The sequence below is a fragment of the Vicia villosa genome, linkage group LG4, assembly GCF_029867415.1.
Source record: "Vicia villosa cultivar HV-30 ecotype Madison, WI linkage group LG4, Vvil1.0, whole genome shotgun sequence".
NCBI classification, from domain to species: domain Eukaryota; kingdom Viridiplantae; phylum Streptophyta; class Magnoliopsida; order Fabales; family Fabaceae; genus Vicia; species Vicia villosa.
Window position 1 is genome coordinate 22,791,234 of NC_081183.1, and position 72,089 is coordinate 22,863,322.

General features: G+C 35.5%; 1 protein-coding gene and 1 long non-coding RNA gene across 2 annotated transcripts; one reads left to right on the forward strand and one right to left on the reverse strand.

Annotated features, from left to right (window-relative positions):
- Positions 1–7,131: 7,131 nt before the first annotated feature.
- Positions 7,132–8,793, forward strand: LOC131596882 (uncharacterized). Its single transcript, XM_058869618.1, has 2 exons — positions 7,132–7,303; positions 7,970–8,793. Exons 1-2 carry the CDS (start codon positions 7,132–7,134, stop codon positions 8,791–8,793), a joined length of 996 nt encoding a protein of 331 aa, XP_058725601.1.
- Positions 8,794–13,829: 5,036 nt separating this feature from the next.
- Positions 13,830–14,240, reverse strand: LOC131598967 (uncharacterized). Its single transcript, XR_009282469.1, has 2 exons — positions 14,105–14,240; positions 13,830–14,018 (listed from the first exon to the last, which is right to left on the reverse strand). It is a non-coding gene; the product is annotated as an uncharacterized LOC131598967 (long non-coding RNA).
- Between the last annotated feature and the right edge of the window lie 57,849 nt (positions 14,241–72,089).

Sequence of the window (72,089 nt, forward strand, 5' to 3'; positions counted from 1 at the left end):
GTGATACGCGTATGGGATGAGGCCATACGCGTATGGGGGTGTTCATACTCGTATGGAAATTCTCAGTGTAAAATTAGTTCTGTTGATTCGCGTATGGGATGACTGATACGCGTATGACTTTGGGCTATACGCGTATGGGAGGTGCCATACTCGTATGGCTTCTGTGTGTAAAAATTCTGTTTTGTGATTTTCTTCGAAAGTTCAATGATGCGTAACTTTTGATCCGTAACTCCGTTTTTAGTGCCGTTTCGAGCATGATGAACCTTATGAGATAACCTATGAGTTTAAATGATAAAATGAGGTGTAGCTTTCAATTAATTTTGAATTATGAATTTATTGTTTGATGAATGACGTATTGTACATATATATGATGAGATATGACAATACATGCTATGTTTTAAACATGATTCGTATGATGATTTTGTTTGATTGTGTAATGGAACTCATGAGATATTTCATGTGATGATATGAGTATTATGTGAATACTTTGTTCGTTTGATGGATGATATATTGTTGACATATGTGATGAGATGTGGCAATATAAGACGTGTTTGAAAACATGATTATGTGATGATTGTTTAGAATTGTACAATGATGATTGACTTGTTTTGGAAGATATGAATACATGTATATTCTTACTTTTGATGATGATGATTAGTGTAATACATGTATGTTCTGTAATGATGGTGATGATGATTGATTTGTGATGAATGATGTTAATGTATATATGAACATGCTTAATAATGATGATGATGATGATGATGAAATGAGTATAGATGATGCTACTCATAGAATGGTGATGATGAAAGTATGTTATATATATGTTTGCATGCATTCATAAACATTGATGAGGGCTGAATCTTAGATGATGAGAGGATTCAGTGAAGGGCAGAATTCCCATTGTGTGGAATTTGTGCTGGCAGGGCCGTATCTGGATGATGATAGAGCGGTCGTGGATGATTGCCACTGGTGATGTTTGGTACCACATGCATAGAGTCAGTTGCATTCATATGCATGAATTTGATAACATGACTGAATGTATTTCATTGTTATGATTGGTATTGTGTGTTTTGTGTGATGATGGATTATCTGAATATAGATGGATTGGGTGAATAATATAACTATTGATGTGTTGTTATTTATAATGCAATAATATTTGTTAATTAAGAATGAGACTCACCCTTACACTATATTTTTCAGATTGAGGATAGCGGCTCCGACTTGGTGAGGATTAGCTCATGAGTCGATATGTTGTTTAGCGTCGGGTCATGCTCTGATAGGTGTAACACTGGGGGAAACGTTGTTTTTAAGTTTATGATAATAACTCGTTTTTGTTTAATTTATTTGAGGATTAATACATCGATGATGTGATGTAATTAGATGATGTTATTCCGCTGTGTCAACATGTTATTTTATGAAGTATGAGTTATAATGAAAAGTTCCTTAGTGAATGCATGACATTGACGGATGATGTTTATTTATTATGAATTGTGACGCCCTTGTGCATGTTACTCTGATTTATTTAATTAATTTCCGCGGGGTTTAGAAGGGTGTTACAATAGTGGTATCAGAGCAGGTCGGTCCGTTCGGACAATTGTTGAGTCAGTTGAGTTGCACGACAGTTGAATACTGTCGGCATATTATCCCTTGGTACGCGGCATGTGAGTGAATCACTGTCGATACTTGGTTGTTTGTTGCGGAAGTTGGTTTGAAACAAGTGGGGGAGAAGCTTCGCTTCTCGGTTATGTTTCAGTTGTAAGATGATTGATTCAGTAGGCTATTGTTGGCAACAGTGCAAGCGTTGTTGGAGTTTGTTGTTTCCCGAATTGAAGGTGACTTGGAATTAGGACTAGGCTGGTAATTAAGTTTGAGCATCTTGAGGGAGGATGATTATATGCAATTGATGGTTATTTGCAGGAGAAGAAAATTAGAAAGTTGCAATGTATCTGCTCTGTTGAGGGGCTGCGAAGTTGTCAGTTGAGTAGCCTTGCGTCTCAGAAGAAGTTCAGCTGCAAGTTGCAAGGAGGTTTGCGGTCGTAAGGTTTCAGAAATCGCACTTCGGCGATGGGATGTGTTGCTCAAGTTATAAGAATGTTTGGAAGTGAAGAGATATGATAAGGGGCTGTTTGGAATGTGATCGAGTTGAAGAGAATGAGTTTTGGAGTGAGATTTTCGTAAGCAAAACGCAGGAAAATTGCTGAATAGCTGCAGAACTTCGAAAATTCATAATTGGAGTTCTGGACATCCGATTTGAGTTCCGTTTGAAGCGTCGGAAAGCTAACAAGATGAACTTCGTTATAAAAATGGTTGCAGCAGCTGTAACATAATTAATTGTGACAGGATGACATTGGAAAGAGGTGAAGCTACGGTTACTCTTGTTCTTAGAACTAGACTTATTGGTACTGCACGGGATGTCAGTGTCAGCGTTGGACGGATTGAAGGAATAATTAGAAGGTTGTTGAGAAGTAATTTTAAGAATTGAATATACCATTTGAAGAGTTTTGGGAATACCGTATAGAGCGTCGCTGCATGATGTCGATGTTGCATTTTGGATGACGTTGGGAAAATTCATATCTTGAGTTCCGAGTGTCGGATTAATGTGCCGTTTGAACCTACAAAGAGGAGAGATTATGTTCTAATTTATGGGAGAGTTATAAATACAGTAGAGTGATCCTATGAGGAGAGGTTCTGAAGTCGGTTATGGAAGCGTGAAACTTGTTGAATAAGAATGCCTACTACCATGATTGTTTGAAACAAAATTGAGTAGAACATGTTGTTGATGAATAAGTTGATGAGATGTTCGGTCATAAAGATGATTTTAGTACTGATGGATTTTAGTGAGAAGTGAATTAGTAGTAAAGGTGGAATAAACTTTAGAACTCTTGGATTCGTATTTGTGAGGCCAAAGTAACGATGGGTATAAAAGAAGAATTGTAGAGAATTTCTAACACCTATCGATGTGAGGGAGACTTTGTTGAGATTTAGAGTGGAATGATATTTGGGCGCGAAATATGTCATGGGATTTAGAGTAAAACCACGAGTTATGAATGTTGTCGCGGTTTTTTTTTGCTAAGATGAGGATTTTGATTTGGAACGAGATGAATAGTAATGTACGAGTATATTAGTGATTGTAAAGTTGGAAGTACTTAACAAGTGTGTGAGGCTAAGTGACTATGAAGAGAATTGTGTAAAATGTTTAGACGTTGGTGTCTCACCGACAAGATCCACTGAAAGGGAAGTGTGCGAGTTGTAAAGACTCAAGTGAAGTATTGAACTATGATGATGTTAATGAGTTTGAGTGAAAACTCGGAAAGGACACTATTATGTAGTAACAACGGTTTATGCTTACATATGGTTGTCGGCTAACTATTGACAAATTGAGGACTTGATCACCCTTAATCTCTTGTTGATAGTAGGCGGAATCATATAGATGAGATGAACTTGTTTTGTTACCTTAATGGTTTAAGATGTGATGAATATTAAGCCATGAGAATAATCACTCACTATGTTGTGTGAACTTATAAAGAAGTGAATATGAAAGAGTGTAATATATTGGATGATGACTTAAGACGGGTAATCAGAGTCGCGCGGGGAAAGTGTGATGTGGAGTAGTGTGCAAGTACTACTCGTGGGCAGTGAGGAATTAAAATGTCGGGAGCCTACATAGAGAATATGTATTGATCTATATGTTGGATTTAGAATCCAGTGGATGTAAGGATGTCGTGTTGAAGAATTATAACTCTTTTGAATAATTACCGAGATGATGAATATGTTATTATGGTTTTACGTAGTTAACGAGTATGTATTCGGCGAAGTTAAGACGATGAGTTGATACCATATGATGCTATAATAATTTTGTGCTGTTGTAAGATGTTATTGTATATTCCAGATATAATAAGGGATTATACTCTAAGAAGGATGAGGTTGATTTAATTCTTAGAGAAGAGCGAAACTCAATTTGAGTTATTTTGTAAGAAATGGTGTATTGAGGCTGACGAGTGTGATTATAATTACTTGTGTGTACTTGTTCTGATGATTAGGATGTTTAAATAGAGGAAGTAAATCAGGAATTGGTTTTTGTTGGATGCGAGTAAGGATTGCTGAGTAGTGAATTAGTACCATGGATGGTAAGAATGATTCTTGAACGAACGAGTAAAGAAGGCCAGAGTTGGGTATAACTCAAAAATATAATTGGTAATGATGGTTGTAATGAGTAATCAGAATAGTGCAGCAAAAGCAGAGTGTAACGTGTTGGATAATTGTTGGTGTGACTTGAAAAGAGTCAGATAGTTGAAATTCAATAGTATGAAGAATACGATTATTGAGTTTCTTGAGAGAAGCAGTTGGTGAAAAGTGTAAGTATTATTTCATCATTCAAATGAAAAAGTATGTTTAAGGATGGTACATTCGGTAGATGGAATACATTACTGCAGTGTTGATCAAGTTTGGTCATACCATGGTTGTGTAATTTTATTATTCAGTTATTGGGCGTATTGTATGAGTCGTACTTCAATGTACTATTGTTGTTAACCTTTTGGAGGTATAACGAGTAGTACACCTTTGGGTGGTCAAGTACGACGCAAGAGCCGAGAATTGAATGCGTGAGACATGTTTTCTGTTGGTAACATCAGATGGATTTTGATGATCGACTGATGGGAATGTTACTTAGGAGCTAGAGAGATAGACGAAGGACTCCTATCTGGAACTTTTCACTGGAAGTATATTTTCGAGGACGAAAACTCTTTTAGTGGGGGAGAGTTGTAACACCCCATATTTTCTAATTTTAATTTAATCGGAAATTAAATTTTATTTAGAATTATTTGGTATTTTGTTGAATTATTGGAGAATTATGGAATAAGGGCCATTGGGCCGGATGGTGAGATTAGTAGTATGGGGGTGCTAAGTGAGTAAGCCCATTACTAATTATTTTATGGTTTAAAAAAATAAAGGAAATAAGGAAAAAGAGTCAGAACGTGAAAAATGAGAAGTGGAACAGAGGAGCTGAGGAACGTAAAGAGGAACCAAAGAGGAAGAGGACCAAAGATCAAGAATTTGGCTAAGGTAAGGGGGGACTCTTCCAATTACCATCTCTTATCGTGTTATGAATGATAGGGCATGATTAGGGATATTGTTTGGGTCAATTGATCATATATCAGAGTTAGGTTTTGGAATAATTTTAATAGAAGTGAATAATTGATGAATACCTCTGTGAATTCTATATAGAATTGTATGTTAAATGATGTTTGTGTTGTGGGTATTGTATCAATTGTTGTGTTGTTGCGTTCTTCCATGAACACTGAATCTGAGTTATGGGTTTCCAATAATTGGATAGAAAGTTAGGTTTTAATGTGTAAAACTGACATGGGATAATAGATTGATGAAATTGGATGAATACCATATGTTAATGTGTGAAAAGATGGTGTTTTAGACTTAAAATCGTAGCCTGTTATGAGTGAAAACGAGTGGAAAACGGACTGGTGCGAAATTGCATATTTTTGGAGGAATACTGGTGAAATGCGTATGAGAATTGGTGATACGCGTATGGGATGAGGCCATACGCGTATGGGGGTGTTCATACTCGTATGGAAATTCTCAGTGTAAAATTAGTTCTGTTGATTCGCGTATGGGATGACTGATACGCGTATGACTTTGGGCTATACGCGTATGGGAGGTGCCATACTCGTATGGCTTCTGTGTGTAAAAATTATGTTTTGTGATTTTCTTCGAAAGTTCAATGATGCGTAACTTTTGATCTTTAACTCCGTTTTTAGTGCCGTTTCGAGCTTGATGAACCTTATGAGATAACCTATGAGTTTAAATGATAAAATGAGGTGTAGCTTTCAATTAATTTTGAATTATGAATTTATTGTTTGATGAATGACGTATTGTACATATATATGATGTGATATGACAATACATGCTATGTTTTAAACATGATTCGTATGATGATTTTGTTTGATTGTGTAATGGAACTCATGAGATATTTCATGTGATGATATGAGTATTATGTGAATACTTTGTTCGTTTGATGGATGATATATTGTTGACATATGTGATGAGATGTGGCAATATAAGACGTGTTTGAAAACATGGTTATGTGATGATTGTTTAGAATTGTACAATGATGATTGACTTGTTTTGGAAGATGTGAATACATGTATATTCTTACTTTTGATGATGATAATTAGTGTAATACATGTATGTGCTGTAATGATGGTGATGATGATTGATTTGTGATGAATGATGTTAATGTATATATGAACATGCTTAATAATGATGATGATGATGATGAAATGAGTATAGATGATGCTACTCATAGAATGGTGATGATGAAAGTATGTTATATATATGTTTGCATGCATTCATAAACATTGGTGAGGGCTGAATCTTAGATGATGAGAGGATTCAGTGAAGGGCAAAATTCCCATTGTGTGGAATTTGTGCTGGCAGGGCCGTATCTGGATGATGATAGATCGGTCGGTGGATGATTTCCACTGGTGATGTTTGGTACCACATGCATAGAGTCAGTTGCATTCATATGCATGAATTTGATAACATGACTGAATGTATTTCATTGTTATGATTGGTATTGTGTGTTTTGTGTGATGATGGATTATCTGAATATAGATGGATTGGGTGAATAATATAACTATTGATGTGTTGTTATTTATAATGCAATAATATTTGTTAATTAAGAATGAGACTCACCCTTACACTATATTTTTCAGATTGAGGATAGCGGCTCCGACTTGGTGAGGATTAGCTCATGAGTCGATATGTTGTTTAGCGTCGGGTCATGCTCTGATAGGTGTAACACTGGGGGAAACGCTGTTTTTAAGTTTATGATAATAACTCATTTTTGTTTAATTTATTTGAGGATTAATACATCGATGATGTGATGTAATTAGATGATGTTATTCCGCTGTGTCAACATGATATATTATGAAGTATGAGTTATAATGAAAAGTTCCTTAGTGAATGCATGACATTGACGGATGATGTTTATTTATTATGAATTGTGACGCCCTTGTGCATGTTACTCTGATTTATTTAATTAATTTCCGCGGGGTTTAGAAGGGTGTTACAGTCACAACAGATGTCTTGACATCAAAATTTGCTAATGAGTCAAGTATGAGCAATGAATCAAAAGGCTCCTCTAAATGCAATGTTAGAAAGAATGTTGTAACATATGTTGACAACTCTATAAAACTTCAGATCATAAAAAATTGGGTGACTACTGATCTCTCTATTGCTGATGGTGCCACCAAGACCATAAATGAAAATCACTCTGAAAAAATGAAAGGTATGTTAGGTATTTTCTGCCAAACAGAATTATAGCAATCAATCTTATTAGGGGAATACACTTTGGGCTTTTTAAATATCCATTATTTGAAACTTCCCCTATTTAGTTGGTGTGTCAAGTTCCCTCCTACTCCTATTTTCTTACAAAAAACGGCAACCTACTCTATTGGTTTCATCAATACCTTTCTGAATTTGAACCCCTTTGACGCAGTCCCACAATCCTGTCATAAGAAGCCCTCTCAAGAATCTTAAGATGTCTCAACAACCGAATGCTTCCTCCCCTAAGAAAGTGTCTCCCATCTCTGACTCTGCAACACCTATTGAGTCGACTAGCCCTAATCGGGCTCTCAACGTACATCCCTTAAGGATGATTAGCGCTGATGATGTAACGATTACAAAGCCATGAACATCACATGCAAGAAGACCCGAGGAGAGTGTTCGTACTAAGGGTTCCAATCCAACTTCTTCCAACCCTCATGAGGAATTTACTAAAGAAGGAACAAGATATATTCATAACTCCATAGCTAAGATTGTCAAATGGATCTTAGATGAAAATCATCAGGTCCCTGGAATATCTGTTCCTTTACAAACCGTGATTCCTAATCCTCCCAAGAGAAAACGTAATGATAACGATGTTCACACTGCTGGTAGTGACATTCACATTAAGATAACAATGAAGAGGTTCAAAAAGGTGTTGATAACACCAATGTCAATGAGGATGTCAATGACATTGAAAATTCTAGAGCTAATGATAGTCCAAGGGCAGATGCTGGAACACGTATAAATATTGTGGATGTAGATGAGTACTCTGACAATGATTTGGTTGCTACTGTGAATCCTAGTATAGCCGAAAGGCTCATGACCAGGAGAAAAGGCAAAGCTGTGAGTCAGAAGTCTCCTTTGAAGAAAGCTGATGTTAAAAGCCCTTCCAAAGACCCTGTCAAGAAGAAAAGTACCTCTGTAGGACTTATAAAGAGCAGAGCTGTGGCTAAAAGTGTTGGTATTGGTCCCTCAAAATCATGGAGCAAGGTTGTTCTAAAGAAGAGGAAAGGAAGAGCTATTGAAGAATCCGAGTCTGATGTTGAAGTGAATGTCCATTACATTCCATTAAAGAAGAAGCTCACAACTAGCAAGCCTGCTGCTAGTATACCTGAAGTTTCCATTGACAATGTATCCTTCCACTTTGCTGCAATTGCAAACAGGTTGAAACTTGTGTATCAAAAGAGATTGGCCCTTGAGAGGGAACTGGCTCAAAATGCACGTGATTGTAAGGACATAATGGACTTGATTGAGGCTGCTGGCCTAATTAAAACTGTTGTCTATTTGAGTAAATGCTATGAAATGCTGGTGAAAGAGTTCATAGTAAACCTCTCTGAAGAGTGTGCTGACAAGAGATCCAAGGAATTCATAAAAGTGTTTGTAAGAGGAAAATGTGTTAACTTCTCGTCCAATGTGATCAACAACCTATTGGGAAGGTCTGATGAAGCTTAACCTAAGCTCGAAGTCTGTGAAAACAAGGTATGTCAAGTTATCACTACAAACCAAGTCAGAAGCTGGCCCTTGAAAGGAAAATTGTCTACTAGTAAACTAAGCATAAAATATGCAATGCTGCATAAGATTGGGGCAGCTAATTGGGTGCCAACAAATCACAAGTCTATTGTCTCAACTTATCTTGGAAGATTTATCTATGTTGTTGGTACAAAAGCAAAGTTTGACCATGAAGCATGCTGATAGCTACAGTGTAAAAGGCCCTATAGCATTTCCTTCTCTCATATGTGACATCATCTTAAACCAACACCCTGACATCTTGGTTGAATGTGATTCTATCTCAGGGGACGCATGTCCCAGACATTGCCATGACATCGGCTGAGACATCCAAGAGTGGATCATAAGCCAGTAAGGCTGAATTCATAGCAATGATGAAAGAGACATGCAAAGAGCTGGAGGCAAGGAAGAAATCTCTTGAGAAAATGATCAGCATGCTAGAGAAGGATGGTAAACGATTTTGCAGGCGCTGCATGGACAGAAGCACAAGATAAATAGGAAGAGAGAGGAGATTCTGAAGAAGAAGTTGAAGAAGGAAATTCCAGTCCAACTGATGGTTCAGATGAAGAAGCTGAAGAAAGTGGTGCAGACAACTCTGGTGGGTCTGAATCTGAAGAATAAAGACAGCTGGTGGTGGTGATATTTTCTTGTTTTTTTCTTCTGGTATGTACTTATTTGCATATTAAGATTGCTTTCTTTGGCAACTTTTGTGGCCAAACAAGGGGAGTAGTAATGTCACCCCAAAACAAGAAGTATGTGTGATCAACAATTCTGATGATTTATTTTGTGTTGATCTGATATGATTGATATGATTGTGTGTAGTATAGAAGATATGATTGTGTGTAGTATAGAAAATTATTTCTGGTATACTTGATTGCTGCTCATGTGGTATGGTTGTAGTGCTGTGTAGAAGTAGCAGTAGTTGTGGTTGTTGTATGCATACTGATGGTAGTAGTAGGAGTGTATGTTGTTTGTGTGGTATGTGGTACTGTATTAGCTCTGACTGTGTATGGTTGTTTGTTTTCTGCTGCAAGTGTTTCTCTGATATGGTGTGACAGGTTGTTTTAGCCAAAAAAATTCTAAAGGGGGAGATTGTAGGTGTTTTCATGTTGGCTGCATTTGTGGTAAAACATACCTGCGTGTTTAATGTCTTGACCAATGTCATAACATGCTTTATATGGTGTTATGCAGGCTGCATATGTTTAAGCTAATATTGGTTTTGTTAGTGAATGTCATGACCGATGTCATGACATCTGTGTCTTACAACATGAGCTGTTATGTTTTATTAGTATGTTTCCTGATTTCTCTCAATCTACAATTTAGGAAACATTTTATCTTATGCTTAATATTTATCCTAGAAGATTTCGTTAACAGCACATTCTGTAACAACCTGATGACATGTAAATTAGGTTAACTTGGTTAACCCTAATTTGGTTCTTGAAAAGCCCGAGGCCCAAGAGCTACATATAAGAAGACTACAATCCTAATTTGGAACGCATAGAGAAAGTTTGTTAATTGTGAAGAACCGTAGTTCGGTGTCTTGTGTTTAGTCTCTTGTACTCAAAGCAATTGTCTTTTGATGATTGTATTGGAATAGGGTGTGTTTGTACTTTGTCACTCTAAGCTTTTAAGCACGAGTGTGAGTGTCTTGATTGAAATTTTTAAGCAGATCAATGTGTGTTTTGAAGTGTGTCTTCTCTCTTATTTGTTTAATGTATGTTTGTAATCACTACTATGATTGAAGAGGAGTAAGTGAAGATACTCAGGTCTAGGATTAGATTGGAATTGCATTGGGTAGGTCTTAAGTGAGAAGTTGTAAACGGGGGAGTTTAACTCTGAATTAATACTGCTTATATTGGATTCCCTCCCTGGCTTGGTAGCCCCCAGAGTAGGTATTGTTGTATACCGAACTGGGTGAAAAATTTGCTGTGTTCTTTAATGTTTTATGCATTTCTGTTTTAACGTTTCATTTTGTGTAATTGCGGATGTCATAACATCAAGTACAGCATCGCGTGTGAGTTACTAGAATTTTCACTTTTCTTTCAAATTGTCCGGAAACTCTGAGAAATAAATTGAAGTTAAACCGGCCTTGTTGTTTTCAAAATGAAACCTCCCCAACGAAAAAGAGTCCCATTAAAGAACCCAACTGCAAAACTCCCTCTTCCGCACCTCCATCCAACCTTCTTATCGGTGATTTGAACCATCGTTCATGTGAAAAACTACAACCCTAATTTTTAATTTATTTAAATTATTTTTTCCATCTTAAAATGGTGATCTATAAATTTATAAATAATTGTTCTCTATTTTCATTATTTAAATTTGAGGTAAATATCAATTTTATCACAAATTTGTTTACAATCAATTGAAATGTAGTTCTTTTAAATCATTTTATCAATTCAATCAATATCCCACATTTATCTTATGCTTTATTAAACTCTATAATAAATTAATAATATATAATACTTAATTATATAATGCCTATGGATATTTTAATTTCTAAGAGTGAACGATTGCAACAACACTGGCATAATAAAAGAAAATTTCTTTAAACACCTTCCTATGGGGGGTCACCCCCAGCGAAAACCCAAAACTGCCCCTGCTTCGGAAATGAACTTCCGAAGTTATTTTTTTTTTGATTTTTTTTGACTTCAGAAATGCATCTCCGAAAACACCACTTTTTTTGGTATTTTCGGAGATGCATCTCCGAAGTCATAAAAAATTCATAATCGTGACCCTCTCTAAAACCCAATCAATCTCCATCAATTTTTCGTCCTAAAATCAAGTTTCAAACCGTTGATCACGTTAAAGGGAGCATAGAAAGCTACAATTTCAGGTAAACATCTCTCATTTCATCCCCTATTTCACTACATTGATTCAACAAATTTATGCTGAAAACTGATATGGTTCGGAAGTTCATTTCCGAAATATATCACCTAATAAATTTCGGAAATGAACTTCCGAAATATGCCCTGGCAGTTAAAAAAAAAACAGTTTTGGCCAATTTTGCTAATTTTTGCATTTGTTAGGTATGGTGCATCCGGACAACATTGTGCAAGACGATGGAGTATTAAATCCGGAAATTGTCAACGTTAATAACGATCCGGTTATTGACGCTACTCCCATGATCAATGCGGTCGATGTTCGGCAACATTTTACAAATGATCGGAGTTTCGGTAGTCGAGAACAATTGATTGATTGGGTTCGGAAGGAAGCTAACAAACATGGATTTGGAATTGTTATTTTAAGGTCGGACAACGGAAATAGTAGGCGGAAAGCTTTTGTTGTTTTGAATTGCAAACGGGGTGGTAGATATGTACAATCAAGAAAAGTTCATTGCGGAGTTGACTTCGTATCGGGACATCTACGGCCGACTATATGAAAATCAAGAAAAGTTTGCAAAAATTCATGATGCACTTGTTCCATCACTTACCGGTATCACTCCGGTTTCGAAGTGGATGTCATTCCCCGATATGGGTCATCTAATAGCAAGTGCGTATGATATGGTGTGTATCGATTTGACGAGGTTTGGACTAAGTGAGACTTTCTTTCCACTTCATAGTCGACCGCCGTTGGACGCGTCGGGCCGCATCATATGCATCGGGTATCTACGATTGCGGCACTTCGTTCAAGTGTTTTTGAAACCGGGTTGTCCTATACCGGCTACTTCTTGTCAATGGACGGCACATCGTTCAAATGAGGCGGAGACTTGGCCGGATCCGTTCATTTCGAGGATGGCGGAGTTTGAAGAAATGATGAGCAAAGAGCGCGAGCAAAATAGAGAGCGGTCGAAGAACGTGCCTATTTTTGACTTAGGATCCACCGATTGGTTCGGTGAATTTTAGTTCGTTCCGGATCGTTTTTGTTTGTAACGATCATTTTTTGTATGTATTGTTGTTTATCATGTAAAATCGGACCGATTCAATACATATATAATATAAGTATGTTTTATGTTGTCATTGCCTATTTTATGCCTATTTTGTATGCTTTTGGTATTGTTTACACAAAACAGAATGCAATGCACAAAATGCAAAATTCACCTCTGTTTCTGCATAATTCGGAAATGAACTTCCGAAATATACATGTCTGGAGCCTATTTTCGGAAGTTCATTTCCGAAATGTCCCCTGAGGCAGGATAAGGTTTGTTGGGCCATCAATGCTCCAATAAGTCTATAAATACTACACACTCTTCTTCATCCTCTTCACACCACAAAACACAAATGACACAAACCTACCCCCACCTAGCATTCGTCTACTTTGAAACCGGCTACCCGATGCCGTTCCAATTTCGCTTCTCGCGCGACACGCCGTTTGTGGAATTGATACCGTCGCTCAACACGCTTTTGCGCTATCCCGAGAATCGAAAGGTTGTCAAGCTCGAGTACCGCTCGCCATCGCTTAACGACGAGGGAGGCATTAAGTTCACACCTTTTGAGATCAAGAACGACGAAGATTTAGCGGTTATGTGGACAACGTTCGACCGAGTTTCTTCGAAAGGTCCGATCGAGTTGGACGCCAAACTTCAAAGATCGGCGGACGAAGTTATCAAAATGTTGACTCATCCCCACCTACCCGTGTTCAACAATATGTAACTTTAATTTTCAGTAATATTATCGTTGTAATCTTCACCCGATTAAATAAAGCGAATCGTTGTTGTTTTTCATTTTTCTTCTGTCCAGACATAAATTCGGAGGTTCATTTCCGAATTCCATCATGGGGGTGCGTTCGGAGATGAACTTCCGAAACACCACATTTTCTGATAATGTAACTTTATTTCGGAGATGCATCTCCGAAACCAATATTTTATATTAAAAAAAACACGTTTTCGGAAGTTCATTTCCAAAAACACCTTTTTTCCAAAAAAAAATACCGTTTCGGAAATGAACTTCCGAAATAAGGGATAATGTTGTAAATTCACCAGGGGTGAGCAGGAAGGTTAGGAGGTGGGTGAAGAAATTTTCTAATAAAATGATAAGCATTTGAGAGGATCAAATTAATTTAATGTTCAGAAATTATAGGTTGAAGTTTGCGAATACATGGAATATTTTAAAACTTTTTTCTTACTATTATTTACCAACATACACATGTCCCTCCTATACACTTTGGATGTTTTGGACGCATGCAATGAGTCATTTCTCTACGACACTCTCTATTAGATTGGCATATGATAACTCCTGTTATGTCAAATTAAAAAATTTAATAATAACAAATTAAAGATTAAGAATAAATTTTGAAAACAAATTGAAAAAATTGAACTTACCATCGATTACAACAATAAATATGAAAACAAAAATAATCAAGAAATAAACAAACTTAAGAATATGTGCCATATGTTCTCTCATTTGCATGTTGAAGTATACATTTGTATAACTACTTTATAGTGTGAGAAATTACATTTTCAAATTTGAATTATTGTTTAATGTCTCTTGATGTTTATTAGAATTCATTATAATATTTAAATATTTATTTTTGTTTCTCTCTAGTTCTTTTAATAATTAAAGTATTAGTACTGTTTACCCCATTTTAAAAGATAACACATCACTATTTGTTTTAGTAGGAGGGAGTGGACATATTGTCCTTAAGGGAGTAAAAAGAGGGAGCAAAATTGTAATTGACCTTTATCTATTCATGATAGACAAGGAAAAAAAATTAAAATACAAAAATTATAGGGTTGATTGGTGAAAAAGATATTTGAAGAAATAATGCATCAATAAGGTGTAAACATATACTTATTTACTAATTAAATGTTTCACTGCGGGATGGATCAAACATACAAAATATCAATGTCTTAAAAATCGAATCGAAAATTGAACCGATAAAATATTCAGTTTAAAATTTAATTGGTTCAATTAATTAAATTTACGATCGAACTGTTTATTTAATATACTAATAATATGAAACCAAATTTCATAGATATGCCATAATTTAATTATATACTTCATTTCAACCTTCGTTAAAGAATAATTTGAATAATGACATTTAAAGAATGGTAATAAAATAAGTTAAACTAATTCAAACTAAAACTAAAATAAAAAACATAATAACTAAAATAAAGTTCAAAGAATACTTAAATTAAATAAAACAGAATATAAAAAATAATCAATACAATATACATAATTAAACAACAAAAAGTAAATTCAAGTTGAATTACGACAAACAAATTATAATTGACAATAGCAAACAATATTGACTTAAACGTCAATCAATAATGAATTGGACAACGCGACTATGTTTGAAAGAGATGGCATGATGATGATGAAGAAGTGTGGTTGAAAGAAAAATTATAACGAAGTGATAAAACTTAGAAGTTTATATGGTTATAAAAAAGCACTACATTCTTTTTTGTGATTGAAAAATGTATGTTAAGTTTTGTTATTAAGATATTAAAATATAAAAAAAAATTAAAAATGACCAATTTGATGCATTTTTTAAACAGGGCGTTTTTACAAAAACGGCTCCGGTTCAAATTATTTTAGACGGATCAATCTGATTTTTTTTCAATTTTACTCTAGTTTTAACTCATTAGCGGTTTTAAAAGATTGACCCAACCAATTCATCTCTAGTTCTCGGTCCAACCAATTGAACCGATAATTCGATTCGATTTTTAAGACATTACAAAATATTGAAAATTGCATGAGTTGGACAAAAGATGTTTGTTGAAGATCCAATAACTCCTCGAAGAGTCATCTTCTAATTGGCAATAATCAAGAAAAAATAAACATATTATCTTGTAGTAAAAGTGATTTTAGGATTCAAACTTTCATTAAGTTAGGTGAGAATGTGAGAATGAATCTGAACCATTAAATTTTAAAATTAATGATTGAGATTAAATGTCATTTTTTTCCTCTCCTTCATCATTTATTTTAATAATGGAGGAGAGAGAAAAAAAGAAGGGTTAAGTATGTTTTTGGTCCCTGTAAATATCTCAAATTTCATTTTTAGTCCCTAATAAAAATAACATATTTTGGTCCCCATAAAATAATTATACACGTAGTTTTAGTCTCTAATGTTAAACTGATGTATATTTTTTAATGATTATTTTACAGACATGTTTAGAACGTTATAAAAAGTTCCTCGAAAAAAAAGAAACTCAAAATTTAATTTCCAAGTCGAGATCTGCATTACTCTTATCATAATCTTTTGAAATTTAAAATATTCATATTTAATACTGTTTATTATAAAAAATTCTATAATTTTGTAAAGAAATATTTTATAATATTCTAAACACGTATGAAAAAAAGTATTCCAAAAATTTAAAATTTTAAGGGTAATTAAACAGTTTAAAAACTTTTAAAAAATAGCACAGAATAAATTTATAGGCCCTAAATATGTCATTTTTTTAATAGGGACTAAAAGTGAAATTTGAGATATTTATAGGGACTAAAAATATACTTAACCCGGAAAAGAACGACACATAATCTCCACCAATTATTTTAAAATCTAATGGTTCAAATTCATTTTCATATTCTCAAATAACTTACTAATTCTCATAAGATATGTCACATACACACACACACACACACACACACACACACACACATATATATATATATATATATATATATATATATATATATATATATATATATATATATATATATATATATATATATATATATATATATATATATATATATATATATATATATATATATATATATATATATATATATATATATATATATATATATATATATATATATATATAAAAGGAGGGATATATTTACGCAAAGAGTAAGTGTACTCTAAATTTTAACCATTGATTTTCATTAATCTAACGATTTTAATTGATCATTTAATCTAATTATTTTAGAAAATATTTTTTTATACAAAAAATTAATTAATGCCATTATATTAATGATAGGGTTAATAGTAGTTTACCATGTAATATGAGCGTGTTTCGGTTTACCCCCTACCGTTGTCAAAGGCAGGTTTTGGCAACGATTTTTTTAAAAAAAAAGCGTTGCGAAAAGGTAGGGAGGGGGAAGCAAAATTCGCTTACATTACAGGGGTGAATTACTATTAACCCTTAGAGTGTGTTTGGATGAAGCATTTTAATGAGGTAATGTAATATTTTGAGGAAATTTAAAATGATATGCACAAAATTTATTGTTTGGATACAAAAATGAAGAATTGTTAAAATGATGGAAATTTATGGAGTATTTTATCTAAGTTAAATTTAATCATTTTGAAATGACACCAAAAACCAAAGAATTTGAAATTCCTTCATGCTCCGTAAAATATATTTGTTACTATTATTTCTTCAAATTTTGCAAATTAGTCCTCCTATTTTTCAAAATTACAAAATTGACCCTAATTTTTTAAAAAAAATTGCAAATTGGTCCTTAATAATTTTTAAATTTTACAATTTGGTCCTTCAAATCTTTAAAAATTACAATTTGGTCCCTACTTTTCAATTTTTTTAATTTGGTCAAAAAAATTTATATTTCATAAAAAATGACCCCAAAAATCTAATAATGAATTACCTTAATACTCCATCCAAACAAAATAATTTAAAATGAATGAATTTCAATTGAATCATTTGAATTGCTTTGAATTTTAAATTTTCTTAAAATTTCTAATTACCTCGTCCAAACACACTCTTAATGATAATCAATGGTTAGGATTTGAAATAAATCTTCAACACTTACTCTTGAAATAAAATATATCTCCTATATATATATATATATATATATATATATATATATATATATATATATATATATATATATATATATATATATATATATATATATATATATATAATCGTCTCAAACAATTTAAAAGTTATTATTTTCTAATTTTAAAATTAAACCCTAATTAAAATTTGAAATCTTCATTCTAAGCATAGTAGGCTTTCCTACCAATCACGTATGTTAGTTGGACTCATCAATAAGAATAACCAAAAGAAAATCCTAAACATGTATTACTTGCAAACACTCAAATATGCTTTATTAATAGTAATGATGTTTTATGTCTTAAGATCATGTCAAATTTTATTTTAATGTCGAAAAAGTTTATTTTAATGTCGAAAAACTTTTACTAAAACGAACACTTGCAAAGACATGTTTAACTTAAGGGAGACTAAAATCTTGCTTATAAAAAATAAGAAGATAAAATTAAAATCATACTTCTAAAATCATCCAAAACTACATTCTCAAAGAAACTATCAATAAATATTTCAACTAAAATTGTCACATTTGATTTTTGTAAGTAGATTAATGTTATTAAATATAATTGAAGTTATTATATCCTCAAAATTTTAAAAAAAATTATAAAAATTGACTTTAATTATGTTAAAGTTGAATAACATGAAAAAAATTTCAATTAGTCTGAATAGTTATAAAATCTTATAAATACTACTTATGTTAGGCTAACTCAAGTCAGGTTATTTAAATTTAGTTAAACCAATAATTAAATTTATTATTTTATTTTCTATTTTATTATGATGATTTAATTAAAAATAGTATCAATTTTTCTAACTTTTTTATATTATTATAAAATAAATTTTAACAATATATATTTCTATAATAAAAAGAAAAATATAATAGATCAGGTCATAAATAATAATAATGTGTCATAATAAATGATGAAAATTTGATAATAAATAAGTTAGTCATATGATAAATTTTTAAACATTTAATTCTAACTCATAAAAATATTACAGGGGAAAACTATAAAAAAATAATATTACCGAGAGATAAAGCGAATTTCGCCTATATTATAGGAGTGAAAAGTGGTATTAACCCTATAAAAAATGAACTGAAATCTTCGAGATAGAAAAAATTCATTGTGTTATTTAAAATTTGTTAAAGTTAAATAATATTAATTTATTACAAAAGAAAATAATTTTTTATTATTAAAATGAAATACAAAAATTGGTTTCAAAAGGAATTAAATATTTGGCTGATAATTGACATAATAAAAATTGTTTCAAATGATATAAATATTTGGTTGATCAACAAAATAATAAAAACAAGTTCAATTGAGATAAATATTTGGTTGATCAGTAAAATAATTTTAAAAAAAAAATTGGTAATAATTTTAAATATGATACTAGTAATATTTAGCTAATTAATAAAATAACAAAAAGTTATACAAAATGACACCCATAGATAATCGAACCCATATCATTATCTTCACATGTGGCTATAGGTTAGTATGTTAGGGTGTTTGTTTCCACCTAGGTGCTAGATGAACTCAAGTGATGTGTAGCAACCTGCCCTAAAAATCAAGATTTTAGAGTCGCCACCTATTCTACCAGGGCGAATAGGAAATGCTACGCAGTTAAGATCTGGGTAAGATTATTATAATCAGGCCAAGGGAAGGTGTTAGGCACCCTTAACCCTTTCCTAAGGTTTTGAATTGAGAGGCGGAGGTTTATGGCTAAAATTATTAAGTTAATAGCTAAAGAAATGAAAAGGGCAAAAATGAGATTTGGACGAATTGAGGTTTTGGGGAAGGGGACTCGCTTTGTTGCCAAGTGCCTACGTACCTCCTTATGGAGGATCAGAGTCTACGTAGTTCGGGGCAGGGTTGTACGCCTTAGAATTTGATATGAAGTGGTTTGAAGGTATTTTGAGTTACCCTATCGTAGTTTTGAAATGCGAAGTTCGCAAGGTATTTCGAATTACCTTATCGTAGTTTGGAAAATCGCAGTATTGAAGAGATGAGTTTTGAGTGTTTTAAATGGCGTACAACCCTGGTTTAATATGTTACCGTTAGTTGCGATGATCAATTGGTTTGATCACCATAGTTAACGGATTGAGTGAAGGATTGCTAACAATTCTAATCGATAGATTCGATTATCACGAATAGCAAATAAATGTATTTTAAATAATTATTAATTTATCGTTATCCCTCAAAATCAATAGGTTTGATTATTACACGATAACGAATTGAGTATGCTAATCATCGTAACCAATAGATTTGGTTAAAACCATTTAGCAAAATAAATGTATTATATTAATTAATTAATTGGATTATTAACCATTGCGACCGATAAATTCAGTCGGAATGAATAATAAATTAAATCCTAATGCTTTGGCCAAGTGGCCAGTGGGATTGGGCAAACCCTAATGCATTGATGAACTTTCCTAGGGTTCTTATCCTAAATAATTAAAGTTGATTAAAATTAATCAAATCGAATAATCGGGAAGATCCTCGGGAAAATAATCCTAAATAATTATAACCCTAATTAAATTATTTTAATTCAACAATCAAATTACATGTAATAAAAATATATTGATCTAATTATACCATTAACTAATATAAAAAATAAATAAATAAATAAATAAAATTAAGAAAAATTACATGTAATAAAAATATATTGATCTAATTATACCATTAAATAATATAAAAACAAATAAATAAATGAAAAAAATTAAGAAAACCTAGGCGTGTTATCCTATGTGGTGCATTGATGAGTGCCTATGGTGTGCCATCATTCCTTGGGCGTTGGATCGGATTCTGTGTTGAATCCAATGGCTAAGAGGTGAGGTGTATTGTGGACGCGCGCAACCTGGGCACACTGGATCTGTACGTGTTAATTGAGAAAAATAAAATTGTCTTCAACATGGATCGAACTGAGGTTTGCATGGTCATCCTTGCATCCCCTCCACCGTTCCAACTATGCTTTTTAGCTGTCAGTTTAACACATGAAATAATACATAATAAAACAAAACATGCCAAGATTCAAAAAACGAAATGCGCGCCCCAGCAGCTTATCTTCTTCTTCGTTTTTTTTTCCAAGAAAACACAGACTTATACCTACGGTTGTGTTTGTTGTAACACCCCATATTTTCTAATTTTAATTTAATTGGAAATTAAATTATTAATTAGAATTATTTTGGTATTTGGTTGAATTATTGTTATTGGGCCATGACGTAGTTAGTAAAAAGGGAGGTGCCAATGGAGAGGCCTTACTAACTAATTATCCTATTTTTTTATAAAATAGTGAAATGATAAAAATAAAGGAAATGGGGAAAAGAGAAGGTTAGAGGCAAAAGGGAAAAAAGTCTGAGAACTGAAGAGTACGTGAAAGAGAGAAGAGTCAAAGGGGAAGAAGACCTTCGAAGATTCGACACTGAGGTAAGGGGTGATTACTCTAATTATATGGTATTATGATTTTGATGATAATAGGATTGAATTAAGGAATTAGAATCTCTATTTGGGATGTTAGGTTTTGTGAAATACCAACACCGACATGTATGATTTGATGAATTGACTGCAATTGATGGTGTAGTATTGTTACATGGTGTTATGGTATGTTGTTTGTGCATTAGAATCATGTATTTGGAGTACTTTGATGTTATTGGTGATCAATTTCGTAATGGTATGAGTTGGTATGTGTTTGGGATGCATAAAAGCCTTAAAAATCATGTTTTTCAGCTTCTGGGTTCGTGGGAACCGGTTCCCATGTGGGAGGAACCGGGTTCCAATGTGTTAGAACGTTAAAAATAGTATTTTTGGGTCCAGGAACCGGTTCCCATGTGGGACGAACCGGGTTCCAGTACAAATTTTCAGCAGCACGTTTTGAAAACTATTCTAACTTCAAACAGCTCTAATTTTCAAACCGTAAGTCCGTTTTAGACGCCGTTTTGGACGTTGTTTCTTAAATTAAAAACTCTATAATATAAAGTAAATAAAACAACAATAACTTGATTTTATTTTGAAAATCTTGATTTATTTCGTTTATGGCGTGTTTTGTACATTGTGTGCATGATTTGGTTAATGTGACAATGGGGTGATGTTGTAATGATATAACTGTGATTTGACGTTATATGTGGTGTGAATTATATATGATGAATAGGTGATATGGACGTAAGTTCCGAGTTTTGTATCGTGTTTATATTATTTATTGGGTGATGTTTTCTATGTATGCGTGTGATATATTTGTATGAATGCTAAAACTAATGCATGCTTATTTGGTGATGAATTGGTGATGATAATGAGACGATGTGATACATCGGATTGGTGATGTTGTAAGCATGTTATATGTTGCATTCATTCGCATACATTTTTGGTGATGGATCCCGGTGATGAAAGTGGATCAAAATGGTGGGCATAATTCCCATTGTGTGGAATTTGTGCTGGTTAAACTGTATCTCGGTGATGAAAAAGATCAGTTGGATGGGTGTATCCCATGTATGGTACCACATGCATAAGAGTCTGCATGGTCTTTGTATAAATTGTGACATGTCAGGATGAATTCCGGTGTTATGATTGTGTTGTGTTATTGGTGCATACTTTCGACTTGTGTTTGTGATTGGTATGAATTGATAAATCTGAATATGCTAAGTAGGGTGGATAATTGCTTATGAATTCTATATCGGACGATTTATAATGCTATTTAATTATGATGTAGTCTCACCCTTACTTTAATGATTTCAGATTGAAGTAGCAGACTAAGCAATCGGTGGGGATGACTCGTAGAGTCTATCCGGTTATGTTGGGTCGTGTCGGTCATGCTCTGATTTGTAACACTGGGATCGATAGTCTTAGAGTTACTTGTGATACACTGTTTTGCCATTATTGTATAATGTACCGTTGATTTTATCGGAAATGTTTTATAACATTGTTGAATGAGTTTCCGCTGTGCTGAAAATGTGTTTTAATATTTTTAAATTATTTCTAATAAAGCATGACAAACGACTTGGAGTTTTCTTTATTTTATTAATTGTAACATCTTTGTTGTATGATTACTCTGATTATTATGTTTTTTTTGCGGGGGTTTTTAGAAGGGTGTTACAATAGTGGTATCAGAGCAGGTCGGTCCGTCCGGCCAAATGTCGAGTCAGTTGAGTTGCACGACAATTGAATATTGTCAGCATATTATCCCTTGGTATGCGACATGTGAGTGGATCACTGTCGGTACTTGGTTGTTTGTTGCGGAAGTTGGTTTGAAACAAGTGGGGGAGAAGCTTCGCTTCTCGTTTATGTTTCAGCTGCAAGATGATTGATTCAGTAGGCTGTTGTTGGCAACCGTGCAAGCGTTGTTGGAGTTGTTGTTTTCCGAATCGAAGGTGACTTGAAATTAGGACTTGATTGGTAGTTAAGTTGGAACATCTGGAAGGAAAATGATTAGAGGTAATTGATGATTAATTGTAAGAGAGGGAAATTAAGAAGTTGAAATGTATCAGCTTTGCTGATGGGCTACGAAGTTGTCAGTTGAGTAGCCGTGCGTCTCGGAAGAGGTTTAGCTGCAAGTTTGCAGAGAGGATTGCTGTCGTATGTTTCAGAAATCGCACTTCGGAAATGGGATGTGTTGCTTAAGTTATAAGAATGTTTGGAAGTGAAGAGATATGATAAGGGGCTGTTTGGAATGTGACCGAGATGAAGAGAATGAGTTTTGGAGTGAAATTTTCGTAAGCAAAACGCAGGAAATTGCTGAATAGCTACAGAACTTCGAAAATTCATAACTGGAGTTATGGACATCCGATTTAAGTTCCGTTTGAAGCGTCGGAAAGCTAAAGAGATGAACTTTGTTATAAAAATGGTTGCAGCAGCTGTAACATATTTAATTGTGACAGGATGATGTTGGAAAGAGGTGAAGTTACGGTTACGCGTGCTCTTAGAACTAGACTTGTTTGTTGGTACGGCACGGGGTGTCAGTGTCAGAGTTGAACGGATTGAAGGAATAATTAAAAGGTTTGTTGAGAAGCAATTTTAAGAATTAAGTGTACCATTTGAGGAGTTTTGGAAATATCATTTAAGGTGTCGCTGCATGGCGTCAGTGTTGCAATTTCGGACAACGATTGGAAAATTCATATCTTGAGATCCGAGTATCTGATTTAAGTGCCGTTTGGGGCATTGCGAAGCTGACTTAATAACCATGATATATGTTGTTATTTGATGTTTTAAACTTGTTTGAAATGTGTTCCCATTACAAAAACAGAGGCATGGGAATTCTGGGTTGCTGGGAACCGGTTCCCAGGTAGGGACAACCCGGTTCCCCATAGTAAAAATCAGAGACGAGTTGTGGGAAGCAGCCAGGAACCGTTTTCTGTGTGGGAGGAACCGGGTTCTACTGTGAGTTTTTGGAAAATTGTTTTTACTTTAAAAAAAACCCATAACTTTTGATCCTATGAGGAGGTATTCTGAAGTCGGTTAAGGAAGCGTGAAACTTGTTGAATAGGAATGCCTACTACCGGGACTGTTTGAAACAAAATTGAGTAGAATATGTTGTTGAGTAATAAGTTGATGAGATGTTCGATAATAAATTTGATTTGAGTTCCGATGGATTTTAGTGAGGCGTGAATTAGTAGTAAAGGTGAAATAAGTTTTAGTACGATTGAAGTCGTATTTGTGATGCCAAAGCAACAACATGTATAGAAGAAGAATTGTAGAGAATTTCTGACACCTATTGATGTGAGGAAGACTTGGTTAAGATTCCGAGTGGAATGATACTTGGACGCGAAAAATGTCATGGGATTTAGAGTGAAACCAGGAGTATGAATGTTGTCGCGGTCTTTTGCTAAGATGAAGATTTTGATTTGGAACGCGATAAATAGTAATGTACGAGTATATAAGTGACTATGAAGTGGATTGTGTAAAATGTTTGGACGTTGGTGTCTCACCGACAAGAGCCAATGAGAGGGAAGTGTGCGAGTTGTAAAGACTCAAAGTGAATTATTAGACTATGGCGATGTTAATGAGTTTGGATGCAAACTCGGAAAGGACACTATTATGTAGTAACGACGGTTTATGCTTAAATATGGTTGTCGGCTATCTATTGACAAATTGAGGACTTGATCACCCTTAATCTCTTGTTGGTAGTAGACGGAATCATATAAATGTGATCAGCTTGTTTTGTTACCTTAATGGTATAAGTTGTGATGGATATTACACCATGAGAATAATCACTCACCATGCTGTGTGGACTTATGGAGAAGTGAATAGGAAAGAGTGCAATTTATTGGACGGTGACTTAAGACATGTAATCAGAGTCGCACAACGAAAGTGTGGTGTGGAGTGGTGTTATGAGTACTACTCGTGGGCAGTGAGGAATTTATATGTGGAAGCCTACATAGAGAATATGTATTGATTTATATGTTAGATTTAGAATCTAGTGGATGCAAGGATGTCGTGCTAGAAAATTAGAACTCTTTATTGCCGAGATGATGAGTATGTTATTGTGGATGTACTTAGTTAACGAGTATGTATTCAGCGAAGTTAAGGCGATGAGTGTATACTATATGATGTTATAATAACTTGTACTTTTGTAAGGTATTATTGTAGATTTCCAGATATAATGAGGAATTATACTCTATAAAGAACGAAGTTGATTTAATTCTTAGATAAGAACGAGACTCGGTTTGAGCTATTTTGTAAGCAGTGGTATATTAAGGCTGATGAGTGTGATTATAATTACTTGTGTGTACTCATTCTGATGGTTGGAATGTTTAAATAGAGGAAGTAAATCAGGACTTTGTTTTGAGTGTGAGTAAGTATTGCGAAGTGGTATATTAGTACCATGTATGATAAAGAAGGATTCTTGAATGAATGAGTAAAGAGAGTCGAAATTGGGTAAGACTGAGAAATCTAATTGGTAATGACGATTGTAATGAGTAATCAAAATAGTGCAGCAAAACCGGAATCTAACGTGTTGGATAATTACTAGTATGACTTGAGAGGAGTCGGATAGTTGAAATTCAATGGTATAGGAATGTTATTATCGAGTTTCTTGAAGGAAGCAGTTGATGAAAAGTGTAAGTATTATTTCATCGCTCATATGGAAAGGTGTGTCTAAGGTTGGTACGTTCGGTAGATGGAATGCTTTACTGCAGTGTTGATCAGGGTGGTCATACCATGGTTGTGTAATTATATTATTCAGTGATTGGGCGTATTGTATGGGTGTATCTCAATGTTCTATCGTTGTTAACCTATGGAGATACAGCGAGTGGTATACCTTGGGATGGTCAAATGCGACGTAAGAGTTGAGATTGAATGCATGAGGCATGCTTATGTTGGTTATGTCAGATGAATTTTGAGGTTCGACTAAGAAAGTGTTAACTGAGAACGGGAGAGTCAGATGAAGGACTCCTATCTGGAACTTTTCACTAGAAGTATGTTTTCGAGGACGAAAACTCTTTTAGTGGGGGAGAGTTGTAACACCCCATATTTTCTAATTTTAATTTAATTGGAAATTAAATTATTAATTAGAATTATTTTGGTATTTGGTTGAATTATTGTTATTGGGCCATGACGTAGTTAGTAAAAAGGGAGGTGCCAATGGAGAGGCCTTACTAACTAATTATCCTATTTTTTTATAAAATAGTGAAATGATAAAAATAAAGGAAATGGGGAAAAGAGAAGGTTAGAGGCAAAAGGGAAAAAAGTCTGAGAACTGAAGAGTACGTGAAAGAGAGAAGAGTCAAAGGGGAAGAAGACCTTCGAAGATTCGACACTGAGGTAAGGGGTGATTACTCTAATTATATGGTATTATGATTTTGATGATAATAGGATTGAATTAAGGAATTAGAATCTCTATTTGGGATGTTAGGTTTTGTGAAATACCAACACCGACATGTATGATTTGATGAATTGACTGCAATTGATGGTGTAGTATTGTTACATGGTGTTATGGTATGTTGTTTGTGCATTAGAATCATGTATTTGGAGTACTTTGATGTTATTGGTGATCAATTTCGTAATGGTATGAGTTGGTATGTGTTTGGGATGCATAAAAGCCTTAAAAATCATGTTTTTCAGCTTCTGGGTTCGTGGGAACCGGTTCCCATGTGGGAGGAACCGGGTTCCAATGTGTTAGAACGTTAAAAATAGTATTTTTGGGTCCAGGAACCGGTTCCCATGTGGGACGAACCGGGTTCCAGTACAAATTTTCAGCAGCACGTTTTGAAAACTATTCTAACTTCAAACAGCTCTAATTTTCAAACCGTAAGTCCGTTTTAGACGCCGTTTTGGACGTTGTTTCTTAAATTAAAAACTCTATAATATAAAGTAAAGAAAACAACAATAACTTGATTTTATTTTGAAAATCTTGATTTATTTCGTTTATGGCGTGTTTTGTACATTGTGTGCATGATTTGGTTAATGTGACAATGGGGTGATGTTGTAATGATATAACTGTGATTTGACGTTATATGTGGTGTGAATTATATATGATGAATAGGTGATATGGACGTAAGTTCCGAGTTTTGTATCGTGTTTATATTATTTATTGGGTGATGTTTTCTATGTATGCGTGTGATATATTTGTATGAATGCTAAAACTAATGCATGCTTATTTGGTGATGAATTGGTGATGATAATGAGACGATGTGATACATCGGATTGGTGATGTTGTAAGCATGTTATATGTTGCATTCATTCGCATACATTTTTGGTGATGGATCCCGGTGATGAAAGTGGATCAAAATGGTGGGCATAATTCCCATTGTGTGGAATTTGTGCTGGTTAAACTGTATCTCGGTGATGAAAAAGATCAGTTGGATGGGTGTATCCCATGTATGGTACCACATGCATAAGAGTCTGCATGGTCTTTGTATAAATTGTGACATGTCAGGATGAATTCCGGTGTTATGATTGTGTTGTGTTATTGGTGCATACTTTCGACTTGTGTTTGTGATTGGTATGAATTGATAAATCTGAATATGCTAAGTAGGGTGGATAATTGCTTATGAATTCTATATCGGACGATTTATAATGCTATTTAATTATGATGTAGTCTCACCCTTACTTTAATGATTTCAGATTGAAGTAGCAGACTAAGCAATCGGTGGGGATGACTCGTAGAGTCTATCCGGTTATGTTGGGTCGTGTCGGTCATGCTCTGATTTGTAACACTGGGATCGATAGTCTTAGAGTTACTTGTGATACACTGTTTTGCCATTATTGTATAATGTACCGTTGATTTTATCGGAAATGTTTTATAACATTGTTGAATGAGTTTCCGCTGTGCTGAAAATGTGTTTTAATATTTTTAAATTATTTCTAATAAAGCATGACAAACGACTTGGAGTTTTCTTTATTTTATTAATTGTAACATCTTTGTTGTATGATTACTCTGATTATTATGTTTTTTTTGCGGGGGTTTTTAGAAGGGTGTTACATTTGTCGTAGCTAGAAAATATGCACGTTAAATATCACAATATAGGCCGTATAAATCCGATACAAGACTATAGGTAGACCGAAATCAATGCTCTGAATTCGATAGTGCCCTTGGTTCGTCCTAATTTTGCCTTAAATGCAAAACTCCCAATTTGAGACCTCCGCGACCTAACAATGGCAAATTGCTATACCTATACCAAACCTCGAATTAAATGTATGAGAAACATTACATACATCCATATGAACACGAATATAACACTAAATTATGTTTAATTTGCATAAATTAAACAAAATCGATTTCGAAAAAAAGTATCAAAACCGTGAACATATGGAGGTATGTTCATGCGTTTTGATCGTCTTTGATGATAGGGGTAGCTTCATAAAGGCCCCAGGAACGTGTTAGAATCAACCAATCTTCATAAATCGCCCTCCCACATTGAATTCAGTTTTCAATTTTCCTTGAAATTTTGGAACTCGGCTGAGGTCATGGAGGCCATAATTTCGTCCAAAAAATCCGCCTCTGCCTCTGAGTATGCTAGGTCTTTATAGTCTGATAAATTAGGTTAACAAATTTGACTCAAATCTCTGCCATTATGAAGATTGGAATGTGATTTCAAGGAGATTTGAAAAATTATGAAAACCTTCCATATTTGCATCTAATTTCACCAATCATCTTCCAATCTTTCCTTTGGTTCACCAATCAATACTTAATTGATTTTGATCAGTTTAAATGCTTCCATCTCCTTAATTGACCTCTCCTTGATTTATTCTTGATTTTATTTTGAATTTAATCAAATAAAAATCTAAAATAAATAATATAAATAATGGAAAAATGCAAGGATGGGCTTGGAGGTCGTAGACCATAGTAGGAACATATTTCAAGCATAAAAGCTTAGGCCCATTTGGAAGAAACTCAATATTGAACTACTTTTATTTCACATTTTGCCTCCAAAATTGGCCAACTTTGACAAGGAATATCTCCCTCAATTTTTAAGATATGGAAGAGTTCAAGGACTTTTTGGAAACCTCGAGATGTCCTCTATAAGCCACTTTGGAACATATTTTTCATTTGGAGATTTTATCTTGATGATATGTCCTTTGACAAAAAACTGCTTTTAGTTGACCTTTGAAAAGGACCTATAATATTTTGTACCATATCTCCCAAATAAAGCATTTTTGGCCTTGGCTTGTGAGAGGAAAAGTTGTAGAGAATCCAATTTCCTTCAAAACAGGCTTTGGTTGGGAAATTTTTGATATTCCATGTGCAAGTTATGACCAGTCAAATTTGAGTTGACTTTCTCCTATAAAAAACCCTAATTTGAACCTTTTGAGTTTGTTCATTTCTGAGTTGTTATTAATGAATCATGATCAACTTTTGATCAAATGATGGATATAACCTCCAATACTTGATGTTGACCAAAATTCAGGAGTTTTGATTGTACTTTGACCATAGTTGACTTTTAAGTCAAACTAGTCGATTGTGGGTCATCTGAGTCATTGAGTGAGCAATCCTTGGAATTGAAGCTTGAATTTTGACATGGAGATGATTTGAGACATATGAGATACCTTAAGATCCATTTGATACCTTAGAGATTCAAACTCTTTTGATGAAGTGCAAACCCTAGTTTTAGAGATCCTGGATTAGGAGGATGTTGTTCGAATAAACCCTTGAACCTTGAACCCTTGAAGATGAAATGAGATGGGCAAGTTTTGGGGTATGAAATGATGTTATATTTTTTATGTGAAATTTGATCATTGTTTTTTCATCTTTCTATTTTGTTTCATTTTGAAACTATTTGGGCTCAGAATTTTAGATCCATCCTTATTTTCAAGGTTATCTTACTTCGAATTGTTTACTAACTCTACTTCTTTACTCAAGTACTATTTCTATTCCATTTTCCTTACATTTGTTGCGTTTCTTTCTTGTATTCACTATCAAAAATTTACCTGAGAAAATTATGAATGAACACAATGGCGGAGATTCTTCATTATCAATAATATATTAAAATCCATATGTCCCAAACGCCGACCCTTTGAGGTTAATCGTCCCAACTCAATCTTGTTGTACTTATCTTCCTTATTTAAGGATGAAATGCTAAGACTGAAGTGGCCAAGATTCCTTCCCAATGGTATATTTAAGTGATTAATTCTCTCTCCACGAAATATCTAAGCTCAATTTGGTTTAACAGGATAACAAATAATTTCTTGAAATTTTTACAGGCCGATCTTTTAACCTACTGGTTTAAACAGGATAACCATGAACCTAATAGTTAGTTCATCATTATTGAGAATTTTCATCCTTCAAATGAACAAGGCTTATAAAGAACCTTAAGGGAACTTTATCAATATTAACGATCTTCAACCTAAATAAATATCAGGTACTGATCACAAATCCCCAACCAAAGCTTTTAATGAGTTTAGCTTCCAACCACGTATTTTCATCCCTAAATGGATTGCGTTCATTCAAGATGGATAAACAACATTCTTGGAGAACTTGTATAATGCTACCCATGCAAAAATTCAAAGACACCTTGAACCAACTGGAAAACTCATCAAATAAACAATAAAGTCACCATCGAACATATATTTATGCTACGCGAAGGAATGGAAAATATCGAAGAAAACCAAACAAAAGCATAGGTCTTAGAGAACAGGTAAGGGTGTCTGTTACATAAGGGGAAGGTATTAGCACCCCTCACGTCTGTGGTACTCCATAGGATCCATTCTTGCTAGTTTATGATCTAAGTGTGTGTGTGTGTATCATGCAATGTGCAAAGGGAAACATGCAATGGAAAATCAAGCAAGATAGAAAGAAAAGTCTAACAAAATAAGAAAAGAAAATTCCACTCGTTAGGGATTTTGTACCCTGTGCCTACTACCTCCAACGTGCAATGGAGAAATTAGAGCGCAGTAGTTCGACTCAAAATTTTCTGTTTCTATCTCGATTTGCGTCTCCTAGAGAAAAAGAACCGAGCACCCTAAGGGGAGCATGCAATGAACCAGGAGCATCATAAAGATCCTAGAAAACATCAAATATGGCATATGAATAGGCATCGCAAACACAACATGTTATTCAGGTCAAACATGTGCGTAGTGTGTGAACATGAATCACAGTGTGAACAAGAATCACAAACAAGAATAAGCGAACCGGAACCACAAACACGACATGCTATTCAGGTCAAACACGTGTGAAGATAAAAACAATGCATACATGTTGTTCAGTTCAAACATGAGGGCACGGGTAAAGCAAAGCTAACATACATGTTATTCAAGTTAAACATGCACAGGTATAAAGCAAACAAGTAATGCACACTTGTTATTCATGCCAAACATGTGATACCAAAGAAAGCAATTTGAACATACATGTTATTCAGGTCAACCATGTAATAGATAAACATGTTATTCATGTCAAACACACATAACAATGATAAGCAAATGCATACATATTAATCTGGTCAAACATGTAAAAGCTAAGCATGTTATTCAAGTCAAACACACATAGCAAAAATAAGAAAATGCATACATGTTATTCAGGTCAAACATGTAGAAGCTAAGCATGTTATTCAGGTCAAACATATATAGAAAATATAAGCAAATGCATACATGTTATTATGGTTAAAAATGCAAGCAAGGGAAGAGCAAATCTAACGTACATGTTAATTGGTGTTTTTATTATTATTTGTTTGTAATTAATTACTATGTGGAAAAATTATTATTTGAATATCTAATTTTATATGTATATTTTCTATTTGAGTTAATAGGGCTATTAATAAGATAATATGTTATTGGGCCTAATTAGTTAAACAAGGTTGGATAATATTTGAGTTAAGCCCAAATAAGAGAAAAGAGATAGTAAGAGTTAGGTCATTTCATTTCTCATAACTCTGGAAAGAGGAATAGAAGAGAGTATAAGAGAGAAGAGGATTTGTGAAATTTCTCGAAGATTGGAGGATTTTTGAATAGAGGTAAGGGTTAGAATCCAAGTTAATATAGGTTACATGATTGGGTAATGCGTTTGTTATACAATCTTTTCATCTTTCAATTTCATGAAATATTAAATGTTAGAGTTTACGAGAAATCAATGTGATTATTGTGATTTGTTTATGTTCAATGTGTTGTATGGATGACCCATAACTAGAAACATGAATAAGAACCCGTAATATGTGATAATTTGCTGTTAGAATGAGTTTTGTTGTGTTAAAATCGGATTTGGTTTGGTGTTGGAATGCTGAAAACGCATCCGCATTTTTCTGTTTCTGGTGTAGAGCATTGGGCGAGTGAGTTTCTTCGCCGGGCGAGCGTAGCAGGCGAGAGGGTTGTAGGTTTGTGCCACAGAGCACCGGGTGAGCCAATGAGTGCGCCAAGCGAATGTGTCCTGTTTTGAGAAAATTTTAAATGTTCATAACTTTTGATCCGTAACTCCGTTGTATGCGTCGTTTGAAGCGTTAGGAAACTATTGTGATGTTCTATATGATAGGATAGGATTGATTAGAACTTGATTGATTAACTATAATTTTTTTATGTGAAATAACATGTAATTTTCTTTGTGTGCGATATGTTTTGCTATGTGATGAATAACAAGTTATGGCATGATATTGTTTACGGTGATTTCCGGTAAACAACTGCTAGTCCTCCAAACTATAAATATACTTTGGTTACTCGCATGATCGACTAGATTGATCCTAGGACATAGTCAAAGAGTTGTCTTTCAAGATAATTTGGTTCGTATTTGTTGGTCTTTTGCTTCGAAAACTTGGTTATGGTATGAACATATGAATAACTTGCGAAATATACTAACAAAGTGCACAACTGAAAGTAAACTTGTTATACACGTAAATATAACTTTGACGAAAATGTAAAAGAAATGTAAATTTCAGAAATGTAAAGTGCAGGAATGTAACAACTTATCGAAGAAAATAAAGAAACTTGAATTAAAGGAAAGACTAGGGGAAAAAGTAAAGGAAATTAAAAGATACTTCGATTCTGAAATAGAAATACAAACATATTTAAAGTGTGGTGTCATACGTACATTTCTCAACGAACTCTTTCTCTTAACACTTGATACTTGAGTGATTTGTACAAAATGAACACACAAGATCCTGATACTAAGACCCTTATTTATACTAATTCGACCCTAACGGTCCTACGCTAACGAAATGCCACGTTGCTCACATGCATGCGTTTCGAATCCCTGGGGCGCCATCTGTCCTCGTTGGGTTACACAGAATATTTCGAAATTCAAATCCTCCCGCCTGAATCCTCTATCGATACGTGGCAACGTGTTCTTTAGTGAGAATGCAACGAAATACTACAAGTTTCAGTACTCTCGTATTTCGGAAAACGCTTAAGTCTCGAAGACAAACTATTTCGATTCAGCTTCGACTTCAGGTATCTTCACCATAAATGACATTCTCATAAATGGCCATTGAAAGCCATTTTTGTCTCTTCCAACTCTAAACCTTCAAGAAACATATTCTCCAATCGAAATCTCCAGCTAACAGATATGTGGAGATATATTCATGTTGTTTGTGATTGAATATATGATGGTTGTTGAGTTTTGTTATAATTATGATTTGGCATATGCATCTTGTACAATTGGTAGATAATTCAATGTGTGAATTATTGTGGTATGCGTTGTGTTAAGATTTTTTTGGATAATCTTAATTGCATATGTGTTGAGATAATTGTACATACATTCATAGTTGGCTTTGAAATATAGGCGGTAAAACTTTGGGTTCACGATTGGTTGGATTTATAATATAGGCGGTGAAACTTATGGTTCACATTTGTGGCTTTGAAAGATAGGTGGTGAAACTTTGGGTTCACAATCTTGGCTTTGATCTTGTCCGGATCGGAAGAGTGGTTTGGATTCGAGATAATGAATTGAAAAGCGGTGAAACATTGGGTTCACATGGTACCACATGCATAGAGTCACCTTTATTACATCCGAGTCACATTGTGTGCTATGTGATTGTTTTGTATCTATGTGATTGATTTCTGTGACAATTGATATATGGTATATATATTGCCTAATTTGAAAAGTGTGATGAATTGTGAAATATATGCTTGTTTATGTTGCATTTCCCATTATTATGTTTTCTATAATAATTTGAATTCTCACCCTTGTGTTTGAATGTTGCCCTTTGTTGGTAACGTGCAGGTTCGGACGAGTAGTTGTTTGTTCGTGGCTTAGCCGAAGATCTCTGAGTTTTGTTATTTGATTAGGTAATGAGTCATATGCTCTAATCATGTAACACTGGGGGGGGGGGGGGGGGGATTTCGTAGACTTATGCCTACGTTTTGAACATTGCTATCTTTATGTTTTGTTGAATATTTTGGATGTATGTGTTAACATTTGGATATGTTGTTTTAAAGACCTTTTAGCCTAGATTTGTGAATTCAAGTAGCATGGATGTTAATGTTATTTTGAATTGGTAGATGAATATGGTATGGGACATATTCATTGAATTTATGTGATAGCAATTCTTTTGTATTCCGCAAGCATTTATGCATAATGTATGGAAGCATGATAATTACATTATTATGTTACAGTATGATCTTTGCATATTATGAATGTTTATATGTTGTTTGGGATTTTCATTTTGTGGAAATCAACATGTAGCGCCTTTTTTCATTTATGCATGCTTACTCGGTGAATTGTATGTTATAATTTGGAGTTAGAAAAGGGGTGTTAGAGGAACCATGATATATCTTTGTGCAATTTTCTTTTTTGTATTTATTTTTCTCAATTTCACTTAAATTTCTTAAACCATAAAAATAAGTCTTCAATCCATTTTTATAAATTAGTAAAACAAAACCCAATAAAATTGCAGGGAAAATAATTTGTTTTCCTCTAAAAATTTTAAACACCTAATTCACTCCCTCCCACTCTTAAATACACTCAATACTTATAAGAGTGTCTTAACAACATACACTTGTGTGCATCTGAACCAAACTTGTTAAAGTGCTCTTTAGTAATTAAAATGTAACAGGTGCATCTAGATATATGAAAATATGTAAAGTTGGATTTTCTACCTTTCCACTATTTAAAAATATATATTTCAATATAAATCTTATGTTGATTGTATTTTTTAAAATAATCTAGGGCTATTTATAGCTTCTTCTCAAAAGATCTTATCAATATTATTCTCATTAATCATGGATTTATAAATCTATTATTTTTTTACTTACATATTTACAAGAATTTTAATTAAAAACTTCATCATAACCATCATTTTATAATTTACTTATAGCTACCATCTTATCATCAAATGTTTTCGGTTCTTAAAGCTATGTATAGAAAATGCATGATATTACATTATGTTATGTGTTGCAGTTTGTATGAAAGATTGTTTAGCATGGCTTAAGTAATTGTGAGTAAAATGATTGATTTGAAGAAAATCACCTTATAACTCCTGATTGTGTTAGACTCACTTAAATTTTCTTTTTCTATATTTCTAAAATATCCTTTCTTCATCAAGGTATATAAAATTAAATAGATGTATTTTTTTCTAAAAAAAATTCATTGATATTGAGTATAAAGGGAATTCTTCCCACATATATTTGAATACTGTTACACAAAGTTGCAGAATTTAAAAAACATCAGAATACAATAATACCATCAAATTCTCAACATACACTCTAAAGGGGCAACAAGCATATCATGAAAGCTTATATTATTTGGAGACTTTAGCCCTATTCTATTCCACTGCCATAATTTCTGTTTGATATCTAGAATAATGTCATCCAAATTGCAAGTCTCCTCATTGAAAATAATATTATTTCTTGCTAAGCATAAACACCAACAAGAAGCCAACCAAATTGAACCTTCCATACCTTTTCTAACTTTCCCCATCACCTTCTATCTATGACTAAGGAGATGCTCCCCCATTAAAAATTCATATTCAAAGTCTATACCAGTCCAAGTTTGCATTGCTAGCCAAATTTTTCTGCTAAAATCACATTGAAACAACAAATGAGTCAAAGTTTCAACTTCTAAACCGCAGAAATCGCATTTAGAAATATGTTCAAACTGTGATAAACCGCGACGAAGAAGTTGAGCTTTGGTTGGTAGCCTATCTTGCATTTCTCTCCAACCGAAGACTTTTACATTAAGAGGAACTTTGGACTTCCATACAATATTAAGCGCAAAAATAACGCTTGAATCTACTAAACCACTCTGATCGGTTGTTCTTAAAGAAATTACAGTCCCATACAAAGATTTACCAGAAAAGGAAGAATCTTGTTCAAGACTCCATTCGAACCTATCAGTCGCATCCCAGTTAAGAACAAAGTTACCCAACAGATTCAATAATTCTTCCCATAGTAAAATCAATTAAGGGGATAAATCTTCTTTCCAGTCAATCACCCAACACCACTCATTATCAAACCACTCCCCCATCTGAAAATGATCAACAATAAGGGTAAGACATATTCACTATTAAACTATATTATGAGTTCATAAACAACAAAACATCATAAATAAATTGTTCACCCTATTGCAACATATTATAGGTTTTAGAAATTATTCACCAATAGTTACGAATGCAATCAAACACAACCCACATCACCACGATATAACACTGGAAATCTTCCAATCATCTTATAACAACACGTATACAAATGAAAAGACTATATGCATGTGGTACCAACCATGGGATTAACCCATCTCACCGATCTAAACACCACCTTGGAAATCTTCCAATCATGTTATAACAACACATATACAAATGGAATATGTTACTACGATACCCTTGTTTCTGTCATATAATATTTGTTGATGTGACCTTGTTCAAAGTAAAGTCGTTAGACCCGGAATAATTATTTTAATGATATTGTTTACTTCATTTTTTTGCTTGAGAACAAGCAAAGGTTTAAGTGTGGGAGATTTTGATCACACGCAAATACATCGTTTATTTAACTTGATTAATGCATGTTTTTTAGTTGTTTTGATTTGAATTTGTACTATTATGTTGGTATTTAGTTTGTTTTTAGGTACTTAGTCATTTTAGAGGCGTGTGCGAAGAAACAAAGCAAAACAGGCGAAGAAACGAAAGAAATGGAGCAATTTGCACACGAGACGTTATCCGTCTGTTTTGGCCATAACTCCTAAACCGTAAATCAGAATGACGCCCTGTTCAAAGCGTTGGAAAGCTAACAAAAAGATCTACAATCATGGAAAAGCACAGGCCGCGGTTGCGGACCCTCCCTCTGTGGGAGCCAAGCCAACTGACCCTCAGACTGCCACGATCCCACGATCTTCTCAATTCTCAAAGGCCACGGGCGCAGACCCCTCCTCCGTGGGCGCGGACTTCACGTTTTGTTTTTATCTCAAAAGAATTTGGAGGGAACTCCTATAAAAGCACGCTTCTCAACTCCTCTATAAATAGGAGTTTTCGTTTCATTTGGAAATCATCCAAGGTTAGTTACTACTTAAGCCATATACCATCAGTATCTGTAAAGTGACAATCCCTTCAAATCAAAGAGTTATCACAGTGTAGATCGAGTCTTTAATTGGGTTTGGAGCACTTTGGTTGAAGTTCATCATACCGCCATTTACATTTCCTCGCCATTTACTTTCCGCTTGTACCAGATTCAAAGACTCCGATTGGAGCAGGTTTTATTTAATTGCTTTATTTTATTGTCTTTCTTTTACTTTATTTATTTTCCCGCTCTTACCATGCCTACACGTTTTTATAGGCTCACTTTTATTTCCATGTCTGGCTAAATTTATAAAGGTTAGAATGTAAGGATCATCGCCAAGATCGAGTTCGAAATGTTATATTAATAGAAATACTATTGGGGATGTTTTAGCCTTTAATTCAAGTTTACTGTGTTTAAATGTTTATGGGTAAGACCGAAAGTCGTCCATACTTAAGATCAAACTTGATTAGTTTTTAACCGAACAAAAAGGGCGAAAGCAGTTTGTTTGGTTAATTAGGGATCTTTGACACATTTTTAGAAAACGATTTTGAATCTATTTTCGGACAGGTTTATGGGTTTGATATCTACTTCTTGGTCAAAAGCCAAAGAATCTCTTTAAGTTAAATTTTACAAGTTAAAATCACTTTTCTACTAAGACAAGTAACTGATTTCTTAAAAATAGGTTCACTACTTTAACACAATGCGCACTGTTCATATGTGACAAATGAATGGGTAGACTTAAAGAGTAAAATCGGTTCTTAGTACCCGAAAGGGACAAGTTCCCGTTAAATTGTTCCTTTCTATAAGTAGAAAATATTTCCCCATAAGTAATTCTATCCATGTGTGACTGGAACACTGTCTGATTTACGTGAATTACATTCGAACATGTTGCTTTTATTTTCTATTTACTTTATTCCTTTATTTTCTTGCACTGCACTCATATCGAATATTCTCAACCGCCTTAGATAAACACCTTAGCAATAGAGTAGATAGATTGACGATTGGTCTCTATGGTTCGATAATCTTATATATTACTTTGATAGGCTGTGCACTTGCGGTTTTATTTTAGACTCTGTTTATAGACCTGTCAAGAAATTTGTGAGCTACTGTTTGAATAAATTTAATAATGATACATGGTTGAATTTGTGTTAAAATTATGAACATATTTGATCTTTACATAATTGAGAATGATTTCTTAAATCTCAAACAAGATTTCTGAAGATCATGTGAACCAAGGTTGGAGATTGAAGTTCATTCTGAACTTAGAACACTTTTTTATTATATATTTACGCGTGCATTTGGTTAACAGTTATAGTGTGTTGGTCCAGTGGTAAGTGTTCTAACATGTGATTGTTAGGGCGTGGGTTCAAGTCCTCCCAAGGCCAAATAATTTTTTTTACCACTTGTTTCTTTTACCTTTTTAATAAACTTTGATTTTTTATTTGAAATAGTAAATTACATCATTTTGTCATACCCTAATTTTTGACCCCCCTGAGATGGCATATCTTCAGGATTTTTCATCAGGTCAAGACAAGTTCCCAGAGCAGTTACTTCTCCATCTGGTATTTAATCGAGGATGCTCAAGGACAAGAAAACTCAGGCAAAGGATCAATCAATAGAGGGATTAGTCTCTAATGCAATCAAAAGCCTCATTATTACACCTATGATTGATTAAGACACCCAGTCATCTAAGCACAGGATTACTCAGATCAACAGACTAGGGTTTTGAGCCTATCAAGGACTGAAATCAGGGATCACATTTGGGAAGCCCTAAAAAACCTCAGGGGATCATTCAAAGACATCAATCATCTCCAAATATCTCATATTACAAGATCCACTGGACATCACACTTCAGTTCAAAGTCTACAGTCATTATTTTCATATGGTCGACAATTAGGGTTTTTGACCTAATTCACCAGGATGGTTGACTTTTAATCAGGGCATGAATCCAAAACTCAAGACATGATTCGAGAATCTCTACTACCTCAATATAATCCATTTACATCATTCATTTGAGGGATCTTGTTTCTACACAAAAGCCCAAAAATTCACTTTGTCAGGGGAAAGTCAACTGTGAAGGATCATCATTGACTTTTAAGGTTTTTGGTCAAAAAAATGACTTTCAAAGATCAATATCATCAATATATGGATGTCAAAGTCATTTGACCAAAGAAATTCAAAGAAATTCATCAAGGAGCAAAAAGTCGGGAATTAGGGTTTTTGAAGGCATGGTGAGAACTCAAAATTTCACCTACACAACTCAAAAAACTTCCAACATGAAAGTTGTAGATCTTGCAAAATAAAACAACATCTTACAAGGGAACTTTTTTTCAAAAGATCAACCATTTATGAAGTTTTGGAAATTTTGAAGTTTAGGTCATAAACACTTAGAAATTTTTCTAAGTGTTTTAACCTAGTTTTCATCCAACTTTGGGCTCATTTTTCACAAATTTCCCAAATGATTCTGAAGAAGACATAAACTAATGATTTGAAGTAGATGTTTAGGGCTTTCCAAATTGTGTTCATCCTTCTCCAAATTCAATTTGAGCTAGGAGTTATGCTTGTTCAAAGTTGGCCTCATGAAGTAAAATTATAGGTCATGTGCAAATTGGAACTTTGTAATTTTGTGCATTTTGCTTCACTAATGGATGCTACACGACCCATAACATGTCTGAAACAATGCCATGCATTCATTTTTACCATGCCATGATAATTGAAGAAGATTCCTAAAATAAGAACATGTGATTATGTAATGATTACTTTTGAGAATTTATGGCAAATTGATGAATCACCCAAGGAATCTTCTCACCAACCAATTAGAGCTCACTTTGCATCTGAATTGTCCCCTAAGATCAGATAGAATCAATGGATAGGGGAGGTGGCTCGAAAATGCAATGATCACACTTGGATATTCTTTGAAATTTCTTCATGGCTAAGAAACCAAACTTGCTTCACTAAGCAAGCTCACTCTCCCAATCAGTACTGAGACATTTGCTTATAAATAGAGGCCTCATTCTCATTCAAAAAACACACCAAAGCAACCATATTCCTTGCTTTCTCTTTCTCTTCTCATGTTCATTGTTTTTCAAAGTTCTTTGGCAAGAAGAATCGATTTCTTCAAACCAGAGCTTATCTTTGGAAAGTGAGCATTCTAACATCTCAAGGGAGGTCATTTGAGGTGATCCAAGCACCTGGATCACTTCTGTAAGTAGAGGAACACCATTGTTGCTCTCACTTTGGAGCATTTGCAGTTGGAGGTCCATGGAGTAATTCAGGAGGTTCTGAGCCAAGTCAATCATCCAGGCACATTCCTCAGGTCATAGTGAAGCTAACCAGATGGCTGCAGCTCATCTGTAACTCCAAATTCAACAACCTCCATGTTCACTTGAAGCTGAAATCGAGGGAGGTCCATAGAGAAATTCAAGAGGATTCAAGCTCCAATAAGCATTCAGTTAGCATCATTGAGTCTCAGGGAAGCTATTGAGATCATTCATTCAAGCCCAGTTGCTCTCAATCATCCTCACGACCTCCATTTTCAGAGGTAAGTTTCTGAACTTCACCTCTTTAATTTAAGCACTCACTGAGTTAAAGCTCGATTCTATCTTGTTTAGCATCATCAGAGGATTGAAAACCCTCTATCATCTTGCATTTATTCATCTTGTTTGTCATTTAATTTCAAATTTAGGGTTTATATGTTCTTAGAGTTTTCTGAGAAATTAGGTAGCTATAGTTCATATAAATAAATGTTAGTTATATATCTGGATTCGTGAGGAAATTTAGAACAAGATTGATGTTTACATCATGTCATTTAGTTGAGAAATCAGAGAGTTAGGATTTTGAAAATCTTTGAGCTCGAGGAAGAAGATGACTATGGCCATGGCGCGCAAAATTTGAATCTGGGGCCAAAGTTTATTTTATTTTGAATGGTATGCGTTCCTTAAACGACTGAACAAACTTGCCCTAGTGGCCTCCCATACGCCCTTAGTCTCATCATGCCTCAAGTCTGGGGTTCGAATCCCCCTCGCCCCGGACTTTTTGGTTCTTTTATTTTTTCAATGATTTACTAGTTGTTTTGAAACATAACCAAATGAATGCAAGTTACTATCACCACACGCGCGTTGGCTCAGTGGTGTTTGTTTTGAGTGTGTGACCTAGAGGGCGTGGGTTCAAACCCTCCAAGGGCCAAAACTATTTTTTTACACACAATTTCTTTCATTTTCTCACAAACTTCACATATTTATTTAACCTATCAAATTAATTTATTTTCACTTCATTTTTCACACACTTATCATTTAATATACCTATTTTGTGAATAATAAAAAAAAATCATAAAAATATTATTTATTTCTTGAATTTTTAATTAGGTTTAAAATAGTATGTTTTTAGGTGTTTTCTTAAATACTTTAATACATATTTTCACTTTGTTTTAACCTAAATCATTTTGTAAATAAAGTTTATGATAAAACCCTAATTGTTTAGGTCTTAATTAAGTAAAAATCTTTATTTTTACTTTAATTAAGTTGACTTTTGTCAATTCTCAAAACTGTTTTCAATCTCCGAATAAATAAAATGATTAGGGTTTTCAAACAACAAAACCTTGTATCATTCAAAATCATTTTCAATTGCTTTTACACCAGTACTGTAAAGTACTGGGCCTCTAATAGAGTGTAAGTCCCAAAAACCTTCTCTTCTTAGCTTGTTTTCAAAACTGTATTTTCAAAATCTTCTTTCTGTTTTCAAAACATTCTTCTGGTATTTGAAGGGCATTATTCCCGGTGAAACTCTTCAGATACCTATGTGACCTTTGTCCATCTTCACTTCTTCTGTTTTCAAAAACCATTAACTGTTTATCATATATATAATCAACTGTTATCAACAAAACAACAAAAATTACTGTTGAGGCTCTGTACATACTTCTTCAATGGCCTCCACTCCATCCAGGTTAGGCTTTACAAGCTTTCAATTTACAGTCTTTATTTAAATTACTGTCAAATATAAACTGTGCATATATTAGTTTAGAACTACGTTTGAGTATAAACCTTAGGACAGTTAAACTATATATATATTATAGGAATATGACCTAGGATTGAGAATGTCTTCCCGGTGAAGGCTCTTTCCTAATTAGAGATCTGTAGTTCAAACCCCCAAGATGAATTATTCCCGGTGAAACATCTTGGCAAAAACCTTAGAATCCAAAAATAAATAGGACACATCCACCCAAAGAGGAATTATTCCCGGTGAAACCTCTTACCCATTTGCTTAGAGCCAAAATAAGTTCAAAACTACATAGCTTTCTCTTGTGCTATAACAAGGACCCTCGACTAGCCTCCTCTTGGGCTTTGTACAAGGACCCACAGGCTTCTTAAAAGCATTTCCAGCTTCCTCTTGAGCTTGTATACAAGGACCCATCAGGTTTCTTATAAACATAGGAACAGGTCTTTAGCCACTTTTAGCCTACCCTGGTGAGTTTCTTCCAATTTAAACCAGACTTTAAACAAGCTAAGTTTGTCTCAATTTTGCATTGAGTACACCTTTTGGAATGAGAGACATGGACAGTCTCTGTCACCCTTATCTTCATCAATCTTCCTTAGCAGAGTCTAGGATCCATGCTTTGGGTCATCCTCAGCATTGAGTCAGCCTTCATCTTGGGCTTTAAACAAGAAGTCTCCATTAGATAATCTTTCTGCCATTCATTTTCAACAAAACCCATGGAAAGGGTTAGCCTCCAAAGTCAATTAAAATCAACCTCCATTTCAAAATCCCTGGAAAGGGTTAGCTTCCACACATTCCTTCATTTTACCAAAACCCCTGGAAAGGGTTAGCCTCCAAAGTCAATTAATAAATGTCAAAAATAAAGATTCATTTCTCTTAGGAGATAATTTCCCCAAAAAGAGTCAAAACCCCTGGAAAGGGTCAGCCTCCAAAAAAACATGATAAAGTCAGTCTTTTAACAGACAAATTCACCAGCTGAGTCAAAATCCCTGGAAAGGGTTAGCTTCCAAAAGAAAAACAGTCTTTTAATAAATAAAATCTCCTCAATAGAGTCAAAACCAACAAAAATAGTTAGCCTCAACCTTGGGCTTCATACAAGGCACCCAAACAATAAAACTCCCCTGTCAAGAGTCAGCCTCAACCTTGGGCAGTGTACAAGGCAGATAATAGAGTCTCCCCAGTGAGTTCTTCATCATTCAGTAGCCACAACCTTGGGCTTTGTACAAGGCAGATAAACCATGTTTTCATGTGTCAAAGATTCCTAACACCTAGGATCTTTTCCCATAGAGTCATCCATACTCAGTTTATTTAAGAGTCCGCCACAACCTTGGGCTTTGTACAAGGTAGAAAATAATGTTTTTTTTCCTAGCTAGAGTCAGCCACAACCTTGGGCTTTGTACAAGGCACATAAAATAGAGTCATTCATTCAATTATCCTTAACAGTTAGCCACAACCTTGGGCTTTGTACAAGGCACACAAATATAGTCTCCCTAAGTAGATTCAGCCTCAATTCTGGGCTTTATACAGAACACAAAAATATCCTGTAATTAATCCCCAATGGAGTCATCTCCCAGAGTCAATAATAATTAATTAATCAATCAAAAAGCCTCAAGCTTGGGCCTCATACAAGCCAGCTAAAGTCAAATCTTTTATACAGTAGATAGACATAGCTTATCTTTATAGAGAGATATTTTTACTACTCTACCACATTCAAACAAACAAACATTTCATTTCAATTTTAATCAAGTATCCCATTTAGGATTTTGAAAGGCATGAGCTGGCAGTAAAACCCAGACATGTGGTAACTTTCCCTAATTTGGATGAGCATCTTTCTTTCATTTAAGAGGCATTTGACTGGTATACTTGCACATACACAAGTAAGGTCCCCCTCTTGAATGAAATGAATTCAGTTATTCTGTCACTCCTTTAAATGTTTGTGGTAGAATAGTACAAATACCTCTCTGTAAAGATGATTTCATGTCTCTTTACTGTAAACAGAGATTTAATTCCAAGCTTTAACCTTGAGCTTTAAGCAAGGCACCAAAAACAAGTAATTTCCCTAGTTAGTTCCCCGAACTACATTAAGCTCTGACTTCCACTAGGGATATGTAGGCATGAGGTTCACAAGGAATCTCAGCGAGCTAATAAAATACCAAAAATAGTCAGTTTGTCTGTCTGTCTGTCTTTTAAAATCAATTCAATTCTCTCTCCTAATACAAAGGAGAAACTTTCCCAATCATTAGCAGCAAACACAATCACAATGACACAGAGAAGGTTCCTGTAGAGTACTACAGATATGTAGGGTGTTTAAACACTTCCCTATGTATAACCGACCCCCCGGACTCCAGAATTTCTAGTCTAGGTGAAATCCCCACACATAGCAAACTCCTAGGGTTTAGTTGAGATCTTTTTTCCCCTTTCCTACTCGTAGGACAAATAAGAAAGTTCGTGTGATATCGTAGGAAGAACTGAAATAAAATTCATCCCACCACGGGCGCATTCTCCTTCCAAATTTCGCGTGAAGGGTTTAGCGTGCCGTCCTCCCAAGTGAAACGGGGAGGTAAAGAAAACGACCACCACACATTTCCACTTGATTTTTTTGCATACTTCTCATTTATCTTGTCTATTTTGAGAATATAACTAAAAATCACAAAAATATTTATTATTTAATCATTTTAAAATTAAATCAAAAAACAAGTGTTTTACATCATTTAAAAGACTTTTAAATCAATTTCTTTGAAGAGTTTTCACCAAGTAGCTTGTATATACTTTTGTGTGAATCAACTAGAATTAGGGCAAGCTCCCCTTGAGAATATTAACATGCTCCCTTAGTCAATCCCCTTAGGATTTTGTTTTAATCAACTTTTAATTAATTAGGTTTAGGTGTACATAAACCCTACAACCCTAACTTTGTGATCTCTTGATCCTTTGACCTTTAGAATATCATGTTAATATAACTCGTTGCTATGATCATTCCTTGTTTATATCCTTGTATATATACTTGTTTATTTACATCCTTGTACATTTATAATTTGGTTATGTTATTATCTTTGTATATATACATTGTTTACTAACGCACATGCATGCGATATTTATCCATCCCTCATCCATCATATTCATTCATATATGAAATGATCTTGAGGTTTGACATCCTTTTATTCATCAAACTTTTATCTTTGAGCTTATACATCTAATCTCACAAATTTCACTGCTACACCAATGGGAAAAAATTCTAACTTGTCATTTTGAAAATGTTATTATTGGGAATCAAACCCAAGATCAAAGCCACTTTTAATCGTCAGTTGTCAGATGGGAAACAATAGTACAAAATGTTTTATGAAATAAGTGTGAGTTGAAGTCCTACATTGCTTAGAAAAATGGAGGTTGGGCATTTATAAGTGAGAGAATCCATACACTCATTGTCTTAAGGTTTTTGGTGAATATGTGGTGTCTGTCTCACTTCTTTGGGCGAGTATTTGACCCTTAATGATGATCCATCAATAGTATCAGGGCCTGGTTCGAGTAAAGGATCGACTCTTTGTATAAAAAATATTCCAACCATGGTGGTAGTATGGCGCCTTGTACCGTTTAAGTATCCGTTGCGTGGTAAGGTTGTCAATCAATGGTGGTACTAGTATGTCGAGAAAAATGAATGGAATGGCACTTGAGAGAAAGATTGTTGAGAAACAAGTGTGAGTTGTGTAAGTCCCACGTTGCTTATTAGGTGAATATATAATTCAATGGGAACGTTTTCTTACATAATGACATTTCTTTTGTTAGACAATTTTTTTTTTTTGGTATGAATAGGTCTAACTTATTCATTCAAAATAATAGTTAAAAAGAATAAAAAATTATAGAGAATTCTTTTTTCTTCATTTGTTATTCTTCTCAAAATAATAGTTATTTATTTCATAAATTTAATTTATCATAATAAAGTGGATATTTTAATTTCTAAAAGTGAACTAATGCAACAACACTGACATAATACATAATAAGCATTTGAGTGGATCAAATTTATTTGAAGGTTAAGAGAAAATAAATATTTGAGTGGATCAAATTTATTTTAAGGTTCTGAGAAAATAGGATGAAGTTTATGCTTACAATTAATAACATATACATGTCTTTGCTACACACCTTGGCCTTTTAGGAAGCTTGCAATCAGGCATTTGTTGACGACATTCTTTATTAGACTCACATCTGATAACTTTTGTGATGTCAAATTAAAAAAATTATATAATAAGAAATGGAACATTGTATACAATATTAAAAATAAATTTTGAAAATAAATTGGAAAATTGAACTTACGATCCGTTACAGTGATACCATCTGATACAAATACGAATATGATAAGAAAAATAATTATTACATTGACAAACTTAATAATATGTGCCATATGTTCTCTCTTTTGCATTTTGAAGTATATAATTATATAATTATTTTATAGTGTGAAAAGTTACATTCTTTAAATTAGAATTATTGGTTAGTGTCTTTTGATGGTTGTCTGAATTCATCCTATATTTTAATAATATTATTCTATTTTCTCTTTCTTTCCTTATTATAATTAAAGTTTTAAAATCACATGATTTTTTTACAAGCACACGAAATTGTTTTTTGCATTTTAAAATCACATGATTTCACGAAACATGCACCAAAGGTTGCATTTTAACTCATGTATATAAATGACAAGGTTAAAATAACAATTTATATACATGAAAAATATAAATAAAATTAGATTGTAATACTATCAAAATTTTAAAGGATTCTACTATAAATGTTTATCCTTTTAATATAAAGCGTATAGAACATTTCATCTCTAAATGCTTTGGATGTTGTCATACATAAATTTTGACCCCCATAATATATCACATCATATAGCATTTTACATGCTTCATCAACTCAAGGCAGGTTCAAGGTTTAGAAAACACTTAGAAGGGGGGTTGAATAAGTTTTTCCTTTTTCTTTCACAATAACAATAGACAAAACACAGTTATTTTTATCCTGGTTCGTTTGCAACTCAAACTATTCCAGTCCACCCTCCAAGGTGATTTCGCCTCTCTCAATCGAGGACTTAATCTACTATAATTAAAACTGATTACAAATACACAACCAACTGTTGTGACTAACGATACAATGCACAAGCCAACAGCAAGTGACTAACACCTCTAAGACAAACTAGTCCTAGCCCTTTTGAGAAATCTAACCCAACTGGTCTCTCAAGGAATTAACTTTTAATAGTAGTGTTTCAGATTGCTTCTACTAAGCTTTAATCACAACTGTGTTATTTCACTAAGTTTATAGTACAATAAGTATGAACTAAGTATATTAAAATGAAAATATTTTTCTTCAGCGTAAGAGTTCACGTTGGCTTTTGATAATTTTCCATCGTATTTATTTTTCCATCGTATTTATTTTTCAAATGATCTTCTATTTATACCCTCAAGTATTTGTCCGTTGTCTTGATCTTTGGAGAGAGCATTAAATGTTTGGGTGTTTGCTTTTTGTTTTTGTTTCTCTTAATGAACTGCATGTGTGTTGCTTCTTCAATCAATCTTGGGAAATGTTTGCATCTTTCATAACTTATGTTCTTACTTGTGAATATAACTTCTATTAGAATTTGACTACAGCGGTTGGTGCATTCAGAAGCTACTTCATTATAACTTCAGCGGCTTTTCCTTTCAGCGTTTGTTCAGCTTTACATAAAGTTCATGTTTTGATGGTACTTGTATTAGAACATCTTCTGAAATGAGAACCATATAATTAGAGTACCACATTTACTTATACAAAATTTATTTAATTGTTATCATGAAAACACTAAGATATGATTAGAACCAAACTATGTTCTAACACAGATACCTAAAGCAGTCACTTGTTCACCAAGTCCTCACATTAGGGTTTCAAGCTAGGACATTTAGGAAAAGGATCAATCAATGACTGAAATCATCCTCAGTAAATCATAAGAGATCAAGATGCTTCATTCATCCCCACGTGATCTCAAATATAAAGGCATCAAGCCTTAAGTTCATCAGAAACACCAAACTAGGGTTTTGGATTCATCAGGAACTATAGTTAAGATTTTCATCTGGAAGGGACTTCAAGATTCAAAAAAATCATTCAGAGAGCTCAAGTATCTTCATATGATTTTCCTCATAAAATTCTGAGCCAATGCGTGCTTCAATTCATGATCAACAATTTCCAAATTCATCTGGACCCCAATTAGGGTTTTTGACCTAATTCACATGGGAGGTGGACTTTTAGTCAATACATGATTCCATGGCGTAAATCATGGTTCAATAATATCCAATGCTTCATTATGGTCCACTCACATCACTCATTTGACTGGAAAAGCTTAATTCATCAGATACTTAGAAGAATTCAATTCATTTGGAAAAAGATAACAGTTTGAGACCACCTTTAACTTTTGAGAAATTTGGTCAACTATGAACTCTTAAGGATAAAAATAACGAACATGTGGTTATTAGAGCTATTTCATCAAGAAAAATCAAGAAAATTAATCAAGAATAAAAAAGTCAACATTTTAGGGTTTTGACTTTTTAATGAAGAATTGAATATTCTTCATTCAAACTTTGAAAAGTCATAACTTCTTCATCGCTTGACAAAAAATTTTCTTCTAAATCTCATTTTGAAGAGAAAATCAAGATCTACAACTTTTCCATGGTGAAAAATTTCGCAAAAAAGTAAATGATTTTTAAGTTAGAAGCTTGTGAACATTTTTCCAGCAGTTAGAAAAATTTTCTAAGTCTTTTTTATCAACTTTTTCACCAACTTCCAAGCAATTTTTCACTTTGATCCAAGATGAATTCATTCAAGCCACCAACAAGAGAGTTGAAGTACATCCTCCAAGCTTTCCAAAAATTCCCAAATCATCATTTGATTTTACTTGAGGAAGAAGTTATGAATTTTCAAAGAAGGCTCCATAAAACTAGTTTCAAACTTAACTAGTCTTGCTCTTCACCAATTTTCCACAAGTTCTACATTCAATTAGCACATGTTTATGAATTGTCATCAACCAAGAACAAGTGGATCATTTTGGAATCATTTCACAAGAATATCAAAGTACCATTTTTTCACTTATCATGTGAAAAAGTAATCATTACCAATTTTAAATCATTGCAAAATTTGGTGAGTCATCAAGTTTATCTCCAAATGCCAAATTGATCCCTCACAGAATCAGATTTGAACTTGTAATTAGAGGAATGATAATTTTGTAGAATTGAATCCTAACCAAGCCAAAAACTCATCATTACATGAAAGGAATAGTCCATAACTTATTCACTAAGTTATTCAACTTCAAGCTCATTTTCTCTCAAGACAATCTTATCTCATTTGCCTATAAATTGAGAGTTCATCTTCATTCAAAATCACACCAAAGCAACTTCAATTCTTGCTTTCTCTAACTTCTCTCTTTTCTCATTTTTCAAAAGTTCATGGAGTAAAGAAGTGAATTCTTCAAACCAAAGCTTCTCCTTTGAATTTGAGTATTCATACACTTCATACACATCATGTAGAAGTGATCCAAGTCCTTGTGGGAGTTTTGAAACATTAGAATTATCATCTCCATATTCAAATTTGTGTGGCTGCATTTGAGGTCGTGTGGAGCAATTCAGAAGGTTCCAGGCTAATGTGAGCATCCAAACATCTTCCATAATCATCATAGATGCTTCCCAGATCATAATCTTGCAACTAGAACATTTATATCAAGATTTCGGATTTTCACTTTGAAGGTTAGTAGCTCAAATTTGAACCCTATAATTCATGCAACATAACTGATTCAACAAGTTTCCATCATCTTTCTGCATGTATATAGATCATTAACCCTAACTTAATTGAATGAATTCATGCATATACCCGATTTCATGTTAAATTTCAGTTTTAGGGTTCATTATTGTTCATACGTGAAATTTTGAATTTAACTTAAAATAAATAAAATTAAATGATACCATCATATCCTTGTTAAAAATCAAGCAAGTTTCGTGTTTATAACTTTGCAAATGGTTGAGAAACGAGAGATGAAACACCCCACAATTTTAGTTAATTAATTTAATTTGGATTTAAATCAAATAATTGGAATTTTAGTATTTTATTTGGATTTAATTAGAAAGGATGGAATAGGAGTTATTGAGCTTATGATGTGATGTTAGTAAAATAGGGGTGCTATTGGTTAGGCCTTTTTACTAAGTTGTATTCATTTTTATTTTATTTTCATAAAATAAGAAAAGAGCCAAGAGAAGGGAAAGAGGAAGAACACGTGAAAAGGGCAAGAGAAGAGAAAGAGGAAAGAACGTGAAACCGGAAGGAGAGCATTCAAGAGATTCATCGAGGTAAGGGGGTCTCTTCCTTTTAGTATCTCTCGTGTGATCTTAGGTAATAGGTAGATTGATGTATGGTTTGATTCAATTAGATATTGGAATTGTTAGGTTAGGATGTTATAATTTGGATTGATTTGATGATGATTGTGTGAACTATTTGGTTAATAATGAGTTTAAATGATGTTTTGTGGTGTATGATTGGATGTATGATGATTATATGCCTGTATGTGATGTCTGGGATCGATTTTGGACTGAAACTAGGTGGAATCGCAGGGTCTGTCGCAGACCTAAGAATTTATGAAATCGCAGGTCCGCTGAGCGAAGGTCCCAACGTAAGTCGCTTCTGTCTAACGTTGCTAGAGGTCCATTGAGCGGAGGTCTGAAGGAATTCGCTTGTGCCTTGCGTCGCTGAGCGAACCTTGCTGAACGAGAATTTTGCTAAAACTTAAAATAGCGTATCTTTTGATCAGTGAATCCTTTCTTAGTGCCGTTTTAGGCGTTGTGCAAGTAATTGAATGTTTTGTATGATGAATGATGAATATAGGCGGTGGCCGAATTTATTTCTTTAAAACTCGATTTAATTACTTGATGAGAATTGAACATTGTGTGCATATGAGATAGGTGTGACAATGTAATTGATGTGATGATGAATTGGTTGTGATTAATATTATGATTGTGATGAATGCATGACTATTTGAATGATATTGGAAACATGTACATACTTATTCGGTGATGTGGTGTTGAGATGAGTTGTTCATCGTGATTCGGCGATGTTTTTAAGTATGTTATGTGTGTTTCATTCATTCATATGCATTTGATGATGGATCCCGTTGATGAGTGGATCGTTGGTGGCTAATTCCCAATGTGCGGAGATTAGTAAGCAGTCATCGTGTGCCCATGGGGGTGTGAGCGATGAGTTTAATCGTGTGCCCATGTGGGGTGTGAGCGATTTGAAGGGCAGTATCATAGAGAGAAGTCCTGTGAATGTGATTCACGAATTTTGGTACCACATGCATAGTGTCAGTTGTGTCATATGCATTTTGTAATAACATGATTGTATGGATTTCTGTGTTTTGTGTTATAATCTATTATTGTGTGAATTGATGAATAATAGATGTGAATCTGACTATGTATAATTGGGTGAACGGTATACTATGATGCTTGTTGCTTATGAATTGCATAATATTTGCTAATTGAGAATGAGACTCACCCTTACACGTTGTCATTTTCAGATTGAGGGGTAACGGCATTAGTGCTCGTTGAAGATGACTCGTAGGGTTTATCCGTTTATGTTGGGTCGTGTCGGTCATGCTCTGATCTTGTAACACTGGGGGACGATAGTTACAGAGTTTTATGAGATTACTCTATTTTATTTGGTGTTGGATTATATTTCCTTTTGGTTATATTGATGATGTTTCTTATTCCGCTGTGATAAACATGATTGTGTTTTTGGTAAATCGTTCCCTAATGAAGCATGACTTGACCATGGTTGGTTTATTTATTTTAAATAATTGTGGCACCCTTGCGTTATGTTTTTACTATGATATATTTATTTAAATTGCCGCGGGATTTAGAAGGGTGTTATAGTGGTATCGGAGCATAGTCGATCGTTTGAGTCAGAGTCTCGTGTCAGTTAACCCCACGTATGCAATTAGTGTAAGGTTGACACTATCGATACTTTTTGTTCTATTGAATATTGTTTTATATTTAGCAGAACAATCGCCGGAAGAGGAGGAAGAAACGATGATGCAATTGTTGAGGCTCTGATCATGATTGCTGGTGTACTGGGAGGGAATGCCAATGGAGCTGGTAATGGTGCTGATAGGCAGCTGAACAGTTTTCAGAGGAACAATCCTCCGTTGTTCAAGGGTACGCATGATCCTGAAGGTGCTCAGAAGTGGCTTAAGGAGATCGAGAGGATTTTCAGAGTCATTGATTGTACTGAGAACCTGAAAGTGAGGTATGGTACTCATATGTTGTCTGAACAGGCTGATGACTGGTGGATGGCTACTAGGGCTGAATTGGATGCTGATGGTGTAGCTATTTCCTGGGCTGTGTTTAGGAGAGAGTTTCTAAGGAGGTATTTTCCTGAGGACGTTTGGGGCAGGAAAGAAATTGAAATTTTGGAGCTGACTCAGGGTAATACGATGGTACCAGAGTATGCTTTGAAATTTGTTGAGTTGGCGAAGTACTATGTTCACTACAACAATGATGAAGCTAGTGAATTCTCGAAGTGCATCAAGTTTGAGAATGATCTTCATGATGAGATCAAGCAAGGAATCAGGTACCAGAGAATTCGGCGATTTGTCGATTTGGTGGACTGTAGTAGGATCTTCGAAGAGGATAACCTTAAGCTGAAGTCATCTCACTCTCGCGAGTTGGTTGACAAGAAAGGTAAGAAGCCTATGGATAGGGGTAAGCCATATGGTAGAGGAAATCCTAGAGCTAGAGATTGGAAGAGGCCTAGTGGGGGAGATTCTGGTGCTACAACTGTGGTCAGACTGGGCATAGAAGGAATGAGTGCAAGAGTGGAGAGAAGAAATGCTTCAAGTGAGGTAAGGCGGGTCATCTTACGTCTGATTGTAAGATGAGGATCGTGACTTGTTACAATTGCGGCGAAGAGGGTCACATCAGTCCATACTGGTGGGAAGGTCTTTGATTTGTCCGAGTCAGAGACTACTCCAGAAGATCGTCTGATTAAAGGTACGTGTTTTATCCATGACACACCTTTAGTTGACATTATTGATACTGAAGTGACTCATTCGTTCATTTCATTGGATTGTGCTAAACGATTAGGATTAGAAATATCTTTTATTCATGGAAGTATGGTTATTGACACTCCTGCATTGGGTTCAGTAACTACTTCTTCTGCTTGTTTGAACTGTCCTATTGACATATTTGGTAGAAAGTTTGGAATGGACTTAGTGTGCCTTCCTCTTGAACAACTTGACGTCATTTTGGGGATGAACTGGTTGCACTTTAATCGAGATCATATCAATTGGTTTACGAAGACAGTTATCTTTCCTGAAGAGGTTAGTGTTGAGGATTTGACTATGTCGGTCAAACAGATGAATTTGGATGTCAATGATGGAGCGGTGGTATTTATGTTGTGCTCTTCAATGGAAGTAAAAGGGGGCGATAATACTTGTGAACTACGAGTAGTGAATGAGTATCCTAAAGTATTTCCAGAAGATGTTAGTGAGTTGCCACCTGAAAGAGAAGTGGAGTTCGCTATATAATTGATTCCTGGAACTAGTCCCGTGTCGATGGCACCGTATCGCATGTCGGCATCGGAGTTGGCTGAATTGAAGAAACAGTTAGAGGAATTGTTAGAAAAGAAGTTTATTCGTCCTAGTGTGTCACCGTGGGGTGCGCCAGTACTGTTGGTTAAGAAGAAAGAAGGTTCAATAAGGCTATGTGTTGTGTTAGACGCTGGCCTTAGAATCTAGAGGGGGGGTGAATAGATCGTTCACAGTTTTACGGATTTAAACGACTTTTCAGCGGAAGTAATTCTGAATCGACTCGCGTCTATTCCGAACCACTATCGAAACGATTATATATGTGTTTAAAAACCAGTCAAGGACTTGAATTGAATGATAAGAGTATATGTTGCAGAATCAAGGCGTTTCTCTTATTGAAAATCAGATTAACTTTTTGTATGATGGACAATGTTTGCAATGCAGTAAGAGTGATAGAAACAAATATACAAACACTTGGTGACAATGATCAAATTGAAGGTAATTCAATGTGTGATGGATTGTGATGTTTATGAACGTTCTTAGTTCACAATCTTAACACTCGAATCGTTGATCAATTTGCTATTATAACCAAATATGAACAGAATGTAAATGAAAAGGTAAAAGCGACAAGAACACGATATTTGTTTAGGCAGTTCGTCGATCGTCCTCGCTACGACTACGTCTGCCCCCAATTCCAAATTGAAATTGGGTAATCTTTCATTAATGTTGAAAGTAGTATATACAAAGAAGATAACAAAGCGATAAACGATAAACCAATTATGTCGATCCTTTGAATCTTCTTCCCCCTTAATCTTGACCAAGATCAAGGTTATCCAAGAGCTTCACTTTGATTCCCTTCTGCAGTGTCTTGATTCCTTGAACTCCCCGTTCCTCAATCGTTACACTCAGCCGAATCCTCAATGAACGTCTCTTGATAAAAACCCCCAAGAACCACCCGTCGTGGAGGACAAAACCCGCAGATTTTATTCACCAACAAACCCCACAAACCTTCACCCACTAGGAATCTTCAATTCCGTTCCATGGACGTTATCGAACTCATCACTAACCCGCAACGCAAGAATGATTATGTGTAATTGTGTTGGAGATGATGAAGAACGAAGATGAGAAGCGTTTGTGTATCTTTCAGTCGTTGGTGTTTTTTGAATAATTACCCTTGCACAATATATATGATTGCATAACAGTTGGAACCAAGAAAAACTGATTTTTGAACTTTCTTGATCAGTTAGGTCGACCTCTTGTAGGGGTTAGGTCGACCTAGCAGTGCTTGCTGAAGTTTGCTCCCAGTTAGGTCGACCTGTTGAAGGAGTAGGTCGACCAGAATCTTCTTCTGATGCATTCTGGGAACATTTTCTCAGATTAGGTCGACCTAGTTGATGTGTAGGTCGACCTAACAGGCTGGTATGTAAAATTCATCAATTTAGGTCGACCTAAATGATGTGTGAGTCGACCTAGCAGGAGTATATGAATTTTTCTCCATTTTAGGTCGACCTGGGTTGATGGTAGGTCGACCTAACTGCTGTTTTTCTGCATTCTTCTTGTTTTGCTTGTGTTGAGTCAATCTATAAACATATAAACATAATGGGTTGACCTATGAGTGATCAATGCTTGCTTTTCTTTGAGTTTTCTGCTTCCGTCTTGTTGTTTGAATGCTTATTTGAGTTTGCCATGAATCAAAAACATCTTTGAGTGTAATCTTGTATTCACATACTCCCCCTTTTTGATGATGGCAAACCATTCGTCTAAGCTTTGGTAATAAGTGATAAAGACTCAACAGAGCTCCCCCGTACATCCAGCATCTATCTCTCAACAAGGCAATCTCTCAACAAAGCTCCCCCGTACACTCAGCACTCAGCATCTATCTCCCCCTTTGTCAACATCAAAAAGAGAAAACAAGAGAATAGGAGAGTAACAAGAGAACCATAGATAACAATGCTAGCATGTACAGTATAGTAGATAAAAGGTAGTTAGTGATAGCATGAGACACATATATGAGCAAGAGCAGTTTTTATGCATGAAGTCACTATAAGCATGTTAATTGATAGCATATTATAGTATCAATAATATTTTTGGAAGTGAACAACAATTAGGTTACCGCTTTTTCAATATGACGCCTGGCTTGATGATGAACTACCTTTACGCTAAGAAAATTGTTAGCAAGAAAATATATATATATACATAAAGTAAAGGAATAATATTAAGAGAAAACAAACGTAATTAGCCCAAATTAGAGATATCGAGTATCCCTAATTCCCTACGAATGTTGAAGTATTGCTCCGTTGCTAGAGGTTTGGTGAAGATGTCAGCTAGTTGCTTCTTGCTTTCTACATGTTCAAAAGTAACGTCTCCTTTCTCTACATGATCTCGTAGAAAGTGATGCCTTATTTCAATATGTTTGGTACGTGAGTGTAAGACAGGGTTTTTACTCAAGTTTATGGCGCTTGTGTTGTCGCACATGATAGGTATGCGATCAAGCTTAATACCAAAGTCAAGAAGTTGTTGCTTGAGCCATAATATTTGTGCACAGCAGCTTCCAGCAGCTACATATTCTGCCTCAGCAGTGGATAATGCAACCGATACTTGTTTCTTACTATGCCAACTTATCAATGAGTTTGAGAATAGATGACACGTTCCACTAGTGCTTTTTCTATCGGATTTGCAGCCAGCAAAATCTGAATCAGAGAATCCTACCAAATGACACTCATTTCCTTTTGGATACCATAGGCCATATGTAGTAGTTCCACGTAAGTATCGCAGAATTCTTTTGACAGCTTTCAAGTGAGATTCTTTTGGACAGGATTGATATCTTGCACACATACACACACTAAACATAATGTCTAGTCTTGAGGCAGTAAGATACAATAGTGAACCTATCATACCTCGGTATAATTTCACGTCAACCTCTTTACCTTTCTCATCTTTGTCTAGATTAGTATTTGTTGCCATAGGTGTGTCAATTTCCTTTGCTTCACTCATTCCAAATCTTTTGAGCAGCTCCGTACAGTATTTAGTTTGATTCACAAATGTTCCATGACTAAGTTGCTTGATTTGTAGGCCAAGGAAGAAATTTAGCTCACCCATGAGACTCATCTCAAATTCACTCTGCATAAGCTTAGAAAAATCTTTGACAAGTTTTGCATTAGTCGACCCAAATATAATGTCATCTACATAAATTTGGACTAAGAGAATATCTTTATCTTTTCTTTTAATAAAGAGAGTAGTGTCAACTTTACCCCTAGAGTACCCTTGACTAAGGAGAAATTTGCTCAAACGTTCGTACCAGGCCCGAGGGGCTTGTTTAAGACCGTATAGAGCACGTTTCAGCTTATAAACATGAGTTGGATACATGTAATTCTCAAAGCCGGGTGGCTGAGCAACATAGACTTCTTCATTTATATAGCCATTTAGAAAGGCACTCTTAACATCCATTTGGAATAGTTTGAAGTCTTTAGAACAAGCATAAGCAAGTAAGAGGCGAATAGCTTCGAGACGTGCTACAGGAGCGTATGTCTCTTCATAATCAATACCTTCCTCTTGATTATAACCTTGGGCAACTAATCTAGCTTTGTTTCTAGTAATAACACCGTGTTCATCAAGTTTGTTACGAAAAACCCATCTAGTGCCTATTACTTGATGATCTCCCGGATGAGGGACTAAGTCCCAAACATCATTCCGTTTAAATTGGTTTAATTCTTCTTGCATGGCCATTAGCCAATGCTCATCAAGTAATGCATCCTTAGCGTTTTTCGGCTCAACTTGTGAAACAAAAGCAAAATGATGACAGAAGTTACTTATCTTTGAGCGTGTTGTAACGCCCCTTGAGATGTCTCCTATTATATTGTCAATTGGATGGTCTTTCACATTTGTCCAGGCCTTGGGAAGTTCTTCATTGTTTGAGATGCTTTCTTTTTCATTTTCATTGTGAGACTCATCTTTCTCTCTCTCAGCATCTTTCTTTACAATACTTTCATTCTCGTCTTCCTTATCCTTGACAATGTCTTCAGTGGACGGACCTACACTTCCTTTACCAAGTATGGCTCCCCGATTGTTATCTCCATAGGTGACATACCCCTTTTTCTTTGCTTGAAACCCAACGAAAAGAGAGAGGTCTCCAGTCATGTGTCTTGAACATTCGCTATCAAGGAACCACAACCTTTCGGCAATGTCAAGACACTTTTCTGCAAGATTAATTTAAAGAGGGAGGTCCCCAATTTTCATTGGGTCCTTGGTAGTGAGTACACAATTTGTTGCACTTAGGCAACCATTGAAATACTCCTTTAGGAACTAAAATTCTCCTAAATTTGCATTTTTCAATGGTATGTCCCTTTTTGCAACAATAATGACAGGTAATATGATGAGAATATGGAGTTTTGCTAGTTGATACTTTTGGTACAAAAGTGTATTTACTATATAAAGGAGTATACGATCTTTTGCCTTTGTCGGAATGTTTTGCTCCATTTTTCTTTAGATATTTGTTGTATCTTCGCACAAACGGTCCCATTTCCTCATCATCGGAGTCTTCGTCATCACTTGTGTCACTATCCTTTGGCTCTCGTTTTGAGGTCTTGGAGCTCGAAGCTTTTAGAGCTATTGACTTCTTCTCTACCTCTTTCTCCATGTTCTTTTCTTTCTTTGTCCTTTTCTCATGCATGTCAAGGCATTTAAGGTGTTGTTCATGTTCCTCTAGTTTACCAAATAGAGTTGTGATGTCTAAAGTGTTTAGATCATTTGCTTCCTTTATTGCTGTAACTTTGGGTTGCCATTCCCTGTTCAAACATCTTAAGATTTTGTTAGTAGCAACTGCATTGGAAACAGGTCTATCAAGAGAATTTAACCGATTTTTCAGATGAACGAATCTCTTCTGCATGTTTTCGATGGATTCACCATCTTCCATGTGGAAGAGTTCGAACTCTTGAGTTAACATATTGATCCTAGCTAGTTTGACATCATCCGTTCCCTCGTGGGAAACTTGCAATGTGTCCCACATAGCTTTAGCTGATCTACAATGGTAAACGCGATAGTATTCATCAACTCCTAGAGCTGAGATTAGAATGTTTCTCGCTTTCCAATCGTATGCATATCTCTTTTCATCTTCAGCATCCCAAGTATTTTCTGGTTTTGGAACAACTGCACCAGCTGCATTTGTCATGGTGATCTGAAAGGGACCATTGACAATAGCTGTCCAGATGTTCCTATCAATTGCATTGATGTGGACACACATACAATCCTTCCAATAGCCATAGTTTTCACCGTTGAAAACTGGAGCTCTATTGTGAGCCCCTTTAGGTCCGGAAGCCATCTTTCCAATAAGTGTTTCACGTAGCACGGAATAAACCAGGCTCTGATACCACTTGTTAGACGCTGGCCTTAGGATCTAGAGGGGGGGTGAATAGATCGTTCACAGTTTTACGGATTTAAACGACTTTTCAGCGGAAGTAATTCTGAATCGACTCGCGTCTATTCCGAACCACTATCGAAACGATTATATATGTGTTTAAAAACCAGTCAAGGACTTGAATTGAATGATAAGAGTATATGTTGCAGAATCAAGGCGTTTCTCTTATTGAAAATCAGATTAACTTTTTGTATGATGGACAATGTTTGCAATGCAGTAAGAGTGATAGAAACAAATATACAAACACTTGGTGACAATGATCAAATTGAAGGTAATTCAATGTGTGATGGATTGTGATGTTTATGAACGTTCTTAGTTCACAATCTTAACACTCGAATTGTTGATCAATTTGCTATTATAACCAAATATGAACAGAATGTAAATGAAAAGGTAAAAGCGACAAGAACACGATATTTGTTTAGGCAGTTCGTCGATCGTCCTCGCTACGACTACGTCTGCCCCCAATTCCAAATTGAAATTGGGTAATCTTTCATTAATGTTGAAAGTAGTATATACAAAGAAGATAACAAAGCGATAAACGATAAACCAATTATGTCGATCCTTTGAATCTTCTTCCCCCTTAATCTTGACCAAGATCAAGGTTATCCAAGAGCTTCACTTTGATTCCCTTCTGCAGTGTCTTGATTCCTTGAACTCCCCGTTCCTCAATCGTTACACTCAGCCGAATCCTCAATGAACGTCTCTTGATAAAAACCCCCAAGAACCACCCGTCGTGGAGGACAAAACCCGCAGATTTTATTCACCAACAAACCCCACAAACCTTCACCCACTAGGAATCTTCAATTCCGTTCCATGGACGTTATCGAACTCATCACTAACCCGCAACGCAAGAATGATTATGTGTAATTGTGTTGGAGATGATGAAGAACGAAGATGAGAAGCGTTTGTGTATCTTTCAGTCGTTGGTGTTTTTTGAATAATTACCCTTGCACAATATATATGATTGCATAACAGTTGGAACCAAGAAAAACTGATTTTTGAACTTTCTTGATCAGTTAGGTCGACCTCTTGTAGGGGTTAGGTCGACCTAGCAGTGCTTGCTGAAGTTTGCTCCCAGTTAGGTTGACCTGTTGAAGGAGTAGGTCGACCAGAATCTTCTTCTGATGCGTTTTGGGAACATTTTCTCAGATTAGGTCGACCTAGTTGATGTGTAGGTCGACCTAACAGGCTGGTATGTAAAATTCATCAATTTAGGTCGACCTAAATGATGTGTGAGTCGACCTAGCAGGAGTATATGAATTTTTCTCCATTTTAGGTCGACCTGGGTTGATGGTAGGTCGACCTAACTGCTGTTTTTCTGCATTCTTCTTGTTTTGCTTGTGTTGAGTCAATCTATAAACATATAAACATAATGGGTTGACCTATGAGTGATCAATGCTTGCTTTTCTTTGAGTTTTCTGCTTCCGTCTTGTTGTTTGAATGCTTATTTGAGTTTGCCATGAATCAAAAACATCTTTGAGTGTAATCTTGTATTCACATGTTGATTATAGACAACTGAACAAGGTGACAATCAAGAATCCATACCCTTTGTCGAGGATTGATGATTTGATGGACCAGTGGTTGGAGCTTGTGTGTTTAGCAAGATTGAGCTGAGGTCTGGATATCACCAAATTCGTGTGAAGGCGGAAGATATTCAGAAGATGGCATTCCGAACGAGGTATGGACATTATGAATATTATGTTATGCCATTTGGTGTTACTAATGCACCTGGTGTTTTCATGGAGTATATGAACAGGATATTTCATCTGTACCTTGACAAGTTTGTGGTAGTGTTCATTGATGACATTCTAATTTACTCGAAGAGTGATGAAGAACATGCAGAGCATTTGAGAGTGGTATTGGAGCTATTGAAGGAGAAGAAGTTGTATGCGAAATTTTCTAAATGTGAATTCTGGTTGAAGGAAGTAAGTTTTCTTGGCCATGTAATTTCGAAGAATGGTATCGCGGTGGATCCTATGAAGGTAGAAGTAGTATCTCAGTGGGAGACGCCGAAGAATGCTTCAGAGATTCGTAGTTTTCTTGGTCTGGCAGGTTACTATAGAAAGTTCATTAAGGGATTTTCAAAGTTGGCATTACCAATGACTAAGTTAACAAGGAAAGGACAAGTATTTGTGTGGGATTCAGAATGTGAAAAAGGTTTTCAAGAATTGAAGAAGAGATTGACAAGTGCTCCGATCTTAATTTTGCCTAATCCAGTGAAGTCTTTCAATGTGTACTGTGATGCTTCACTGATGGGTTTAGGTGGTGTTTTGATGCAAGATAATCAGGTAGTAGCTTATGCTTCAAGACAGTTGAAAATCCATGAAACGAATTATTCGACTCATGATTTGGAATTGGCGGTTGTGGTGTTTGTGTTAAAGCTGTGGAGACATTATCTCTATGGTTCTCGATTTGAGGTATTCAGCGATCATAAGAGTTTGAAATATCTCTTCGATCAGAAGGAACTTAATATGAGGCAGAGGAGATGGTTAGAATTTCTGAAGGACTATGATTTCGGTTTGAATTACCATCCTGGTAAAGCAAATGTTGTTGCTGATACATTAAGTAGGAAGTCATTGCATATGTTTATGCTAATGGTGCGAGAATTGGATTTAATTGAGAAATTTCGAGACTTGAGTTTAGTATGCGAAAGTACATCTAATAGTGTTAAATTGGGGATGTTGAGGTTGACTAATAGTATCCTTGAGGAAATTAGAAACGGACAGAAATCTGACGTTGGCTTGGTGGATAAGTTGACATTAATTAACCTAGGTCGAGGAGGTGAATTCCGAATTGACGAGAATGGCGTTATGAGGTTTGGAGACCGAGTGTGTGTGCCCGAAGTTGCTGAGATCAAAAAGAGTATTCTGGAAGAAGGACACCGAAGTGGATTGAGTATTCATCCTGGTGCTACCAAGATGTATCATGATTTGAATAAGTTGTTTTGGTGGCCTGGAATGAAGAAGGAAATTGCTAAGTTTGTTTATGCTTGCTTAATTTGTCAGAACTCGAAAATTGAGCATCAGAAACTGTTTGGACTCATGAAACCATTGTTTATTCCGGATTGGAAGTGGGATGGAATTTTGTTAGCTGAAGATTTCGTTTGGGAATAATATCCTTCGAAGGTTTGAAATTCGAAGGAAGATGGTTACTGATGACCATCATTGAGATCAAAATGGCTACTGATGGCCATGTTCGAGAATGATGGTTTAAGTTGGAACGAAGACAGTTAACACTAAAGCTAAATTCAAAAAGAATCATCTTTGGGGACTTAAACGTTTTTACGAAATATGTAAAGTACTGAAGCTTAGCGTATTTTCGTGGCATTCTCGATTCTGATTACGTTGCCACGCGTCGAAAGAGGATTCATGCGGGAGGATTTGAATTTCGAAGTAGTTTATATAACTGCACAAAGACAGATGGCATCCCAAGGATTCTCGTGAGTAACGTGGCATCAAATTAGTGTAGGACCGTTAGGGTCAAATTTAGTATAAATAAGGGTCTTAGTATTAGGATTCTGTGTGTTCATTTTGTACAAATCACTCACATACTGCTCAAGTATCAAGTGTTAAGAGAACGAGTTTCGCTGAGAAATGTACGTATGACACCAACACCATTTTAAATACATTTGTATCTTTCTTTATTCAAGTATCTTTTGATATAACTGAATTTCGTTTACTTTCTGTCATTTACATTCCTGCACTCTTTATTTTCATTCTATTTAGTTTTGAAGCATTTAAGTTTCTACACTTTAAGATTCTTGCACTTTACAGTTTTGTCTTATATTTTATCTTTATCTTACCCTTCGCTGATGTTATATTTACGTGTATAACAAGGTGATTGCTAATCTTTATTTCTTTGATTAAGTATTTCTTATTTCGAGACAAGTCAACCATAGACATAATTCGAACTATCATGGATAACAACCGTTTTTGACTATGTCCTAAGATCAATCTAGTCGATCCTGCGAGTAACCAAGTCATATTTATTATAGTTTGGAAGACTAGCGGTTGTTTACCGGAAATCACCGTAAACAAATTGGCACACCCGGTGGGACTGTGTCAAACAGATTGTTATTAATTGATTGTTTTGTTTTGTCTAGAAAATATCAAGACCTTGTATGAACCGTAGGAACGGTAAATTAACCAACAGTGCACAACCGATTCCTAAACGAAGGTATAACAAGAAAATGGTCAATGCGGCCAGTGGAGGGGGAAATCAAGATCCCCCACAAGGGTCAGGAACAGTAGCGACAAATTCTACGCACGTTTCGACTTCTACTCAAGAGGTGCAGGCTATACCAGTTTCGACAGGATCTGAACCCATAGGTAGTTCCCAGGCGGTACCCGAAAATACTACAGGGACAACAGGGACTATACCAATTTCGAGTTCGACCACCGCGCCTCCATTCATCAGCGCAAGCGAGATACCACCTTTCTCGACAAACGCTGCAAGTCAGTTATTTTCCCTAGGACCATCATCAACTTTCGAAGGTTGGAGACCCAATAATCCATATGGAATGCCATATTCATATATGACAGGTTTACGAGGACCAGGGCCTACATACACTACAACTAACCCAACAGCGTTTTCGCCTAATGTTGGTTCGATAGGTCGAAGCGGACAAAATACTGTCTTCTCTGCCCAAGTACCCCCTTTTACCACAAATAGTCAAGCAGCATTTCGACAAGAAATGGATGCAAGTAACCATGATATGTTAGGAACTCTTGCTAAAGAATTGGGCTCCATCTTGAATCCGTTAGCAACAAACATTGCTAGGACTAACCAGGATAATGTGGAAACCTTCCAAAAAATATCTTCTCAAATAAATCGAATGGCGGATGTTTTAGGAGTTCCACAAAATAGACGAAGGAGCAACCAATCAACTTATCAGGAAGGAGAACCCATTCTAGAACAAGTTCAAGCCACAACACCACCACCTAGACCAACACCAGACGAGCAAAACCAAGTGATAGACTTAGAAACTCGAAGGCAAACGACTAACGTTGGCCAACAAGCAGTTGCCCAGCAACAGCCTAATCTAGTGGTAGTAAGAAGAAACGAACATCCTGACGAAGTGGTCCATAGGGTTAGGAGAGACAATTTGGCAACAGAGAACAATCTCACTGCAATGATAGAGAGAATAATGGCTAACAATGGCCTTAATACCGGGCTTCGACGCCCAAATTATACATCCCCAATAGCAGAATATATCATGCAAACAGAATTGCCAAGGGGTACCAGAGTACCAAAATTTACTAAATTTTCAGGGGACACCAACGAGTCTACTGTGGAGCACATAGCCAGATATCTGACGGAAGCAGGGGATCTAGCAGAGAATGGAGATTTAAGGATTAAATACTTCCCTAGTTCGCTAACAAAAAATGCTTTTGTTTGGTTCACCACGTTGCCCCCAAATTCCATAGATGCGTGGGCACACTTGGAGAGATTATTCCATGAACAATTTTACATGGGTCAAACCAAGATAAGTCTGAAAGAATTGGCTAGCATCAAGAGGAAGTTCACGGAATCTATAGATGATTACTTAAATAGGTTCCGTTTGTTGAAATCATGATGCTTCACGACTGTCCTAGAGCATGAATTAGTTGAAATGGCTGTAGGTGGCCTAGATTATTCAATTCGAAAGAAACTGGATACTCAATACTTAAGAGATATGGCCCAATTGGCAGACAGGGTTCAACAAGTCGAACGATTAAAAGCAGAAAAGGCCAGAGCAAGTAAAAGTTATAAGAAGGAGAGAGTAGCATACGTCGAAGCAGACGACGTTGATGGCGAACCTTTCGAAGATTCATATAGCATGGAAGAGGTCGAAATAGATCTTGCTGAGTTAAAAGAGGCGCCACCTTATTCTTGCAAATTGCTCACCCCTTCTAATGGAAAAAATCCAGTAGAGAATGATAAAAGCGATAGATTTCCTAAGAAAACCTATACATTCGACGTCACTAAATGTGACGAAATATTTGATTTATTAGTAAAAGATGGCCAGATGATAGTACCTCCCAATTCAAAAATTCCTCCGTTAGAACAACGGAAGAAGCGAGGTTTTAGCAAATATCACGGTTTTTTAGGCCATAAAACTTCACAATGTTTTCTTTTCAGGGATCTAATTTAGAATGCTATCAAGGATGGACGTCTGAAATTCGCTAACAAAACCAAGAACCACATGAAGGTTGACACAGATCCTTTGAGTGTGGCTGACACTAACTTGTGTGAACCACTTGACGTCAACATGGTGGAAGTATCTGAAATTGATGCTGCTGAATCGGAGATAAATTCAGGTGGAAAGCAGGCTACTGAAAGCCTAAATGCCAATTCATTCTTCAATCCTGATGTTGAAGAATCCTTTGATGCTGAGATGACTGAAGATCTGAAAGGAAAAACAAGTGAGGCCACTGAAGACCTCACAGTGAAAGCTTCAGCAGATACGAATTTCCGAGGCTCCTCCGGCAATTGTTAACATGGTCAATGTTAGACGGCCTTTATCTGAAATAGAAGAACTAGAAAAATGGCGGATAAGGGAGAAAGGAAATATTGAAATTCCACCAAGAGGGAACAGTATGAAGGATTATCTCTGGGATTGTCATGTGAAAAATGGTGGAAAAATGCTGATGTGCCCAAGATGTTCAGTTATGCTAAATCGAAGGGTCCAAGCCAATTTTGAGAGGGCCCTACGAAAAAGAATGGAGCAACCTTGGAGAGGAGGAAACTTATTGCTGAAGGGGTACCCAAGGACTGAAGAAAGCTTGGTGGGTTTCTTGGTCAGATGTCACAACGATAACTCTAAGATTGCATTGTGCCCTAGGTGTGGAGCAGTTTATAATGAATTACTAGCAAGATCATTCAAAAGGGTGTATCTCTACATGGGTCGGGAAACTCAAGGACTTCGTCCCAACTTGTATGGGTTCGATATCAGGACCCCATCAAGGAGGCCTGACAGCCCACACCCTAGAGCTCGAAGGGTCACATTCAAAGTTCCTGCCGACATACCCAGAGATAGATGGATGCAAGCTGGTGCCAGAACCAACAAATGGCGAAGTTGGGATCAAGTAGGAAGAACTGCAATGGCATCTAAGAAGCAATTCCAGACTTCCAATCCAGAGATGTAGAGGTTGGAGAACTACAAAGGCAAAAATCCTATTTCCAGATCCCAATGGAGAAGGCACCAGAGGATGAAGAAAGCCCAAAGGGAATACAAACCAAGGGAGACTGGAGAATCAAGTAGCAATCAAATCCCAATGCTGGGGGCAAGGACAAATAAACCTCCAGTGGAGCGTAAGATGTTCGATTCTGAAAATGAGAAAGAAGGAGAAAAAATGCATTCCAGCCCTTGGAAGGAAGACGATAGGATGACAAACGATTTCGACTCAGACGGAGTATCATCGATAAACCTAAATTGCAATGTTGTGTCAGTACTCCCTCATGAGTTTAACCAAGAAATAGAAGTTGAGGATTGTGAGGAAGCTGACGAGGAAGAGATGGCAAGACACAGACCTGTGTGTTATTATGAATTGAACAATGGGGCAGTCGAAGAGCAGAACGCTTTCTTCGAAAGGCCTGATGAAGGTATGAGGAATCATTTGAAACCACTCTACATAAAGAGCCAAGATTGAGAATGTTGGCATTAACAAAGTCTTAGTAGATGGGGGAGCAGCAGTGAACCTAATGCCCCAATACATGTTGAAGAGAATTGGTATGTTCGATACTGATATAAGACCACATAACATGGTTCTATCCAACTATGAAGGCAAAATAGGGCAAACTTTAGGAGTAATTCAAGTGAATTTAACTGTGGATTCCGTCACCAGGCCAACGATGTTCATGGTGATACCAGCAAAGGCTAATTACAATCTTTTGCTTGGAAGAGAGTGGATCCATGGAGTGGCGGCTGTGCCTTCGACAATGCATCAAAGACTAACCATTTGGAGAGAAGATGGCATATTATAGAACATCGAAGGAGATCAAAGTTACTACATGGCTGAAGTCAATCAGGTCAATAAAACTAGTTTCGACAGGAATTTGCCGAACATAGGACCTTGCCATGCTGCTGAAGATATATACACTCTAAACAGAAATGCTTTGTACTATTTGTCTTTACATCCTAATGGATTCCAATGGAATAGAGAGATAATGGACGGTCCAGAAGATACCCCACCGGTCGAGCTGTCATACCCCAAAATTTGCCCATCTCATTCCTCTTGTTCAAACTCAGTTCAAGGTACAATAGCTCAGAGACATCCCTCCTAGACAATGGTTCAAGAAACTAGGGTTTTTGTTGTTCTGAAGAAAATCAATGGATCAAAAGCTCCAATGTATCTCATATGGTTTATGATATTCCAAACTACCTCCATGACAAAATTCAGGTCTCAATTCAAAGAGAGTATCGCTCAATGGCCCAGACAATCAATAATCGACTGGTTGACTTAAAAGTCAAACTATGGTCAAATCACAGTCAAAACTTCTGATTTTTGGTCAAAAATCCTTATTTTGGAGTATCATTCACCATTTGATCAAGAATTGATCATGGTTCATCAAGGAAAGATCGGGAATCAACAAATTCAAAAGTTTCTAAATCAGGGTTTTCTTAGGAGAAAGTCAACTGAACTTTGACCAGCCATAACCCCCACATGGAACATCATTCTCAAGGAAATTTAATTCTCTACAACTTTGATGTTGGACCCAAGATCCAGAAATGCTTCAGCATAAGAGATATGAGCCAAAACATTACAGGTCCTTCTAGAAGCTCGCAAAAACCTGTTTTTTGTCAGGAGCAATACCATCAAGATAAAGTCTCCAAATGAAAAATATGTTCCAAATTGGATTGTAGAGGACACCTTGGGCTTTCCAAAAAGTACTAGAACATTGTCATATGATAAAAATTGAAGGAGATACGAGGCTCGGAAGTGGGTCAAAATTCAGGAAAGACACCAAACCCTAACTGCATAATTTTGTGCTTATGGATTAATGGGCCTAGGTTTAGAAAGAAACCTAGGCCCATTAATGATCCTAAACATGTTTGTGAGTTGAAAAGGGACCTACTATTTTGTGTTTATATTTTTATGACTTTTAGTTAATTTATTTGGATTTTTATTCATTAAAAACTAAATAAATTGATTAAAATTATAAAAATAATGAAGATAAATTGTATGGATCCACTTTTAATCATCTAATGGCCCATATACCCATATAATAGAATCCAAATTTCGTTCACATGTTAAGGAGAGGTTTTGACCAAGTTTAGAAAGAAATATAGGATTTTTTTTAAGTTTCTTTCTTTCTCCAAACACTTAGGATCAAAGCCCAACTCTAAACCTAATTTTGCCCTTCTATATATTCTCTTTGAATTCAGAAGAGAAGAGAGAGAAACCCTAACCTAAAAACAGCCTCTAATCACACGTTCCAAAACTTCAAAAATCAACAAATTAGGGCCAATTCGAATCTGAACCCCCAACCGTTTTCTATCAGTGCCAAGCGTTCAAACAATCTCCTGAAGATTCCAAGAGTCGATCCACACCATTACACGAGTTCAGAACTCTCTAGAACGTGTCAACCGAGATGCTCCGGTTTGGTAAAGTTCTCTATTTCGATTCTCTGAGTTCATGCGTTATAGTTTGATTTGGTTCGCCCAGATCACTTCCTATACATGTTTAGGACATATCTGATGCCTTACATGCGAGTTTGAACGCCAGAATAAACCGCTGCCATTGTTAGGGCAACTCGGCTTGTGTTCTTCGCAACGCATGCTACAGGCAATTTCAAGACGAACCAGCGGTGCCATTGGATCCGCAAGGTTTGAATTAGGGGGATTGGGTATTTTTCTTGTATCGATTCTAACGTTTTGCAGGTTCCAGAAAATACACCATCGGAGAAGATGGTGGTTACAGCCCTTGGTGGTGGCGCTGACAAGCTTGAATCCAGCGTGGCAAAAAGAAAGCACGCGACTGGTCCGTTTGAAATCTGGGAAATCCATAAAAGCGCGCGCTGGAACCTGATTGGTTGGTCAAACACTCAACCGTCTCTCTCTCACGCTCATTGGCTAGCATCAGAAATCCTGGGCCCACGTTTGACTTGTTTTTCTGAATTTCATTAACTAATATATTTTTCTATTTATTACTTTGATTGAATATTACTGATAATTAAAAGGGCGTGGCTTGATGGAAGTGAATGGTTGTTGGTAACCCCCAAGACCTGGGTTCGAGCCCAGCAGACGTATTATATTTTTTATAAACTATTTGATTTCAGATCCCATGCATATAACGCGCGCGTCTACGCCATAGACCCTCACTCATCAGCCATATGATCATTATCACGCCAGATCCAACGTATGTAAGCTGCAGGCACATCATAGGGACCTCCAGGCTTACCACACGGGATCGAAGCTAAGTTTCTTTTAATTTTTTTTTTTTTATTTTTTTTTCAATTACCTAAATCTTTATTTTTTTTTTCTTATTTTTATTTATTTAACTTATTTCATTTAAACATTTATAATAATTCCATATTAGCCTTTTTAATCAAAAATTTGATTTTTCTCATAACATTAGAATAATTGTTTCTAACCTTAAAAATTATTATTTTGTAAATACTTTTAATCTATTAATTCTTTTTAGATTTGTTAATCTCGGTCCATTTATAAACCTTAATAGTTTTAGGTTTACTGGTAGGTATTATCCACCAACATATTTTAAGCCTTACAAACCTCTGTTGGGTCACAATAAGTTTTCTTAAAAAACCTTTAGGGTTTGTAAACCTTTAGGGTTTAGATCAGTCAATGCACTAACCTTTTCTGTTTTTGTTCAAATTTTCAGGATTAATCAGAATTCTCCGATTACGCGCCATGCCAAATTAAAAAAGCTAAGTTTTTAATTCCTTTTGGTTTAAATCTTATTTTAATTTTTATTCTTTTTTTGCCCAAAATAGGGTTATTTCAACTGTCAATGAATTACTCATACACTTACCGCTTTCTGTTTAAGTCTCAGATGATCAGAGTCAATGATCAGAGTCAATCAGGGTTCGAGGAACATCAGGGCGGAGGTCAAGATAATTAAATTAATTATTTATACTTCTTATTTTCTGTTATAATTCCCCCATCCCCGCAGGTGTTTATTGTAATAGCGTAGGATTTTCATTCTGCATTTATTTTTTCTGCTGTGGTTAGTAATCTTAGGGAGTGCAAGCCTTGAACTAAATTAGATCACTAATTAAAAGATAATTATATGAATTGAATCACGTGATTGTTGCACCCACACACCTCTAGGGTAACCTCTCTTGTTGCATGTTGCCTATTAATTGCTGCTTTGTTGCCTTAACTATGTTGCCTAAAAATAGTCAAGTCCCTCGATTCCGAGGATACCTAAAGCAATTTTGCCTATCGCCTTCAAAGTTATTGAAACTCCCTCGATGTTGCCTTATAAAATGATTGTCCCAAATTGCTAAGGTATCCTCGCATGATGCCTAAACAGATAAAATGACTATTATGTCCTTCCCTTAGACTACCTGCCCTCTTTATGGCATGGGACAGTCTTATGGCGAACGATTACTCTTGATGACCCGCACATCCAATTGAAAGGCTTCCTGTCCTCTTATGGCATGGATAGATCCTTTCGCCTGAAAAGCTAAAAGAACGAATTTTCAAACTTAGGGTAGTTGCTACTAATTGCTTGCTCTAATTCAAATTACTTTTAACACCTCTTTTTCAAATCAAATTCAAAAAGACTACGCTTATTTACAAGCTAAAGTTCTTCTTCGAAAATCTTTTCAAACAATTCAAACATTTCAAACAAAGTGAGCTAAGCAATTAAGAGCCCATGGATAACCATGGATACAAAGGATGCCTTACACCTTCCCTTGGTATAACTTACCCCCCGAACTCAATCTTTTTCAAAAAGGTCTTTCCTGTTCTTTTAGCCTTTCCAATTGGATAAAATAAAAGTCGGTGGCGACTCTTGCTTAACCGCACATTTTAAAAAAAAGTCAGTTCACCGTATTACAGGAACATTTACCAACAATACGGCCAATAGGCTGGGACGACGACATTGATCATGTCTGAAGCATCTTTTTTCGAAAAGATTTCGGCTTACATAGCCGAGAACAAAAGAAACACGGCTCTCGAAGCCGAGTTATCACACATGAAGGTCAGTACGGTTCAAAGAGAAGCAGAAACGAGGGACTCTGGAATACATCCTAACCCCCAGTTCCTCGAAGATCCAGTTCAAGCCAAAGAAATCTTAGGAGAAGAGATGAGTCAAAGGCTGGATGCAATCTACGACGAAGAACCTTTGGGATTCGAGAAAGACCCAATGGGAGCAAATATCAAAATGTTAGCCCAAGACCCACTCGAAGAAGTAAATCTCGGAGATGGAGATCAGAAGAGGGTAACATACATTAGTGCGAAACTGGCGCCAACGCTGAAGTCAAAAATCATCACGTTGTTGAAGGAGAGCAAAGATTGCTTCGCATGGGATTACGATGAGATGCCTGGTCTAGGGCGAGATTTGGTCGAATTAAAACTGCCCATAAAGGAAGGGAAAAAGCCTATCAAGCAAACTCCCAGAAGGTTTGCACCAGAAATTCATTCGAAAATAAAAGCAAAGGTCGAAAGACTTCTACGATGCAAGTTCATCAGAACCACGAGGTATGTCAAATGGATTGCTAATATTGTACCGGTTATTAAAAAGAACGGTTCATTAAGAGTATGCATAGATTTTTGTGATCTTAATGCAGCAACGCCTAAGGATGAATATCCCATGCCTATGGCAGAAATGT

Coding starts and splice junctions, on each gene's coding strand:
- LOC131596882 (XM_058869618.1), top strand. CDS start 7,132: ATGAGCAATGAATCAAAAGGCTCCTCTAAATGCAATGTTAGAAAGAAT. Junction 7,304..7,969: donor TCACTCTGAAAAAATGAAAG/GTATGTTAGGTA, acceptor ATTCACATTAAG/ATAACAATGAAGAGGTTCAA.